The sequence below is a fragment of the Pinus tabuliformis genome, chromosome 7 (assembly GCF_031772625.1).
Source record: "Pinus tabuliformis cultivar Carrire ecotype Pingquan chromosome 7, CPIR1, whole genome shotgun sequence".
Lineage (NCBI taxonomy): Eukaryota > Viridiplantae > Streptophyta > Pinopsida > Pinales > Pinaceae > Pinus > Pinus tabuliformis.
Window position 1 is genome coordinate 70149591 of NC_142293.1, and position 72089 is coordinate 70221679.

Here is a 72089-nt window from a genome sequence, read left to right on the forward strand (position 1 = left end):
CATTTTTCTTTTGTCTTCTGCTTTACTGAGAGGGCAGTCTCTGATCAAGTGTCCATATTCATGGCATTTACGGCATCTGAATGGTATATGCTCATAGTCCACCATTTGCATTCATTCATCATCTAAAACTTCCAAGATAATTTCATCCGGAAGAGCTCCTAAAAGATCCATCTCCACACAAATCCTTGCATAGGAAGTGTATTTACCCCTTCTGGTGGCTTCCGAGGCTTTGATAAAACAACCTAGTTTATTGCCTATAGCCACAAGTCATTCATTTTGCCAATAATCCAGGGGTAGAGAAAAAAGCCTTACCCAGACAGGAATTGAAGTGAAATTTTCCCACTCTGGAACAAAGTTCATCACCCAAGGCTGCATATAGAGGCCCGCTGCTGCAAAAAAGTAGGGCCCTCCTTCGAATATTCTATCTTTGTCTTCGATGTTTGTAAACACCACTATGAAGAAACCCTTTGACCCAAGGTGTAAATCTATGCTACCCTTAGGTTTCCAGTGATATTTGATCCAGGTTTGTAAAGCTTTTTCAGTGGGCCAAACACCCATGAATTTGCAAATGATGGCGTAAGTCTCCATATGTTCCCTGTGCTCCTGTAGTGCCGGATTATTTAAAACTACTCTCGGTGTGATTTTCGCTCTGGGTCTACACGGTCCCTTTTGTTTAACGTCCTCTTTTTTTTCCTGGTTTTTGTCTTCTTCTACCTTGTCCTTTGTGTTACTCTTTTCCTTGGATTTTGCCCCCTTTGTCTCCTTTTCCTTATTTCTGCTTTCTTCCTCCTCTGAACCTCTGACATTAATTAGACGTGATTTGCCTCTGTTGGCCACAACATCCTTGTAGGAGGCAGTGGAGCTCCCTCCTCCACGGGACTCCATTAGGGTCAAACTCTGCGAATCTCAGAAACTTTGTGCGATTTTTCCATCCTCTTCTCGCCGCTCTCATAGTTTCTCCTTTTCCCAAGCACTCTGCACTTCTAGCAGAGTCTGCATCTTGAATTTTCAATTCACATAATTAGAGCCATTGAGCTTGTTATGCTCATTCAAGTATGCTTCGATCATTTGATTATTCATCTTGGCGATTAAAAAAAAAATCTTGATAGGTAAAAAAATATGTTAGATCTACCCCAAATCTTTATGAAAGATAGTGTTTGTGATCTCCATGAGTCTTGGTTTTGCTCGTGGATTCCTTCTCAGGCTGATCTCTTGCTGTGATTCACGCCAATCCATAGCGGCGATGAAAAAAATAGCAGATCAGTCAATGCACGCTCCTCCGTGCTACTGGCTCTTACGGCCTCCACGACAATCCTCACTACCTTGCTCATGCTCCACACAGATGTTCCTCCACGCAGATATTCCTCCATGAGTCTGCAACAACCTCAGCCTCCTTCCGGCTTTCTCCACGCAGCCCTCTTGCAGGTCTCAGGCCTCCACTATGTGGCCTCCTCTAAATGGTATCCAACACTCTTTGATCTCGCAGCGCACACGCAAACCACAGTTTCTTCCTTCGCGGCCTCTACCACAGCCCCAGCTCCGGAGTTCTCACACCCTTGCACGATCTCCACGGCAGTCCAATGATCAATGGCAGTCCGCAGCCTTTTTCGACACAGTAGCCTCCTATGACAAGTATCCTCCACGATCGGAGCAGCCTTACTGTAAGCGACCTCTGAGCAAGTTGATCCCATAGTTTGTTACGATAGCCAATCCCAAACAAAAACACGCAGCCACAACGAACACAATTTTTTTTGTTCCGCACTGTTAGCACGATTTACCATGGCGGATTCACGTTGTTCCACCCTTCAGTCTCGCCGATTCAGACAAGGGAAAATTGTGTAAGTTTACTACTGATATCGGCGCGAATTTCCCATTGATACACGCAGTTTGGCACTATTCCGTGCCCAAACCACACGCTGCGTTTGACTCAGGCACGCTAGGCAAATTCTTCACTTAGTGTACAGGTTCCTCCGTCCTGCAGCTCTGATACCATGTTAAAAATGCAATGTTTGTATTTAATAAATAAAACACCTACTGATAAGCTCTACGAAAGAGAGTCTGAACCAGGAGAGTTTGGCTCTGCAGAACGCTCTATATACTCAATGTACATCACATATTATACAACAATCATGGTTTTAGGGAAGTTAGAACCTTACCCTAGAAAATAGAAACTAATTCCTATCCTGAGGTCTCGAACCAACTCACACTATTCTAAGATATTCTCCATTATCTTCAACACATCTCATTAAATACATTGCTACCCTATTTCGTATCTCGTACCTCCCATTGTGACTATATTATTTTCGAGCAGTAAGGGTTAAATAGTGTGACAAGTTATCACACCTCCTATGTATGTATTTACTTCATTGGATATGAGTTATTCCCATCTTCATTTATGTTAGTTGACTCTTTCAATTTTGCTAGTAATTTTAGCATCATATTTTATCATGTTTATTCATTCCCTCATTAATAAATAAAATAGATGAAATACAAGAAAGCTCATCCATTTTTATTTTGGTGGACATTATGGAATATATAGACTGAAACCGTTTTATTAATAGAAATTAAAAAAAAAAAAAAATTCAAAAAAAGCAATCTCAAGAGTCAAACATTCTAAATTTTGGAATTTTCAATATTTAAATTTTTTTTATATATGTTATATGGGGGGTAAAATCATTTTTGAAAGCATCTCTAAAAGGGAATAAATAAATAAATCAACTTATTATTTTATAAATATTATTATTTCATTTCACAACATTCTATAACCTTTGTCATAGGTGTTGCATGTATAATCCTTGTGTTTACACTCTTGTTAGGTTATGACTAGGACAGATAGGATGATATTACTTAGGATTTATTAAGATTAGGTGGTTTGACACCGAATTAATAGGGAGCCATAATTGAGCAATTTAATGTTATTATCCAAGGATGCGTTTTGAGAGAACATTTCTCCTTATCATCGATGACAAATAATAAAAAATTTCATTGATTTTGATTACGTGAACTGGCATCTAAGTGAGCCTGCATTCCGTTTCACAGTAAGGACATAATCATATCAATTGATTTTGTGACTATTGACGGATGCAGGTGGGGAGCAGTTTTACTTATATGGACGCTCAAGCATAAAATCAAAAGACACCAACCTTGCGAGTTTTCAATGGGAACTAATAATCAATTCTATCGATTAAAGGTGGGGCCGAACTGGATATGATTGTTGAATCACGTGTACCGGTCAGGCTGATTGCTTTCACATAAAGCAATCGGATTTAAAAAGAGACATCTCTGGAAATGCAACTGTTCCATTGTCTTAAGTTTAAATCTTTTATGTTTTGGGTTTATACATATAGGTTAATTTTGTCTTAATTTTAAAATTGTGTTTAAAAAAATATAATTTTATTTATTTATTTGATATAAGAAATTATTTTTTTAATTACAATATTTTTATAGTTATTTAATTTTATAAAATAATAATTTATAGAAAATTTAATATATTTTAAAAATTAATTATAGTTATTAAAAATATTTATGGATATAGATTTTTATACTTCATGTTATATGGAGGATTAATAGGAAATTATTATTGTAGTTGGGTAGGATTAAATTCTCTACGTTACAATTAGGGATTACCAATAACAAAATACCTCAATTTACCTTACCAATAACAAAATACGTCAATTTACCAATCAGTACAACTTAATTTAACTGAATTCTAAACCTTAACACTAACTTAAATTCAATAGTTTTACTTTAACTTCAATATATTTAAACTAAACAACATGAAGTAACTATTATATAACATTACACTTGTTTTTCTTTTTAAAAAATCAATTATAACCATTGAAAATATTTATGGATATAGATTTCTATAGTTCATGTTATATGGAGGATTAATAAAAAATTATTATTGTAGTTGGGTAGGATTGAATTCTCTACCTCAAAATTAGGGATTACAAATAACAAAATACCTCAATTTACCAATCAGTACAACTTAATTTAACTGAATTCTAAACTTTAACATTAACTTAAATTCAATATTTTTACTTTAATTTAAATATATTTAAACTAAACAACATGAAGTAACTACTATATAACATTACACTTGTTTTTCTTCCTATAGAATTTGACTAGAAAAAATATACTCAACTAAATTGGATTTATTTTTATAAATAGTGATGATTATTTACTCAAACCTAAAATGTTTTTATTAAAATGTGCTAAATTTAATAAAGTGTAAAAACCTTTTAAAATAATTTAATCAACTTAATTCTCAACTTTCCTTTACACAAACTAATTAATCTACACATTATAAATACTAAATTTTTATAAAAATATATATTCTAAATATTAACATTATGTGTTTATGGTGTAAGCAACAACATAAATTTACCCATAAATGTAAAGCTATGGGTGAAACTGTAAAAACAGTTTTTATTGGTAATTTTGAATTTCAAATATTCTAAAATCTATTCAAGTGAAAATAACTCATATTTAAATACCTAATAATAACATGAAACATAATAATTATTTTCTTCGAATGTTGTTCCACGAAATACTCAGTCCTTAATTTATTATACCATCAAATTTTACATTCCACAAGTGTTTATTTTTCGAGTCTTCCCTCACATGACTCCACTGGGAGAAGATGAAGATGATATCTTGTTTTCAATGAGTTTGCCCTTTAATCCCTCTGCAACACTTTCCAAATTACTGTCAGAGGTTCCACCTTTCATTACTTCCATTTTGGCAACATCTCTCAGTCTCTTGGCCACCCTTCTCATCTCCTCCCCTCCCATCAATCTCCTCACGTTTTCTGCTATTTGGGCCCAGTCAATAACCTTATCTATATCATCGTCGCTCCTCAGTCATAGCCTAATCTTCCATTCATCGGCTATGAACTTGCAGTTCGTAAATTGTTCCCCACCTAGAGGGAATCCCAACATGGGGAGGCCTAAGGAAATGCTCTCTAAAGTGGAGTTCCAGCCGCAGTGATTGAAAAACCCACCGATGGATGGATGAGACAACACTTTCAGCTATGAACACCATGGAACGACCGGTCCTTGTTGCTTTGTTTCATTCAGAAAGCTATCCAGCAGCATGGATGAGATTTCGATGCACTCTTTTCCCGGACGTCGAAGCACCCAAATAAAACTGTAATCGCTCTCCTTGAGACCCATTGCTATTTCCTCTATTTGGCTTTCCGACATAGGGAATAGGCTGCCAAACAAGACGTATATGACCAACTTGGGGGGGCTCGCCGTCCAGCCATTGCGTGCAGTCCATCTCTACCCGATAGCTGGTCCCCACAGCGAAGTCGCGAGGATCTGAGAAGTCGAGGTACGCCGAAAGGAGCAATGGCCCCATGAAGTACACTCGTATTTTCTCCCACAGAGCCTCCACCACATGACTTTCTAACCCGTGGAAGGAATTGACTACAACCCAGTCTACTTCTTTGACTGTTTGAAAACAACAAGCAACCACTCCGGTGATTACATTATCTGGGCTTCGTTTTAACCACATGGGAAGATCTGCAAAGCGCAAAGGTGTCACACCTGGAATGTGGAATACCGATTCCTCCCCACCTTACGCTGCAAAACAATATGAAAAAACAACAAATCATTACAACGTTGAGAAAACGGGAGAAATTATCAATTAATTAGGGTTTGAAGATAGACTCTAGTAATGATGAAAAAATCTAAATCTGTGCAGATTGACATAAAAAGAAAAATATTCCAGAGATTTTAAACAACAGTCTCATTGATTGATTCTCTATTGGGATTCACCCAGTGATTAGTAGTAGCAAATTCAAATAAATTATCACCTAAGTATGAATGGCAAATGATGGAAAAGACCGACACATTTTGCGTCCAGAAGGAAATGAACAGCAGGCGCAACTTCTTGGCAAGTGATCTCAAAATGAGATCTTAAATCAATATTAAGGGATTACAAACTCATGTACAGGAATGCCTATATTATTTAGTGCAACGGATAAAAAATATTGTGAATAATATAGATAATGAACAGTTATAAAACATAATAAATGCACACATCAACATGGCAAAATAATCAACGAGTTCACCAGATTTCCTAGCTACGTCTCCTGGTCTAGCTTTTAGTGTCAACCTCTATATTATGTCTTTAAGAGCAGAATATTACAAGTGTGAGCTCAAACAGATTCTCAGCACAATAGTGACAAAACAGCAGGGATTTACTCGAAATCCTCGAGCCTAAAAGAGTGCACAGACTCTCCTTCTTGCTCTCTGTCTTCTGCTTTCTCTTGCTCTCTTCTATGTCTCTGAGCAACTGCCCCCCTCTTTGTGTTGCCATAGAATGGATTTTAAGCCTATCGGCGTTGTCGGTTCAATCCACTTCTTGGGCTCTCTGGCTCCTGGCCGTTGTCCATTAAAATCCCCGTTGAGCATTAAACAATCATTGCAAAATGCTCTAAGGTATGGTGGCCACCTTTTTTCAAACAGAAAGGACCAGCGCGGGTGAAAATCCCCGAAAATACACTTTTCGTTCATACACAACAATACACGGAAATACATTGAAAACCAATGAAAAACCCGACCGCAACATTAAAGTCAGACTTCAAATGATATAAAGTCTGCCCTATAATCCTCTCGGGTCTACCTTTTATTGTTGTCGCAAGCCCACCATTGATCTGCCTTCAATTCGACGATTCGTATCCAACTCGAAACATCAAGTAGTTCGCTTGATCTCCACCGTTGATCCACGATCTTCCAATCCAATGGCTGATAGCCATTTCAGGCAGCCTATGTGCATGTATATTACCCACCCGAAAAAGTGGTTTTCTCTCTCCTACGACGTGCTACGTGTTTGCTAGTGTATGGAATCGGGCGGAGCCTCTCCAACACCACTTACCGCCTGAAGTCTGCCCAAAACACTGCTTACCATGGAACTCAAATCCTTCACTGTTTTATTTCATAGCTCCTTCGGGTCCGTGCATATCGCGTAGTATCCGGGCCATTTCCCTTTATTGTGTTGCGATGCGATAAGTCGCATATCGCATGGTCTTTGGGCCTACGGGTTAAGTCCTCCCCTTGGGAATTTGCAATGCGATAAATGTTATCTTCGTCATTGATCTGCGTGCTCGATCAATGGTCCACATTAAGTGGTTGGATCGCCATCGCAATTCCCATAAGGCTACCTCCGATACACTCCATTGGCCTGCTCCGATGCGATATCATCGATTCAATCCAGTCTATTGATCTGGCCGATCTGACAGCTCTGGTGCAACGAGACTTCATTCTTTGTCTAACTCTTTTTCCGCCATTCCTTCAATGTTTTCCTCTGCAATAGTGTTTTTCAATAGTTAACATATATGAAGACTCAGAATTAGAGGTTTTTTTATTCAAGATTCATTTTGGATCATGCCTTCCCACTGAAAAGCTTTTGGACCACCAAAAGTTGGTTTTTAGGCATCAATCAAGTGAGGATATAACTCCCTCACTTGTTTAACTTCTATCCATCATGCTTTGCTTGGATTTGAACCTTTGAGCCCTACTCTCAGGTACTCAACATCCCCTCGACGCATAGTTCTCACCTTCCTGTCCAGAACTGTGTCTTCCTGTAACTCATTGAGATATTCAGGCAACAGATCCTCAATAGAAGGCAACTGACTTTGCTCTTCAGGATCTTCAATCATTGATGGTTCATACAATCTCAAGTTTTCTGCATTAACGACTGAATAGATCTGCATATAAGCTGGTAAATCAAGGCAAAAAGAATTTTCACCAATTTTATCAAGTATCTTGAAAGGTCCATACCTTATTGGTTTTAGCTTCTTACCTTCACCCTACATTTTGGTCCTTGCTGATGTATAGCTAGACTTGATCACCAACTTGAAAACTATGTTCAACTCGATGCTTGTCATGTCTTGCCTTATACTTGGCTTGACTTCTTTCCAGTTGTTCCTGTACTACCTGGTGAATTTCTTGGATTTGTTCAATGAACTTGGTTGCTTTGTCCACATCACTATGTCCATCAACTGCTATGTCTTTAACAAAGACAAAATCCAAGGGAGACTTTGGTATAAAACCAAAACAAGTCTCAAAAGGAGATCTTTGAGTACAAAATTGCTTGGCACAGTTGTAAGCATGTTGCACATAGCACAAATGCGCATCCCAAAGCTTGGGATGCTTGCTGCAATAGCCTCTGAGCAACTAGATCACTGTCCTGTTGACCACCTCTGTCTAACCATCTGTTTGTGGATGAAATGATGTGTTCTTCTTCAACCTGGTGTCCATCAACTCCCGTAGATTTGACCAAAACTTCCCAACAAATTGAGAATCTCGATGTAACGAATAAAATATATAAATAATATAAATATAATGTAAATAATAATAATCATAATTAATTATTAGTTAAGTAGTAATTAGGTTGAAGAGGCATGTCTAATTGAGACATGACTCTTCGTGAAGAGACACTTGCCTAATATAAAAGCAGGCTTCTCATTCTCATTTATAAATCATTCATTATCATTCTTATTCTTATTCATATATTTAATATATAATATTTGTATCCTCATGGATATCTTGATATTCCAAGTCTTTTGGAGTAATTAATTTATAGAAGGAACTTTGTTCACTTCATTTGGTATCAGAGCAATTCGATCCTCTAGGTTGTTTAACCAGTGCACAAAGCTCATTCTCCAATCTAAGTCTTTGGCTATCGACTCTTCGTCAAATTTATTGTTGTTGTAGTTCAAGCATTTCGCTAAATATTTGGGGTTTCTCCATCTCGCTACCAGGCCTTTGGCTAGATATATATATATAACAAAAATAATAATAAAGATTATTAATTTAAAAAAAAAAAAGATGATATAAAAAAAGAGATTAAAAAAAATATAGGAAAAAAAAATCAAATTCCAAAAAAGAAAAAAAAAAATAAGTGCATAATAAAGACGAGGGAATCTTTCCAAGTATATTTAAACTTTTTATGTGGAGAAGCCCGTGGTTTTAAAAACAACCCATGGTAATTGCCCATGGTATTTTAAAAAGTTAAAAAAAAACAAAACAAAAAAAACAAAAAAACAAAAAAAACAAAAAAACAAAAAACAAAAGGAATACGTTTTACTTTTTACGTGGAGAACATTTTTATCGGAGGTTTTAAAAACAACCCATGGTATTTTAACATCATGACCGTGTCATCTGAAAAGACGTGACCTTTATATTTATTAAGTGGGGTGACATTAAAAATTTATCTAGGGAGTAATTAAGTATAAAAAAAGGGACCAACTTATTATTAAAAAAAAGAAGTGAAACTATTATTATTATAAGATAATAAAGTTATTTTGAAAAGAGGTCTTAATATAAAGAAATACATACGTATATAGAGGGAAACAATATAAAGAGTATTTTTTTAATAAAATGGTATTCAAGTATTTAAAAATCCACATTAAAGGAGAATATTTGAAATATATATAGAAGAAATAAGTGATTTTTTATAATAAAAATAGCTCCTATTGACATATTGTTTACGTAAAAACATCAAGGCCAAAATGGAGACTAGTAATGAAAGGTTTCCTGAAACCTTTAGTAATTGTGTTTACACACTATTTAAAATCAAATGATCACTCGCAAGAAGAGACATCATAATCTCTATCTGTCCTGCTAAAAGAAGTAATTATGCTAGTCCTAAATGTGATAACCAATTGGTGATTCCTGAATCAAATATAGTTGAAACAAATATTTTTTGCAAACAACACAATATAAGCAATTTACACCTAAATATTGGAGATTATACTTTTACCTCACAATTCACCGTGAAAACCTTACGTTTTAACGCTAGTGACATTGTTTTGGGTTTACCTTGGATGGAAACTCTAGGTTCCTTTATTCTAAATACAAAGAAGAAGTTTTTAACATTTTCTTACAAGAAGAAGAAAATAACGCTCCAAGATTTTATACTAAAACCAAATTCAGTAACACCAGAAGATACCTCAGATATTTCAAAAAAGTAATGTCTCAAGAACGTAAAAAGGTATTACAAAATATGCAAAAAGAAATTGACAAAATCAATGTTGACAAAAATGAAGAAGTTTCTCGATTTAAAAACCATAGTAAAAAAATATTAACGCAAATTAAGAAACTTAAGGAGGATAAGAAGTCATTAGAAAACAATGTACAACAATTTATCAAGAAAGAAGCATCGAATGTAGGAATTCAAGTTGATGACAAAACATCAAATAATGATTCAGTAAATGTCACAACTCAGGAAGAAGACAAGCAAGTTGAAGAAAAGACGCGCTTCGATGTTGCAGTTCAGACAATGAACTTCCCAAGTGAATGTTCCATAACCAACACAACAACAACCTTGCCAGAAGAAAATAAAAAAATTGTCACATGCCCAATAACGAAAATTCAAACCAAAAAGGTTCCCTATCGACATCCGAATCATGAGAGTAGACAATTCAATCAAGCTACGTATATGTACCATTCAGAACCAAAACAACAAATCGATGTTCCAGATAATAGTGATGTAACTTCAATTTAGTCTTGTGATGATAAGTCGTTACAAAATTCCAGTGATCAGAATGCTATACAGAAGATAAATCTCGGATGGTCTGATCCCTTCTCGGTGTGACAATTTTGTTTGTCACTTAGAAGATCATATCGGCTTGTATCAACGAAGATGATTGTTCCAAGAAAAGAAAGTCATTCGAAGCCGACAAAGAGATCAAGCCTTTTCATTGACAAGCTTTGAGGACAAAGCTTTTTGTGGAAGGAGGCAATGTAATGAATAAAATATATAAATAATATAAATATAATGTAAATGATAATAATCATAATTAATTATTAGCTAAGTAGTAATTAGGTTGAAGAGGCATGTCTAATTCAGACATGACTCTTCGTGAAGAGACACTTGCTTGATATAAAAGCAAGCCTATCGTTCTCATTTGTAAATCATTAATTATCATTCTTATTCATTTTAATATAATATTTATATCTTTAATGGATAATTTGATATTCCAAATCTTTTGGAGTAATTAATTTATAAAAGGAACTTTGTTCGCTTCACTCGATCAGATACAATAGAAGTGGGTAACCCAAAATGAACCCATACATTCTGAAAGAACAACTTTTCTATTTGTTTAGTTGTAACATGCTTATTATAGGGTATCAAAATACACATTTTACTGAACCTATCCACAACAACATACAAATAATCATGACCTTTTCTAGATTTTGGCAATCCCCCAACAAAATCCATGGAAACACTTTCCCAAGGACAAGAAGGAATTGGAATTGGAGTGTACAAGCCTAATTTTCTATTACTGGGATTGCTTATAGCACACATAGTACACCCTTTGATATATCTAGAAATTGTCTCATGCATTCTTGGCCAATAACAGAACCTTTGCAATTGTGAAACTGTTTACTTACACCAAAATGACATGATATGAGAGAAGTGTGTGCTTCTCGGATTATGTTAACTCTTTCAGTTTGTGAAATGCATAACTTTCCCAAATGATATAAGAGTTGGTCCTTTACATAATAATCCAATTCTTCTACTTGATTGCCATGACTTAAAGTTTCATATACATCTTTTAAATCTACATCTGGAGCATATTGTTCAATGTAACTTTCATGCATTACTGAGTTATGCTTAAGTATAGTAGATGCATTTATGATTGGTCTTGATAACATGTCTACAACCATTGTGTATGCCCTTATTATATTTGATGAAAAGATGAAACTACTGTAGAAAACCCATCCACCTATAATGTCTTGATTGCTACAATTTAGTTTGTGAATGCAAATATTGAAGTGGTTGATGATTTGTATGTATGACTGTTTCTTTACCCATTAGGTAATGTTTCCACTTTTTCACACTTTGTACTAATGCATACAATTCTTTATCATTTGTGGTATAATTAACTACTGCAGAAGTAAATGTCTCAGAATGATAGCATATGGGTTTTCCGTGTTGCATCAACACTGCTCCCATGGCATAGGCACTGGAATCTGTCTCAATCTCAAATGGATGTTGAAGATCTGGTAGTGTTAGTACTGGTGTTGTACTAATTTTCTATTTTAAGGTGTTGAAGGCTTTCTGTTGTTTGCCTCCCCACTGGAACACCTGTTTCAATCCTGTTAAAGCATGTAATGGAGCTGCAATCAATGAAAAGTTAGCAATAAACTTTCTCTAGTATTGTGTTGCCCATAGGAAACTCCTAACCTTTGTAGCAGATTTGGGTTTAGGCTAGTTCACAATGACTTCAACCTTAGAGGGATCTATCTTCAATTCACCACCCCCTACAATATAACCCAAATAATTTAAATATTTTCTGCCAAATTCACATTTTGACAGTTTTACATAGAAATTTTCTCTTTTTAAAACATCTAAAGTATGCTTTACATGCTTCACATGGTCTTCCCCTGTCTTACTAAAAACAAGAATGTCATCTAAATAAACAATTACAAAATCATCAATAAATGGTCTGAGTACATCATTCATGACTCTCATAAATGTAGCAGGAGCATTAGTTAAGCCAAAAGGCATAACCAACCATTCATACAGTCCTTGCTTTGTCTTGAAAGCAGTCTTCCATGCATCTTGTTCTGCAACTCTGACCTGATGATAACCACTTCGCAAGTCTAACTTAGAAAAGTAAACTGATTCTTTCAATTGATCTAATAAATCATCAATACGAGGAAGAGGATAACGATTCTTGATCGTTATTTTATTTAGTGTTCTATAATCAATGCACATTCTCCACGAACCATCTTTCTTTCTCACCAGCACGATTGGAGATCCACATGGTGATGTGCTTGGTCATATAAACCCTTTATCGAGCAACTCTTGTACCTGCTTCTTTATCTCTGCATTCTCTAAAGCTGATAACCTGTACATTCCAATCTTAGGTAATGGAGCATCTTACTACAAATAAATATGATGTACTATTTCTCGCTTGGGTCGCAAACCTTTTGGTTCTTGAAATAGAACATCATACTTTGAAACAACTTTAACTAAATCAGCTTTCTGTTTAGAATCACAGCCTTCAAATGCATTGGATTTTTCAGGATCCTTTACCTTTACAACCATTAATAAAAATTGCTTACTTGAATTCACAATTCTTTTCATCTGTCCTGAATTTATGGGAGAATAGTTACCTTTGAGTTTATGAGCTCTTACAATATAGTCTATTCCATATTTAGTGAGTTGATACTTATTTTCAGCTCTATAGAAAATAGCTTTCCTATCATACAAGTATGGACTTCCCAAAACAATACCACATATATCCAATGGAACCATATCTAATTCAACCTCATCTACAAATGTTGATACAATAGCAAACCTAAGTTTACATTGTCTCGTTACTTGTAGCTTTGTTTTATCATACCCCCAAACTAATGGATATGGCTTCTCATGAGGTTTTGTTTGTAATCCCAACTGCTTTACAATTGTTTCAAAAATCAAATTTACTTGTGATCCACTATCAAACAAAGTATCAATCTTATTGTTCTTGGAAATCACTCTAATACGAAAAAGCTCATTTCTTTCCCTCTCATTACTTTCATTATCAACAGATTGTGCAGAATTACTTGTGGATGCTTCAGAATCTTCACCTTTAATTCTTATGGCTGTAACTATTGTTTCATTGCCTGAATCCGATCCCAAGTTCTGCTAAATAGTAGCAGCATTCTTTTTCTTCTTTCCACCGAACTTCTTAGGTCTCCGTTTGGGATGCAAAAAACAGCAGTGTGCCTCATCGTGTCCTTCTTTCTTGCAATGAGTGCATGAAGGTTTATCCTTCTTTACAATGTTTTCTTTCCTCTCGTTTCATTTCAGTTTCTTCTTTTCCTTACTCTTGCTTACAGAATATTTAGATGATCCCCCAACCTCTAGGTTTACATTATTACCTCTAGCTTCTAGATGTGTGGCTTGAACTAATACATCATCTAAGCTAGTGGGATTAAACATGAGAATAGTATGCTTTAAATAGCTATGAAGACCACCTATATACTTCAATAAAGTCTCAGGTGAATCTAATGATATGCCTAGAGTTAAAGCTCTCTTTCTGAATTCCTAAGTATAATTCTGTACACTCTAACCTTTCAACTAACAAAGAGTTTGCCAACTCATCATTGCCTACTGCATGTAAGCTAAAGGATAGAATTGCTTTTTGATAGCAAAAACAAATTCATTCCAGGTAGAAATTATTTTACCATGTTTTTGCAGATCAACTTGTGTCTTGCCTTCCCACCATACTAGTGCAGTTCCTCCAAGTCGAAGGCTAGCTAGCTAAATCTTCTTCCTTTCTGAATCAACATTTTGTACCATGCAATATACATCAATTTGTCTTATCCAGTTATCTAGCTTTTCTGCATTGAGTTCTCCATCAAAAATTGGCTAATCAAACTTCACATCTAATTTGATTAAGGAATTTTTCTTCTTCTTCTTAGAAGAGCTAGAAGATGATGAAGATGATGAAGGTGATGATGGAGGAGATGGTGGAGGAGGCATTTCCCCTTTTCCTTTTCCTTTTGGAGGGGCAACTAGAAAAGGTTCCTCTGCTCCTTTGTCTGGTTTAGGTGTTGAAGTTATTTCACCTCGACCCTTCTTAAATTCCAGATACATCTCTTCCACCATGACTTGGAGTGCCTTAAAACCTTCCATAAATTGAGATTATGATCGCAATGGAGTTTCTTTTGCCATTCTGCTCTGAGAATAGACTCTTCCAATCTGTGGATTAGCCTCAACAAGTTCTCCTTCTCCTAGTCCAAGCTTTAATCTAGTTAACATTAAAAATCCAGCACAAGTTTGTCTAACTTTAACAACACCAAATGCTCTGATACCACTTGATCTGAAAATGAGATCTTAAATCAATATTTAGGTATTACAGATTCATGTGAAGGAATTCCTATATTATTTAGTGTGACGGATCGAAAAGATTGTGAATAATATAGATAATGAACAGTTATAAAACATAATAAACACACACATCAACACATCAAAATAATCAAGGAGTTCACCAGAATTCTTGGATACGTCTCCTGGTCCAGCTTTTAGTGTCAACCTTTATATTATGTCTTTAAGAGCAAAATATTACATGTGTGAGCTCAAACAGAGTCTCAGCACAATAGTGACAAAACAACAGGGATTTACTCGAAATCCTCGAGCCTAAAAGAGTGCACAAACTCTCCCTCTTACTCTCTGTCTTCTGCTTTCTCTTGCTCTCTTCTCTGTCTCTGAGCAACTTCCCCCCTCTGTACTGCCATAGAATCACTTTTAAGCCTATCGGCATTGTCGGTTCAATCCCCTTCTCGGGCTCTCTAGCTCCCGGCCACTGTCCGTTCAAATCCCTGTTGAGCATTGAACAATCAGTGCAAAATGCTCTAAGGTATGGTGGCCACCTATTTTCAAACAGAAAGCACCAGCGCGTGTGAAAATCCCTGAAAATACACTTTTCATTCATACACAACAAGACACAGAAATACATTGAAAACCAATGAAAAACCCGACTGCAACATTAAAGCCAGACTTCAAATGATATAAAGTCTGCCCTATAATTGTCTCGAGTCCACCTTTTATTGCTGTCATAAGCCCACCGTTGATCTGCCTTCAATCCGACGGTTCGTATCCAACCCAAAACATCAAGTAGTCTGCTCGATCTCCACCGTTGATCCACGGTCTTCCAATCCAATGGCTGACAGCCATTTTGGGCGGCCTATGTGCACGGAGATTACCCTCGCAAAAAAGCAGTTTTCTCTCTCCTGCGGCATGCTACATGTCGGCCAATGTATGGAAGCAGGCGGAGCCTCTCCAATACCACTTACCACCTGAAGTCTACCCAAAACACCGCTTACCACAGAACTCAAATCCTTCGCTGTTTTATTTCATAGCTCCTTCGGGTCTGTGCATATCACGTAGTCTTTGGGTCATTTCCCTTTGTTGTGTTGCGATGTGATAAGTCGCATATTGCATGGTCTTCGGGCCTGCGGGTTAAGTCCACCCCTTGGGAATTTGCTATACAATAAACGTTATCTCCACCGTTGATCTGCACGCTCGATCAAAAATCCACGTTAAGTCGTTGGATCACAATCATAATTCCCATAAGGCTGCCTCCGATACACTCCGCTGGCCTGCTCCGATGCGATATCACCGATTCAATCCGATCCATTGATCTGGCCGATCCGAAGGGTCCAGTGTAATGAGACTTCATTCTTTGTTTAACTCTGTTTTCCGCCATTCCTTCAATGTTTTCCTTTGCGATAGTATTTTCCGAAAGTTAACATCTATGAAGACTTAGTCTTAGAGTTTTTTATTCAAGATCCATTTTGGATCAACAAGAGGCACTGCCCAGCTGAGGAAAGTATCGGTGACAATGCAGGAGACGAGGGTTGCACTAGATTCATTGAGATTATTTATGAGTTCCTCCACGTGGCTTTCCATAGTATCCAGTGATTGAGCAAACCTCTGGAGCTTGTTCCATCTCTCGAACTCGTCGGGCAGGAAATTAGGTATTGCCATCAGTTGAATGTCGAGGCCAAGATTCCAAGAGTGGGAAAATGCATCCAGACCGGTGTCGGTATCACTGTGAGTGATGATGTTGTGCCATGATTGTGTGAGGACAAATGTGATGGCCATACCCTTAGAGGTGAGCTTATTTGAGAGCTGCATCATCGGGTTGATGTGGCCTTGCCCAGGCATCAGAACAACTACGACATGAATCCCAATTTTCCTTAACACTCATCCATATCTGTTGACAACAATTTCCCCTTTCGTTTCATTTCAATGTTCATTGTTTTATAATGTCTCATAGAGCCGTGCTAAGCAGAGATTCATCGCATAGCAGTGTCAAAGAGGGATTTCTACCTGCTCTATTATTTCAGAGTATTACATCACATTTTTCCTCTAAAATATTTTGCATGTGCCCAAGACTTTCATATTTTTCCAATAAAATATTTTGCATGTGCCCAAGACTCAAATTTTTCTATAATAAAATATTTTGAATGTGCCCAAGACTATCATATTTTCCCTTTTTCATCGATGGACAGTTTAACCCACCCAATCACCTACCCACCCAGCCATTAATCGAACATCCTATTCTCAAAAATTCTTATTGGATTTCGGGTAAATTCCACTGAAAAATGTAACAAGTAAAAATAAAAGAACATTATGTTAAAAACAAGTTACACAGTAGCAATAGCAAGTACTCGCTGCCAAATTTAAATATCTAAATTAGATATACTTAAATTAAATTTAAATATTATATAAATTTGGCAAAATAGAAATCAAAAGGCGAAAAAAACAGAGAAACCAAAAAAAAAATTGAAAAACAAGAGATCAGAAGATTACATAATCAAGTTATGCAATTTGTAAATTCAAAGATTTTGATAATGAAATTGTTAATTATTTTCCCTTTATTAATATACCTCATTTTATGTTTTTCTTTTAAATACAAATTTTGGTTTTTGTCATAAAATTTAAATTACCTAACATAAAAAGCTTAATGCCAAATGCTAATATCTTACTAATGTGTATTGAGACAATATCTCAAGTATGGAAAAAGAATATTAAGGATTTAGAGGACTTGAACCATCCACCAAAATTTAGGAGGAAGGTGTTTAGAATAAAGTTGAAGGATTTACTTGTGCAGATCTCAAGTATGGAAAAAGAATATTGAGGATTTAGAGGAATTGAACCATCCACCAAAATCTAGGAGGAAGGTGTTTAGAATAAAGTTAAAGGGTTTAATTGTGCACCAAATATCATTACATTATCTACAAAATAGAGACAAAATAGAGATGGTATATAATACCAAAAAAATGGACAAAGAGAAGCCTTTGTGCTTCCCCAATATCTTTAATGAATTAGTAATCGTGTAATTTATCTTTGGTCAAAGGATATTGGCTTGAGTAGGTTGGTCAATAGTTTGTTTTCTGAGCTACATGGGTCCAAGTCTCTGGAGACATGTTGTGATTAGTTTGTTAATGGTATATATGAAATATTTGTATCTAGTATAATAGTGGCAGATCAAAGTCATGATTCTCCTCCAAAAATTCTCATTTCAATTTTTTTTTAAATTAAATAATTTATTTTACAATCAAATTTACATTTTTATTATAAATTCTAAATATAAATAAAATTAGTTTAAAAAAAAATAAAAATTAATTTTAGTATGAATTATTAACATTTTTATTTTAAATTGGTTTTTGTTTGAAATATGGGAGAGATGGCGCACTGAGGAACTAGGGTTCCTGACAGACCCTTCCACAGCGCACAGTCTGAGCACATAGCTTTACAAGCCCAAACAAAATTTGTCAGGACTGACTCTGTGACTCTAAATGCAGAGGACAATGAACAGTCCACTGGGGGAGGCATCAACACCTCCCCCCAAAAATTACAACAATGAAAACCCAACTGAGAGCAGAACTAAGACTGCAGAGAAGGCCGAGGCACAGCCTGTGCAGCAGCCAGAGAAGAATGAACAAGAAGATCTGGAATACGAGAAGTTGGAAAAACCAGCAACATCAGGCACACCAAAGAAAGCTTCATCGCCCACATGCAAGCTCATCGCCATGGAAAGGCATAAGATCGAGTTGCCTAGCCACAGGATCAATGCGCAAATACAATATATGAAAGACCATGCCCTGATTGGCAAATTTATAGGTTTTTGGCCAACTGAAAAAGCCCTGCAAGGCTGGATCACCTCGAAATGGAAGCCCAAAGGTCATGTAACTCTACAGCTGGGCCCTAAGGGCTTCTTCACAGCCACTTTCAACTGCCTTGAAGACCGGAACTGGGTCCTGGATGGAGGACCTTACTTCTTCAACGCAGCGGGTCTTTATCTACGAGACTGGGTTGAAAGATTCAACCCCGATAAGGAAGACTTCAGCTGGGCGCCAGTATGGATTCACTTGTACTCACTTCCACTGGAATACTAGGATGAGGATTCACTAACAGCCATTGGAAATGGACTAGGTGAGTTCATAAAGGCAGTAGAGGAAACTAAGCTTCGAAGATACACATCCTACGCACGGATCTGCGTTTACATGAAGTTGGGCCACGCACTACTGGACACGGTAAGTCTTCTTCACAATGACTTTGAATGGATTCAACCCCTTGACTATGAACATGTACCCTTCCATTGCAGGAGATGCCATGCCCACGGTCACCTCTTTCGTGACTGTCCCTTAAACATGACGCCCAAAACCACAGAAACCGGAAACAAGTCTGATCCAGAAGGCTTTACCAAGGTTACCAGCAGGAAAAGGCATAACAAAAAACCTCCCTCAGCACCCAAAAACGCTGCTCCATCCTCTACTTTTCCATCCTCCAGCAACAGCTTTGACATCCTGACAAATCTAGAACAGCCCGAATCAGATACGCCTATGCAAGCAAACCCAAGCTCTATTCCATCCACCCCTCTGTCCCCCACTCTCATCCAAGCTAACACCAGTCATCCCTCGAAAGCTATCTCCTCTGAAAATCCGGCCTCAGATTCACAACCCGACACCAACCCTGTTAATTACAAAGCCCTATGGTCTGATAAAAGTATGGACATCGATGATACTCCAGCAGAACCCTCTCAGCCACCAATCCACCAGGAAGGAGAAAGTCAGCAAAGCTTAATGGAAGAAGAACCAGAAAGCTTTGATCTCGGGGAAATAGACATTTTCAGTCTAGAGCAAGCCTGCAAAAGGAAAGAGTTCGACACAATACCGGAAAGACAACTGGAAAATTTGGAAGTAGTGCTCACAAGAGTGCATCAGCACAATACTTTGGGCATACAGCAAGGAGGCAAATGGGATGGGAAACATATCATTAAATATGGGAAGAAAAGAGGTAGAAAGACAGATCTACAACGTACCATATTAATTGGGGAAATGCTAGTGGAGTCGGGAAGATGCTCCAAGTTGACCAAATATTACCGATCCTTACCTACTAGTCAACCATGAAGCTCATCTCATGGAATGTAAGAGGACTGAATGGTCCCAGGAAGTACAGAATGTTGAAGAACATGATCCAGCAGGAACAACCATACATTATATTCATGCAAGAAACAAAATGCAGCACTAGTACCTTAGAATCCATCTTATCCAAAGCCTGGGCAGGATGTCAAACAGCAACAGTCGACGCAACCAGTGCTTCAGGAGGATTAGCCATAGCATGGAATTCTCAGCATTTATCCTTAACAAATTTCCATGCTTCACACTATTTCATTCAAGCAATATTCCACCTTATCGACACCAACATACATGGACACTTAACCAATGTTTACTTCCCTTAGGAAAGTACACAAAAAATAAAGCAATTAGAAACATTGAAGATCCTTAACGCTCCAAGAGCTTATCCACTTTGGATAACGGGAGGAGACTTCAACATGATCACACGGCTGGAGGAAAAACTGGGAGGCAGACGAAAGCTGGACAAAGAAAGCAATGACTTCAAAGATTACATTCAACACAATAGTCTAATGGACTTACCTTTTGACAACGACATCTTTACTTGGAACAACAAAAGAGTCGGCACTCAGCAAATAGCATCCAGGTTGGACAGATTTCTAATTTCAAACAATTTTGTTCATCTTGGTGGTGATATAAGTGCCTCTATCTTACCCTTAGTTGGCTCGAATCACTAGCCCATTTCTCTACAATGGAAAAATCCCGGAAACTCCAACAGAAAACCATTCAAGTTTGAAGCTTTCTGGCTTACTCACCCTGAGTTCAATACTGTGGTCAAATCAGCATGGGAAAGTTTCATTCCCAACGGAGGCTCACTTATGTACCAATTCCAGCAAAGACTCAAACATATCAAAAAACAAATCAAAATCTAGAACTATACCACCTTTGGCAACATCTTTCAAGAGAAAAAAGCGCTTGAGGAGTGCATGACAAAGCTACAGCAGAATATCATCCTAGAAGGTCGAACAGAGGAGTATGCCAAGCAGGAACAAAGACTACTAACACAACTAGATGAAAGAGGCAAACAAGAGGAACTGCTATGGAGACAGAAGTCAAGAATCAGATGGCTAAGAGAAGGGGAATGAAACACCAAGTTTTTCCATCGTACAACTATACAAAGAAGAATGAACAATACAATTTCACACATTCAAAACTCTCAGGGAGACAAATTGGAAAAACAGGAAGACATAGAGAAAGAGCTTATAAATCACTTCAAAACTATTCATCAAGAGCAGCCCACAGACAGACAGAGTGCCATCAATGATATTCTTCAGCATATCCCTAAACTCATCACAGAGGAGCATAATCAATTATTGCTAAGGCCAGTCACAATCATGGAGGTCGAAGAGGCTTCCAATCAACTAAAGGCTAGGAAGGCGCCAAGACCTGATGGCTTCACGTCCAACTTTTACCATCACTTTTGGGATCTAATTAAAGCAGATGTTTGGAACGTGGTTGAGGAATCAAGAGCAATGCATTGGTTACTCCCCTCACTCAATACAACTTTCATCGCTCTTATTCCCAAAGTTGCGCAACCAAGCACTCCAGAGAAGTTTAGGCCTATTTCCCTATGCAATGTTATCTACAAAATTATCTTGAAAGTCATAGCCAATTGCCTCAAACTGCTCCTCCCTCTTCTCATCTCACCAGAGCAATCTGGTTATGTAGAAGGCCGTCAAATTTTGGATGGTATTATTCTGACCCATGAAACCATTCATTCTCTCAAGAAGAACAAACAAGCAGGCATGTTGTTGAAAATCGACCTTTCCAAAGCCTTTGATAAACTCAGTTGGACCTACATAAAACAACTGCTAACAGCCTTTGGATTTAGCCCGACCTGGGTCAGATGGATGATGACACTCATATCCTCCCCACTCTGCTTTGTCCTTGTCAATGGGATCCCCTCTAAACCGTATCACCCTTCTAGAGGAATACGTCAAGGTGACCCTCTGTCCCCTTTTCTTTTCATTATTATGGCTGAGGGTCTAGGCCGTATCATAAAGCATGTCGTTCAGTCCCATGATCTCAGAGGACTCTCTATCCATGGATCCCCTGCTATCACCCATCAATAATTTGTTGATGACAATATGCTCTTTGGTCATCCTTCTGTACATGAAGCCAGAACCTTTAAAGCACTTTTAGACACATTCTCAGAAGCTTCTGGCACCACCATCAACACCTCCAAATCTCATATTTTTTTTCTTCCATACTCCTATTCCCACCCAAATAATCATTACTCGAATCATTGGATTCTCTCAAGCCAACTTCCGTCTCAGTATTTAGGCACCCCCTTAATAGATTCAGCCTTAAAGCATGCTTCCTGGCATCAACTCATAGAGAAAATGGAAAGTCGACTCCTATCTTGGACATATAGAACTCTCAACATGGCAAGCAGATTAGTCCTGATAAAGGCAGTTCTACAATCAATGCCCCTCTATCTGTTCTCAGTGCTTGCTGCGCCGAAATGGGTACTGAAAAGAATTCGAAATTTGCAACGCAATTTCTTATGGGGCTCCATAGGACAAAACAGAAAATGGGCTCTAGTCAAATGGGATAAAGTCTGCAGGCCTAAAAGACAGGGAGGCCTAGGCTTACGTGATCCTCAACACAACAACACTTTGATGGGAGCACAGATTTGGTGGCAATGGGTTTCCTGTCCACAGAAGCTATGGGCGCAATTATGGACAGCAAAGTATGCAAATAATCGACCACAACAAGAACTAATCAGGATCACCACCACGCTTACAGGATCCCTAATCTAGAATGCGGCCAAGCAACACAAAGAGGTCATCTATCAGCATAGCTTCTGGGAGATAAGGAATGGAAGGACGACCCGTTTCTGGACAGACTCCTGGCAACAAAGACCCAAAATTGAAGTATTCTTACCAGACACAAATTATCATGGAAACAACATTAACCAAGCAGACAATGTTGCACACTTCTGGACTCCTAGCATTATACAGGGATTCAGACAATGGAAACCGGTGAGGCAAATAGCACAACAAGAAATGGAAGCTCATAACATGGAGCTACACAAAGAGCTCACTAGTAGAAGAATCAGAGTCCATACAGGAAGCGATGTTCTAAGATGGGGTTATACACCGAAAGGCACATACACCACCAAAGAAGCTTACCAAATAATGTGCCAAACTCAGGAACCAATAGATCCTGCCTGGCAGCGTATATGGACTACGGGGATCTGGCCCAAAGTCTCTACTTTTATCTGGCTGTTGTATCATCAAAGAATTCTCACATGGGATAACTTAATTAAAAGAGGATTTCATGGTCCTTCTTACTGTCCCAACTGTCAAAATAATGAAGAAACTATTCAGCACCTCATGGACTCCTACCACATGGCCAATCAACTCTGGGAAAAGCTCACTTTCAGATGCCAGAGACCATGCAGACTTCTTGGGGATATAAGAGGCACCATTTGCAACTGGACTCTAGAGCTGTATAACAGCAAAATTCTGAACAAGTTATGGACAATCTTTCCAGGTCTCCTTCTATGGACAATCTGGAAGGAAAGAAATAAATGAATTTTCAAAAATCACAAAAATTCCTTAGAAATCATAAGGACTAACCTATGTCACAACATCAAGGAAACTCTTGCATTGCATCAATGGACAACGGAGGACTTTCCGACCCAGCCACAGGAATTAAGCATATGGGCTCACTGGAACCTATAGCTCCCACAAGCACTATTGAATGCCAATAGAACCAACATCACAACCAGGCAACTTTCACACTAGTCACCCCCCCCACCAACATGAGTGATTAAGTTAAATTTTGATGGTGCCTCCAAGGGCAATCCAGGCAAAGCAGGAAATGGAGGTATATTTAGAAATCATGAGGGCCAACCTTTATTATCTTTTTTTGGCTCCATTGGATGAGACACAAACAACTCTGCCGAACTAGAAGGCCTGTGGCAAGGTATGAAGCTAGCTAACCAACATAACTTTTATCCCATCCTTATAGAAGGGGACACTCAAATCCTCATCAATATGGCCATTCAAATACAACAAGGAAACACGCCTTCACGAGTTGCCAACAGCTGGAGATTAATGACCAGGCTTGAAACAATAAAGAAATGAATAAAAGACAAGAGAGCAATAACTTTTATTCATGTCAAAAGGGACAGTAACAAAGTTGCTGATCTTTTAGCAAACATTGGGACAGATCAGGACCAGACCTTACGCTATGGTCTTCTCGACATCATAGATGACCAAAATCAACTGCAAATTTGCACTGACCTGGTGCATCAGGAAGCTCAATCCCCAGATGCGGGTGTTCATTAACGTGTTTACGATGATGAGACAGGATGACGGCGGACGGGGTGGCCACATGGCCCTCTGCAACCATCCCAAGATCAAAGTAAATGATACTCAGGGCACCTCGCAGGTGGCATTAAATGCCTGCTACAGTCGAGGCAGAGCCATTCCTTGTTTAACCATGGCACCAGAAAACATTCCAGTCATTCTGCCCCTGTTTCACTGTGCTTGCCCTCTGCAGGCGGAAGAGCCAACTGAGAGAACCAGCACAGGGCGCCGCTGCTGGATTGTGTGCTACCTTGACTTGGGCAATGGTTACCACCATTCCCATTCAAACCTCTGCAACTCGCCTTTTGTCCTCCAGCATTCTGTAACCTCTGCGCAAAATTCCTCTGTCTATTCTCCTTCTGCTTCCCCTGACTCTTTCTCTGCTCCTACTTCCACCATGGTTCGCCACCGCATGCGTAGCAGATGTGGTGGCACGCAAGGAGGCAGCTCTCGCTCCCCAGCTCTGCATCGACGTAATTCGGTTTCCCCGGCTTCCTCTACTGAAAATCCCCAGTATCCGAATACCAGAAGTGGTCGCGGCAGAGCAGGTCTCCACAGCTCTAGTCACGAAGAGGCGGTTGTTCGCACTGCACCCTTTCCTCTGCCTCTGCACCAAGTCCCTCACACGACGCAGTTCCGGTTCTGCAGCGCTCTGAACTGCCCGGTCATTGTTGCCACCGTCTCCATCTCCATCACAGAAGAGACTGAGCAGCACATTCCCATGACATTTTCCATGGAGGAGACGCACAGAGCTGGTCCTAGCCGGAACAGAGGCAATGACAAAGAACAAGGTGGTAATGGTGGTTGGAACAGACAGCATGGGAAGGCCACTGCTGGCAGCTTGCATGATGACTTGGGCCTTCAAAGTGACACGCAGGCCGTGGAAAGACGCATGGAGGACACGGTGGGTCCGCAGGTGGAAGCCGGCAGCAGGGAGGGAGGACATCAGGCGGCGGGACGTGGCGAGGTGGACAACCCGGATGACTGGGCTTGTCCTATTGTGGAGGAACCTACCATGGAGGAATTTATCGCGCGTGTCACGTCTGCCAGGTGGCACTTCTTTTAGTTCTTGGTTTAGTTATGTCTTGTCTTGTGTGGCCTCAGAGTTTTCTGAGGGGTGGTGGTCCAGTCCGGACAAACTGTTGATTTCTGGGTGGTTTGGTATGTTGTTTTTTGATAGGGTAGTCTCTTCAGAAAACTGTGGTTAAATCTGTTGTCTTTTTGGACTTCTTTTTCTCTTTCAGACTGGTTTCCCCTTTGTTGGGGCAGTCTCAGACAATGTTCATGGCTGCATGTTGATTAAGGCCGAGTCCCTTTACAGCCAGGAAACTCTGTAACTACTTTTTGTATTATATCAATAGATTAATCTTACTTAGAAAACATTTTTATTTTCAATTAAATAAAATGGAATAAAATACTGCATAATAATAAAAAACAAATATGTGATATTCTTGTTTAAGTTTGGAACATCAACGTATTAATGCATAAATTTGTTTGTTCTTAAGTTGTTCCATAGGCATGTTAAACGATGACTTTATTTGGCTATTACAACATGGATTTGTATTATTTTGTTGGTTGAGGTGAGAGCGTAGTTGCCCAATTGGATTCCATATGATCAAGAGATGGGAGTGTAAATTTTGTCCACAAATCGACACAAACCAAAAGGTTGAGGCTTTGAGTACGCCATTAACAACATCTTGTACGATGAATATACCAAATCGAAGCACCACAAGGATTGCAAAAATCAGCAAATGAGAGCAAGAAGTTACTAGTGAGTCATAGATGACATCATAGAGCATGAGTTTCACTTGATACTTTATTACGAAAGGGACAAGCAAACAACGACATAAAAAGAAACAATGATGGTACATATGATACCAAGATTTCATAAATATTTGAGTGTATAATATAATGGACCAAGCTATTGTAGGGAAAGAACAGGGGTCGATGTGATCACTCCCCCGACGCCGACGACTTGATCCCGGCGACCCCCCTTCCTCCCATCACTGGATGGGGCCCACCGATCATTGCTTCCCTCTCCCGGAGCCCCTCCTCCCCTACCACCCTCCTTCCTTGCCCACACAATCCCCTGCCCCGATGGACTACTCAACATTAAATGTGGCTATTAATCAATCGATTTGAACTCCTCCCCCACAAATTTTTTGCGTAGGGACTAGGCTAAGACCTCCAAGACAAGCCAAGTTTTGTTCCATTAACTCTCGAATGGAAATCGCGTTGGATCGATACCTTCCCTGCTCTCCGACAGCTTCCCTATGAAATTATAAGTGTGTCCTGCTCCCCTGACATGTATGTAGATTAATCATCATCATTATGCACATTTGAGAACTATAAATCAATGTCATTCTCCCACCACCGCAAATGGGGTATTCCCTATTCATTTTCGAAGAGTCAAAAACGTTTTTTTCAACTAGGTGTAATTTAGTCAAAATTTTAAGGATGGAAATTTATCTTAAATTTTAGTAACCTTGGTGAATCTTACTAGTCCCTTACATGCAAGCTATAAAATGTTAAGTGATGTGTTTGTAAAAATATTCAAATTTCTAATGATTTTATATAGTCTCTATAAAAACTTGGCAATTTTTAAGATAAAATAATTTTATGATATAAAATTTTCGCGAATAATTTTTAGGGAAAATGAAAATTGGTGAATCTTTTTTTGGAAAAAACATAGAAAATTAGCCCACCTATGAATATTAGCCCCTAAAATTTTCCGTGTTGTAATTATATTTTCCTTTCATGCGAAAGTATCCATGACAAAAGAGCCTTGGAATGTCTATCCCGCCGCTAGCCTGTTCCATTTCCCAACCGAATGACCCTTCCACGGCATGGGACAAACAATAATAAAAAATTTGATCTTAAATCTGTTTAGGGAAGTCTTCATGACAGAATAGCCGAGTTGGAATTATGTTGAAGTCGAGTTCCATTTTTATCAGCAGAATTTTAAAGTTATAATATTTTTTTATAGGTTTTGGTTCATTTTATTTAAAATTGGGTAGGGATAAGTATTAGTTTAAAATAATTGAAGTATCAGAGATTTTTTTATGAGTCTGAACTTATTTGAATGCATTTCAAATAAAATCCATAATTTTATTACAAACTTCCAAAAAAGAGACAAAATTTAGACTTTCAGATAATCCAAATGAAGATAATCTAAATTATGGTTTTTGAATCATATCATTTTACAAAACTGTAATTTCAAAGACAAATTAATTGGACTACAAGAATTTTACACCTCATTTCAATGATCGGAATGGAAGAATCGAGTTGTTTGATAAACAACTGTTTAATTTAAAAATGTTATGTTATGTTTTCATTTCTAATGCAATTTTTTTATTGTAAATAGGGTGAGCACTACCTTCCAAACCTTTCTAGAAAAACAATTTTCCGAGCCAGAAATATTGTTTTCCCATCACATCAAATTCATATTTTACCAACCCACAATTCACATTCAATTCAGTTTTTTTGTTCCCTGTCATTCCAAAGAATCGTAAAATCAAAGTATATGTCCCCAAAACCTTGTTAGGAAACCTATTGTCGTAACAACTCTAGAAAATGATTTCTTTAGGCACTGGAAAATCATTTTCTAGTGCCTACATCAATGCTAGAAAATGGTGACTTACTCAATGGTCTTGACCCAGGAAGTGATTCCAAGCATCCCATGGCTTGAGATAGGGGTGCACCTTATCACCTTTTCTCTTTCCTTTACTACATGGTATAAAAATGCACCAATCAAAGATCCTATATCATTTTTTATTTGTTGATGACATTCTACTTTTTGGCTCACAGTCTCTTAATTATCTTGAGCCTTTAAGCACATTTTGTCTATGTATGAGTAGGTCATTAGTTTATTAATTAGTGATTAAAGTTGTTGTTTAATATCTAATTTTATTCTTGAGGGGCTCATGAATGAGTTAAGAATTCTCTTTTCTTTCCCTAGAAAGGATTTGGATTTAGGTTTTAAATATTTCAGGTTTCACTTTAAACTTAACCATTATAATTATTTGATTGTATCTGTATTTACAAAAAAATTGAAGCCCACATCTCATTATGGGTGTATAGATTGTTATCTCAGGGTGGTCTTATGGTATCCATTAATTATTCTCTAGAAAGTATTTATATGTATTGAACTTATATTTCTTGTTCCCTATCAAAGTGTTATTTTGAGTAGGGTCCCTGCTAGATCTCCCTTTCTTCAATCAAGGAGAAGTTGTCAAAGTGCTGTTAAAAATTATTATCTCTTTACTGCATTAACCAGCACAATTTCCAACATAGAAAATACACCAATCACTCTTTAGCTTCGAACTTTGAGTTGTTGCCTCCAGAATCAAGATTTTTGCTTGTGCTTGGTTGACTAGTTTCATCCATAATTATAGAAAAGAGGTGCACATTATTTGGGTTTAATATGTATGGTTAATTCACATTTCTTTGCCCAGTTCCATTTCACGCCACTTCACCCAAGGAAGGAATTAGACATTTACAGAGCCTCTCAACTTCAAGGTCACCCTAGATACATACGAAAGACTAGGAAGCATCATGGAAAGTATAGTTTTATAGACTTTACTTGTGCTTGGTTGACTAGTTGCAGACCCTTGTTCCATGAAGAAATGGGATTTAAAAAGAGACATCTTTGGTCGGTCATTTGTATATATCGATGGAAATGCAACTTTTCCATTGTCTTAAGTTTAAATCTTTTATGTTTTGGGTTTATATATATATATAGGTTAATTTTGTCTTGTTTAAAAAAAATTATAATTTTATTTATTTTTTTATATAAGAAAATTGTTTTTTTAATTACAATATTTTTATAGTTATTTAATTTTATAAAACAATATAATAATAATTTATAGAAAATCTAATATATTTTTAAAAATCAATTATAGTCATTGAAAATATTTATGGATATAGATTTCTATACTTCATGTTATATGGAGGATTAATAAGAAATTATTATTGTAGTTGGGTAGGATTAAATTCTCTACCTCACAATTAAGGATTACGAATAACAAAATACCTCAATTTACCAATCAATACAACTTAATTTAACTGAATTTTAAACCTCAACACCAACTTAAATTCAATATTTTTACTTTAATTTAAATATATTTAAACTAAACAATAGGAAGTAACTACTATATAACATTACACTTGTTTTTCTTCCTATAGAATTTGACTAGAAAAAATATACTCAACTAAATTGGGTTTATTTTTGTAAATAATGATGATTATTTACTCAAACCTAAAATGTTTTTATTAAAATGTGCTAAATTTAATAAAGTGTAAAAGCCTTTTAAAGTAATTTAATTAATTTAATTCTCAACTTCCCTTCACACAAACTAATTGATTTACACCTTATAAATACTAAATTTCTATAAAAAAATATTCTAAAATACAAATACTAAATTTCTATAAAATATATATTCTAAAATATTAACATTATAGGCTTATATTGCAAACAACTACATAAATTTACCCATAAATTTAAAGCTATTGGTGAAACTGTAAAAACAGCTGTTATTTGTAATTTTGAATTTCAAAATATTCAAGTGAAAATAACTCATATTTAAATACCTAATAATAACATCAGTATGCCGTAAAACTGCTTCTGCTTGGCTAAGAGCTCGTCTTCCTCGGACGTAAGGAAACAGGTTAACGGCCCAAGACCCAGAGGCATCTGGCAGGAGTGATGAGCCTGCTCCCTTACGGACCACCAGCGGGTTATTTCAGGTGGCGTGGTTTTCCTATCTAACTATGATGAGTCAAACCGACATTCGCGGATAGCAGCCAGAGATGGCTGTCCTCACTGTTGGTTTTGACACCTGAGTTGATAGGTTTTTCCACCTAGGGGAAAAAAAAACATCAAACATAATAATTATTTTCTTCGAACGCTGTTCCATGGAATACTCAGTCCTTAATTTATTATATCATCAAATTTTACATTGCCGAAGTGTTCAGTTTCAGAGTCTTCCCTCACATGACTCTACTCGGAGAAGATGAAGATGATATCTTGTTTTCGATGAGTGTGTCCTTTAACCCCTCTGCAATGCTTTCCAAATTACTGTCAGAGGTTCTCCTTTCCTTCCTTCCATTTTGGCGACATCTCTCAGTCTCTCAAATTACTGTCAGAGGTTCTCCTTTCCTTCCTTCCATTTTGGCGACATCTCTGTCTCTCGGCCGCCCTTCTCATCTCCTCCCCTTCCATCAATCTCCTCACATTTTCCGCTATTTGGGACCTGCCAATAACCTTTTTTCCAGACAGACCTGCCAATAACCTTATCTGAATCATAGCCGCTCCTTAGTCTCAGCCCAATCTTCCATCTTCCATTCAACGGCTATGAACTTGCAGTTCGTAAATTGCTCCCCACCGAAAGGAAATCCCAGCATGGGGAGGCCTAAGGAGATGCTCTCTGAAGTGGAGTTCCACCCGTAGTGACTTAAAAACCCACAGATGGATGGATGAGACAACATTGTTACCTGTGAATTCTTGGAGGTACTACACACTTAGGACCTTCATTACTGGCATATGCGGATACTTAGTTAGAGCATGGTACTACATGCAAGATCCTTTCTGTATGATTTACTCTCTGATTTGCTCCTCCTTTCACTGTGCAACAGGGTAGTTATTCTGCATCTGCATGATTTACTCCATGATTTGCTCCTCCTTTAACTCCGCAAATCGCTGGTGTTGAATCCTCTCATTAATCACCACTATTGCCCATTATCTTGGGATTTTCACTCTCATTGATCACCACTATGATGCATTACCTTGGGATCTTCACTCAATAATACTATATCATAAAGCATTAATACTATATCATAAAGCATTGTAACCTATTTTTTGAATCAATCATTCTTTTTCTTTTTTTCAATTCTTTTAATATTTTTACTGTGCAAAATTATATGTTCAACCTTCACTAACTAGATTCATCTATGGAAATTTTCTAACACATTTACATGAACACCATTTACATGAACACCATGGAACAACCACTCCTCGTTGCTTTGTTTCGTTCAGAAAGCCGTCCAGCAGCATGGATGAGACTTCCGCGCACTGTTCGCCCGGACGTCGAAGCACCCAAATAAAACTATAATCGCTCTGCGTGAGACCCATTGCTATTTCCTCTATTTGGCTTTTCGACATAAGGGAATAGGCTGCCGAACGAAACGTATATGACCGACTTTGGGGGCTTGTCGTGCATTCATTGTGTGCAGTCCATCTCTACCCGATAGCTGGTCCCAACAACGGAGTCGCGAGGATCTGGGAAGTCGAGGCACGCCGAAGGAAGCAATGGCCCCACGCAATACACTCGTATTTTCGGGGATCAATAAATCCCATGCTATCGGGTCATTAATGAACGGCGGGTGTATATGTTTACTGTTTGATTTTGGTAAGGCCGAAATTGAACGGTGGGCATATACACCCGCCCTTTATTAATGACCCGATAGCATGGGAAATATGACTCGCAGTATTTTCTCCCACTGAGCCTCCACCACATGACTTTCTAACCCGTGGAAGGAATTGGCTACAACCCAGTCTGCTTCTCTGACTGTTTGAAAACAGCGAGCAACCACTCCGGTGATTACATTATCTGGGCTTCGTTTTCACCACATGGGAAGATCTGCGGGGCGCAAAGGTGTCGCACCTGGAATGTGGAAGATTCCTCCCCACCTTCCGCTGCAAAACAATCTGAAAAACAACAAATCATTACAACGTTGAGAAAACGGGGGAAATTATCAATTAATTAGGGTTTGAAGATAGAGTCAAGTAATGCTGAATAAACCCAAATCTGTGTGGATTGCTATAAAAAGCAAAATATTCCAGAGATTTTAACTAACAGCCTCATTGATTGCTTAGGACCAGCAAATTTAAATAAATTATCACATAAGTATGAATGGCAAATGATGAAAAGACCGACACATTTTGCGTGCAGAAGGAAACGGACAGCAGGCGCAGCTTCTTGGCAAGAGGCACTGCCCATCCGAGGAAAGTATCAGCGACAATGCAGGAGACGGGTGTTGCACTGGATTGATTGAGATTCTTTATGAGCTCCTCCACGTGGTTTTCCATATTATCTAGCGACTGAGCAAACTGCTGGAGCTTGTTCCATCTCTCGAACTCGCCGGGCAGGCAATCAGTTATTGCCACCAGCCGAATGTCGAGGCCAAGATTCCGAGCGTGGTCAAATGCATCCAGACCGGTGCCGGTATCACTGTGAGTGATGATGTTGTGCCATGATTGTGTGAGGACAAATGTGATGGCCATGCCCTTGGAGGCGAGCTGCATCATGGGGTTCCAGGCATCGGAACGACTACGGCATGAATCCCAGTTTTGCCTTCACACTCATCCACATCTGTTGACAGCAATTTCCCGTTTCGTTTCGTTTCAATGTTCCTTGTTTATAACGTCTCACAGAGCCGTGCTCAGCAGAGATTCATCGCAGAGTAGTCTCAAAGAGGGATTTCTACCTGCTCTATTATTTCAGAGTATTACATCATATTTTTCCTCAATAAAATATTTTGCATGTGCCCAAGGCTTTCATATTTTTCCAATAAAATATTTTGCATGTGCCCAAGACTCAGAGTTTTCCTTAATAAAATATTTTGCATGTGCCCAAGACTATCATATTTTCCCTTTTTGGTCGATGGGCAGGTTAACCCATCCACCCATCCTATTCTCAAAAATTCCTATTGGATTTCGGTTAGATTCCACTGATAAATGTAGCAAGTAAGAATAAAAGAGCATTATGTTAAAAACAAGTTACACAGCAGCAATAGCAAGTACTTGCTGCCAATTTTAAATATTTAAATTAAATATAGTTAAATTAAAATTAAATATCATAGAAATTTAGCAAAATAAAAATCAAAAGGAGAAAAAAAAGTGGGAGAAATCAACAAACAAACAAAAAATTGAAAAACAAGACTTCAAAAGAATCCATAATCAAGTTATGCAATTTATAAATTCTAAAGATTTTGATAATGAAATTGTTAATTATTTTCCCTTTATTATTATACCTTATTTTATGTTCTTTCTTTTAAATACAAATTTTGGTTTTTGTCATAAAATTTAAATTACCTAACATAAAAAGCTTAATGCCAAATGCTAATATCTTAAGAATGTGTATTGAGACAATATCTCAAGTATGGAAAAAGAATATTGAGGATTTAGAGGAATTGAACCATCCACCAAAATTTAGGAGGAAGGTGTTTAGAATAATCTTAAAGGGTTTAATTGTGCAGATCTCAAGTATGGAAAAAGAATATTGATGATTTAGAGGAATTGAACAGTCCACCAAAATCTAGGAGGAAGGTGTTTGGAATAAAATTAAAGGGTTTAATTGTGCACCAAATATCATTACATTATCTACAAAATAGAGAGGAAATAGAGATGGTAGATAATACCAAGAAAAAAGGACAAAGAGAAGCCTTTGAGCTTCCCCAGTATCTTTAATGAATTAGTAATTTTTGTAACTTATCTTTGCTCAAAAGATATTGGCTTGAGTAGGTTGGTCAATTGATTTGTTAACGGTATATATGAATTATTTGTATCTAGTATAATAATGACAGATCAAAGTTATTGATTCTCCTCCAAAAATTCTCATTTCAAATTTTTTTTTTTAATTATATAATTTATTTTACAATAAAATTTACGTTTTTATTATAAATTCTAAATATAAATAAAGTTAGTTTAAATAATTTTTAAGAAAACATTTTATTATAAATTATTAACATTTTTATTTTAAATAAAATAAAATACGGCATAATGATAAAAATCAAATATGTGATATTCTTGTTTAAGTTTGGAACATTAACCTATTAATGAATACTTTTTTTTTCTTAAGTTGTAACTTTATTTGGCTATTATAACATAGATTTGTATTATCTAATTTTGTATTATTTTGTGGGTTGAGGTGAGAGCATAGCTGCCCAATTGGATTCCATATGATCAAGAAATGGGAGTGTAAATTCTGTCAACAAATCTACACAAACCAAAAGGCTGAGGCTCTGAGTACGTCACTAACAAACTAACAACATCTTATATACGATGAATATCCCAAATCAAAGCACCACAAGGATTGCAAAATCAGCAAACGAGAGCAAGAAGTTACGAGTGAGTCATAGATGATATCATAGAGCACGAGTTTCACTTGATACTTTATTACGGAAGGGACAAGAAAACAACAACATAAAGAAGCAATAATGATGGTACGTATGATACCAAGATTTCATAAATATTTGAGTGCATGTTATAATATTTGAGTGTATAATTCATGTCTTTTTATTTACAGAACTTTTACGAAATCTATTTATTTTTTTTTATTAAATTGAATAACAAAATTTTTTTTGGAACCTACGTAAATATCACAATTTGATATCTAAAAAGTGAACAACCACTGATGTAAAACTTTTAGTTTTGGCCATAAAATGTTGAATTTGCATATGATGGCTTTGGATTATAATATAGTGAATATATAGAATGCTTTTGGGTTTTTAACTTTTAGTTTTGGCCATAAACTGTTGAATTTGCATATGATGGCTTTGGATTATAATATAATGAACATATAGAATGCTTTTGGGTTTTTGACTTCCATAAATGGAGCTTCTTCCATATGGTCCATAATATATGGACCTTGAGGAAATTTTTGTGTCTATTTTTTGGGTGATAAATTTTTCCCTTTGGAAACATAGGTCTTCCCTTGAAAAACATCCTTGACAGATGTAGAGGGGCCATTTGATTTCTTGGCACTATTTTCTCATCCACGATGCCTAAGATTCAAGGTTATTGTTGCAAGCTTTTAGCAATGCTAAGGTCCTTTAGAAGTAGAGGATCTTGCAATATCTTCCCTGCAAATTATAGAGACTAGAGATTTATAGGCAATCCCCACGTGTCATGAATCAATAGCTTTAGCGATGAAACTAAAGAAGATCCCCATACCTAAAAGACTTCAGTTTTTCCACTAATGTTTTTGATGAATATCTAAAAAGAGTTACTTCAATTACACTCTGACACTGTATGAAGAGACTTTGATTTAGTCCCTAACAAATATGCCCTATTACTGAAAGCCTCTAGGGTATGTGCAAGCCTCATAGAGATCCCCTTCTCTACAATGGTCAGGATATGTCTAAAATTCATAGAATGGAAAAAGGGAACCCAAACCAAGTGGAAGACCACTATGAATGGTGCCCATTATTTTGTTGTGAAGTAAAATAGAATGAAAGAAAACAAATAACCAGAGCTCATACCAGATAGATCCGACAATAAATTGACTGTATGTTGGGAAGAATCCATAGAACATTCACCCTTCCCACAGAGAAGAGGCATCGAAAGATGTTTTAATATCGAAAGTAAATGAGTCAACTAAATATGCCTTTAGTGGGCAAGTCACCTGGTTCCAAAGACTTGTTGCCACAATCATTTGAAGTCATACTTTGTTCTTGTCTCACTAATAGGAGAGTTAATCCTCTTTTTACATTCCATCGTTCCCCTTGTTGGTGTCTCCATTGTGAAATTGGAGCAGACCTCCGTCATATTGCCCATCTCCCTCAACACAAGATAATCCAGAGCGGTTGCTAGGTCATTGAAATTGAGTGAGAAAACCCTAACAACAATTGCAAAGGCCATCGTAATGTTTTCAAAAAAAAATGTCTCAAAAAAAACTAGTTCAATCAACTTCTAATTAGCATTTAAAATTATATTTTCTTAAATTTTCAATAAAAAAAAATTATATAAAAAAAATTTAATCCAAATACTAGATTAAAAAAAATATATTTTCTAATGAAAAATTATAAATTATAAATTATTATTTATTAAAATTTAAAATAAAAATATAAAATAAAATTTTATTATAATATACTTTGTATTATTCAAGTATTTTAATAAATTCATTAAATTTTAAGAACGCACAACCAAATTAATAAAATCAATTAGTTCTTATGATGCACCACCAATGAGGAAATCAAACTCTGAACTAATTATGTTTAAATATAAAACATATATCAAAATATAAACCGAGTAAAAGCAAGCTAAAATGCTATACTGAAATATTCATATCCAAGAGAAAACGTTCAACTTTTAAGAAATATCACTTTATTTAGGTTACTCAACTTATTATTATCCCCGCAGCTGGTAGAGAATAACCATCACCATTTGACCGTGAATTATCTATTTGACTTAAAAAATGAATGTCAATGTATAAAGTTTAAGACGAAATTAAATTGTTTTTTCAATATTTTAACTTTATTTTTTGGATTTTAATTGGTTTGAGTTTCACTCTATTTTGTAATCATAGTGATGTACCCTCATCCCAATAATCTTATGAATACTTTTCTTATTATATTAATGTGTTTCTTGGTACATGTCAAGAGTCAAACATTCTAAATTTTGGAATTCTCAATATTCGAATATTATATATTCTCAATATTCTGGAATGTGTTATACTGTGGAGTAAAATCATGTTTTAAACCAATAACCTGCTATATTTTTATTTAAAAATAAATAAATAAATAAATTTATTATTTTGATAAATGTGATTATGTCATTTCAGAACATTTTATAACTTTTTCATTGGTGTTAAATGTATAATCCTTGTGTTTACATTTTCATAATCTTAATTGGTAAGTTATGACTATGGTTGATAGGGTCTTATTTTTTATGTTATAGGATTTATTAGGATCACAGGGGTTTTAGTAGGGAGCAATACCATATTAGGTGGATTTATATGAGGGATATATTTTGAAAAAAAATGAATTAATATATTGGGCGATATATAGCGGGAAAAGAGTTTTAATATTGGTAAGTATAAAAAATAAGCTCAAAATTAATGAAAAAATATAAAAATATAAAAAATGTTAATGAAAAAATAAAAATAAAAATAAAAATTGGTAATAAAAAATTAAATACCTACAATATCTATAAAATTAAAGATTTTTTAAACTAGAAAAATGGGTTAAGTTCATATTGGTAAAGAGTTAAATGATATATTTTTTAAAAATATTTTATAAATCAAAAACTCATTGAATAAAACCGCTAAATTAAATTAAATGATTTGACAACAAATTAATAAAAAAAATAGATCAATTTAATGTTATTATTGAGACCCAAAACTAAAATGAAAAGACAACGACCTTGCAAGTTATTAAAAACAATTCTTTTATCAGATTAAAGGTGAGCCAAACTGCATATGATTGTCGAATAACTTGTACATGTCTTGCTGATTGCTTTCACATAAAGCAATGGTATTTAAAAATAGACATCCCTCCTTTGTATACATTATAACTAAATTTGATGGAAATGCAACTTCTCCATCCTCTTAAGTTTAAATTTTTTTATGTGTTGGGTTTATATATAGAGGTTAATTTAGTAAAAAAATTATAATTTTATTTTTTTAAATAATATTTTTTTAAATTACAATATTTTTATAATTATTTATTTTTGTAAAATAATATAATAAAATTTTATAATAAAAAATTAATATATTTTTGAAAATTAATAATAGTTATTGAAAATGTTTATTAATATAGATTTGTATATTTTATATTGTAAAGGATAGGTAAAATTGAATTTTCTATTTTCACAATTAAGAATTACAAATAACAAAATATCTCAATTTACCTATGAGTAAAACTTAATTTAACTGAATTCTAAACTTTAACACTAATTCAAATTCAATATTTTTACTTTAATTTAAGTATATTTAAACTAAGTGATACAAAATAACTATTATGTAACACTTAATTTTCTCCATATCAAATTTGACTAAAAAGAATATACCAATGTTTAATGAAATATATAAGATGAAATATATAAGTGTAGTTAAGTTTGACACCATTATAATATGTATATACTCAACTAAATAAAGTTTATTTTTGTAAATAGTAATGACTATTTACTCAAATGTGAAATACTTTTATTAAAATATTTTAAATTTAATAGAATATAGACATTTCAAAAGTAATTTAATTAATTTCATTTTAAAATTTTTTTCATATAAATTAATTGATGTACACTTTATAAAAATAACTCATATTTAAATACCTAATAATAATATCAAACATAATAATTACATAATAATTATTTTATTCAAGTATAATAAGTCTTTTCTTCGAATGCTGTTCCACGGAATACTCGGTCCATGCTTATACCATCCAATTTTACATTCCACAAACATTCATTTTCCAAGTCTCCCCTCACATGACTCCGCTGGGAGAAGATGAAAACAATATCTTGTTTTCAATGAGTTTGGCTTTTAACCCCTTTGCAACGCTTTCCAAATTATTGTCAGAAGTTCCTCCTTTCCTTACTGCCATTTTGGCGACATCTCTCAGTCTCTCGGCCGCCCTTCTTATCTCCTCCCCTTCCATCAATCTCCTCACGTTTTCTGCTATTTGGGCCCTGCCAATAACCTTATCTCTATCATCGCCGCTCCTTAGTCTCAGCCCAATCTTCCATTCATCGGCTATGAACTTGCAGTTGGTAAATTGCTCCCCACCGAGAGGGAATCCCAGCATGGGGAGGCCCAAGGAGATGCTCTCTGAAGTGGAGTTCCACCCGCAGTGACTGAAAAACCCACCGATGGATGGATGGGACAGCACTTTCAGCTGTGAACACCATGGAACAATCACTCCTCGTTGCTTTGTTTCGTTCAGAAAGCCGTCCGGCAGCATGGATGAGACTTCGGCGCACTCTTCGCCCTGACGTCGAAGCACCCAAATAAAACTGTAATCGCTCTCCTTGAGACCCATTGCTATTTCCTCTATTTGGCTTTTCGAAATAGGGAATAGGCTGCCGAACGAAACGTATATGACCGACTTGGGGGCCTTGTCGCGCAGCCATTGTGTGCAGTCCATCTCTACCCGATAGCTGGTCCCCACAACGGAGTCGCGAGGATCTGCGAAGTCGAGGTACGCCGAAGGGAGCAATGGCCCCACGCAGTACACTCGTATTTTCTCCCACAGAGCCTCCACCACACGACTTTCTAACCCGTGGAAGGAATTGGCTACAACCCAGTCTGCTTCTCTGACTGTTTGAAAACAGCGACCAATCACGCCGGTGATTACATTATTTGCGTTTAGTTTTAACCCCATGGGAAGATCTGCGGGGCGTAAAGGTGTCACACCTGGAATGTGGAATATCGATTCCTCCCCACCTTCCGCTGCAAAACAATCTGAAAAACAACAAATCATTACAACGTTGAGAGAACGGGGGAAATTATCCATGAATTAGGGTTTGAAGATAGACTCTAGTAATGTTAAATAAACCCAAGTCTGTGCAGATTGATATAAAAAGCAAAAATATTCCAGAGATTTTAAATAACAGCCTCACTGATTGATTCTCCACTGGGATTCACTCAGTGATTAATAGCAGCAAATTGAAATAAATTATCACCTAAGTATGAATGGCAAGTGATGGAAAAAACCGACACATTTTGCGTCCAGAAGGAAATGGAAAGCAGGCACAGCTTCTTGGCGAGAGGCACTGCCCAGCCGAGGAAAGTATCAGCGACAATGCAGGAGACGGGGGTTGCACTGGATTGATTGAGATTCTTTATGAGTTCCTCCACGTGGGTTTCCATATTATCCAGCGACTGAGCAAACTCCTGGAGCTTGTTCCATCTCTCGAACTCGCCCGGCAGGCAATCGGGTATTGCCACCAGCCGAATGTCGAGGCCAAGATTCCGAGCGTGGGCAAATGCATCCAGACCGGTGCCGGTATCACTGCGAGTGATGATGTTGTGCCATGATTGTGTGAGGACAAATGTGATGGCCATGCCCTTGGAGGCGAGCTTCTTTGCGAGCTGCATCATGGGGTTGATGTGGCCTTGCCCAGGCATCGGAACGACTACGGCATGAATCCCAGTTTTGCCTTCACACTCATCCATATCTGTTGACAGCAATTTCCCCTTTCGTTTTGTTTCGTTTCAATGTTCATTGTTTTATAACGTCTCACAGAGCCGTGCTAAACCTAGATTCATCGCAGAGCAGTCTCAAAGAGGGATTTCTACCTGCTCTATTATTTCAGAGTATTACATCATATTTTTCCTCATAAAATATTCTGCATGTGCCCCAGACTTTCATATTTTTCCAGCAAAATATTTTGCATGTGCCGAGAATCAGATTTTTCCTTAATAAAATATTTTGCATGTGCCCAAGACTATCATATTTTCCCTTTTTGGTTGATGCGCAGGTTAATCCACGCACCCACCTATCCACCCACACACCCACCAACCATTAGTCGAACATCCTATTCTCAAAAATTCCTCTTGGATTTCGGGTAAATTCCACTGAAAAATGTAACAAGTAAAAATGAAAGAACATTATGTTAAAAACAAGTTACACAATAGTACTTGCTGCTAAATTTAAATATCTAAATTAAATATATTTAAATTAAAGTTAAATATTATAGAAATTTGACAAAATAGAAATTAAAAAAAATTAAGAAAGGAAAAAAAAAAAAAAATTGAAAAACAAGAGAGATTGGGCATTTCTATGCTTCATCCAAATCTCGAATATGTATTGATGATCTTTATATACTCTTAATATAAAGCTATGTTGGTTTTTTTCTCTGAAAAAAAAAAAAAGAAGAATACATAACCTAGTTATGCAATTTGTAAATTCTAAAGATTTTGATAATAAAATTGTTAATTATTTTCCCTTTACTTAATATAACCTATTTTATGTTTCTTCTTTTAAATACAAATTTTGGTTTTTGTCATAAAATTTAAATTACCTAACATAAAAAGCTTAATGCCAAATGCTGCTAATATCTTACTAATGTGTATTGAGACAATGTCTCAAGTATGGAAAAAGAATATTGAGGATTTAGAGGAATTGAACCCTCCACCAAAATCTAGGAGGAAGGTGTTTAGAATAAAGTTAAAGGATTTAATTGTGCACCAAATAATAGAGATGGTAGATATAGGTCTAAGTCTCTGGAGACATGTTGTAATTAGTTTGTTAATGGTACATATAAAATATTTATATCTAATATAATAGTGGCAAATCAAAATCACTGATTCTCCTCCAAAAATTCTCATTTCAATTTTTAAAAAAATTATATAATTTATTTTACAATAAAGTTTACAGTTTTATTATAAATTCTAAATATAAATAAAATAATTTAAATCATTTTTAAGAAAACATTTTAATATAAATTATTAACATTTTTATTTTAAATAAAATAAAATACCGTATAATAATAAAAAACAAATATGTAATATTCTGGTTTAAGTTTGGAACATCAACATATTAATGCATAAATTTGTTTGTTCTTAAATTGTACCATAGACATGTTAAACCATGACTTTATTTAGTATTATAACATGGATTTGTATTATCTAATTTTGTATTATTTTGTGGTTAAGGTAAAAACATAACTACCCAATTGGATTTCATATGATTAAGAGATGCGAGCAGGGATGGAATTTGACGGGCATTTTGCCCGTCATAAGCCTTTTTAAACGTATTTGACGGCTGGAATTTATCCATGCCCGTTTTGACTGACGTGCTCAGGAGAGTTAAAAACGTTTTTTTGACGTTTTGAATTTTTTCCAAAACGTTCTTATACCTAGGGTAACGGGTTGGAATTTTTTTTAAAAACGTCATTCCAATTTCCCTTATTTCACAGCCTGCAGGTTTCCTTCCTTTTGCGTGAAACTCTTGGCAATTGTGGAAATTTCAAGAGGGCGGAGGCTGTCAAATTAGTATGTGGGAGGAACGAAATTAGCATGTGTGAGCAGTCAATGGCAATAGCCATTTTTTCTCAGTCAGAGATTTAGTTTTTTTTTTTAAAATGGGCAATTCTCTTTTAGCTGAAGATTTTTCTCTGGGAAACTTTGAAATCTTTCCCTGGATGATTTCGGAGATCTGTGCATGCACTGCAAGTCTGCATGGTCTCCGGTCTCCCTGTCTTTTACCCGAATGTGGTCCGTGGCGGTGGGCTTGTTTCACACTCTCTCACAACGCCGATTCAAACTTACGCCTGGCAGTGGCGCCCAGCTCAAGATTTGCTCCAGCCTCCAAGGAAACTGCGAGGAAATTACAAATTGTTCTTCAAAGTTCAGGTTAGTGATTTCAAACACTGTGGGTCTACCGTCTGATATGATGTGATTTTGAACAAACCGTGCACCCAACTATTTTACACATTGTAAATAAATTGATATGATTTTGTTTATCCCGATTCCCCTGTTATTAAATAAAATTTCTCTCTGTTAATAAATTGCATTTGCGTGCATTTGTGATGGTCAAGGAAATTTTGATATAAATTTTTTCCTAAGTTAACCTGTCTCTCTGTTTTTTATCAATAGAGTTGTTTAGGACCGACAGAGTTATAAAAATTATATGATTTTGAACAAACCGTGCACCCAACTATTTTACACATTGTAAATAAATTGATATGATTTTGTTTATCCCCTGTTATTAAATAAAATTTCTCTCTGTTAATAAATTGCATTTGCGTGCATTTGTGATGGTCAAGGAAAGGTTGATATAATTTTTTTTCTAAGTTAACCTGTCTCTCTGTTTTTTATCAATAGAGTTGTTTAGGACTTACAGAGTTATAAAAATTATATCGTATGAGAATTAACACAAGAATCAAAGGGGTCTAAATATCGATCTGCAACGGGGGAACGAACTCAATCTCAATCTGTTGGAGTGTTCTGTTGGTTGTGCGTGTCATGGCATAATTATCTCTTTACGTTTAGACGTGTAAGTTCAAAAATCATGTATTTCAAAGGATATTCGTTTTAGTTATAAAAGTCAGAATTGAAAATAAAAATATAAGCTAATCCTTTTGAATTTCCAGCTAGAATTTGTGCAAACTTATTGAATAACGACAAAAAAATATTGTCCTGTTCTCCCTGTCTTCTTGAGTGCTTTCAAAAAGAAAAGAAAATGAACTGTATAATTTACCGAAATGCACTAACGTTTTCTTATAATATTGTATCGGCGGATACTAAGGCACTTGTTTGTAAATGGTTTGGGAAAAGATAAAAAGTTGTACACTCATTCCAAAATGTTGATTGGTTGTTTGCTATAAACTCTGAAACTAGGGTAGTCTTTGACATTAGAGAGGACTTCTTAGGCCACTGAAATAATCAGGGTAGTCTTTGACATTATAGAGGACTTCTTAGGCCACTGAAATAATCATGCCATATATGATGGTCTATTCAAAGTATTTGGATTTACAGAACACACTAAGAGCCATGTGAATGTACATAGATATGGATATGATCTAGCACCTTTTGGATGAAAAATTGCAGCCTTTGGGAAAAACATTTCACTTTCGAGACCCTACACATGACCTTGGAATGAGATTTCCACCTATTGGAAACCACATGTGAATTTGTCATGAATTTATGGACGATGACTTGGCATCTGAGCGTTGCTTCTCTACTTTGGGAGAAGGAAGCATCTTTGTGGGTGTTTTGACTCATCCTTAGTTATCACTAGGAAATCAAAGTCCCATGCTTTTGCCTCCCTGACTAATAACCACTCCCTCATGAACCTCTCTAAAAACTATTCAGTGACAGAATTTCCCTTTGTCCACCATGAGCCTGAGACAGGACTCTTGACAATTCCACATGGTAATAAAACTCAAACAAATGGACCCCTGGTCTGATCTAGTGACACACCCAACCTATGCAAAAACAATATTACCAATTATGTTCATAGTAATATAATCAAAGAACATGAACAATTAAATCAATGAAGTCACAAGCGAATTTCTGTTCAGTTCAAAAAATTTACTATGGGGTAAAACTATTATGTAGAATTATGGTTAGTCCAAGAACTCAGCATTGGATCCTTACACAGTATCACAGCCAACTTCAAAATCTTAACCCTAAAACCTATTCTTCAGAATTAAATTTGGACCTGGTCCAGAATCCTTGAAGGTTTTAGGAGTTTTGGTTATAACTCAAGGACTCTGAGTCATTCTTTGTCTTTATTGTTAATGGAGAGAATGCATTGCAATTTTGATGGTTCTAGTCAATTTTATTTCAAAATATCTTTAGAGAACGTTTTGGAGGATTTAATATTTAATTCAACATTGATTTGTACCTTTTCAATAGGTCACCTTGGACTGATTATATAATTTAAATGAGCAAATTTCAAATGTTCAACACTTTTTATTGAAACCTCCACAATTGAGTTTTTTCAAATTTTGGTTTTTTTTCTTACGATAAATATATAAAAATTTTCAACATAATTATTTATTGAATGGTAATTTTTTAATCAAAACTTTATTAGTGAAGGGTTAATTTATTATGAGAACATCACTCTTGAAGGGCAAAATTTTTAATATAACGTTTCTTGACGGGGAGCATAAGGACCCAAAACGTCAAAAAAAAATTGTATGACGGGTAAAGAGAAATCCAAATTCCAACCCTGGATGCGAGTGTAAATTCTGAACATAGCTGCCCAATTGGATTTCATATGATCAAGAAATGGGAGTGTAAATTCTGTCAACAAACCAACTGAGGCTTTGAGTACGTCACTAACAACATCTTATACGATGAATATACCAAATCCAAGCACCACAAGGATTGCAAAAATCACCAAACGAGAGCAAGAAGTTACAATTGAGTCATAGATGACGTCATACAGCACGAGTTTCACTTTGATACTTTATTACGGAAGGGACAACCAAACAACAAAATAAAGAAGCAACAGTGATGGTACATATGATACCAAGGCTGTATAATATAATATTTGAGTGTATAATTCATGTACTCCTATCTATAGATATTTTAAAAATTTATTTAGTTTAGGAAATTTGTTTAGTTTTTTTGGTATCAAATTGAATAACAAAAAAAATTTGGAACATAGGTAAATATCACAATTTGATATTCAAGAAGTGAACAACCACTCGTATAAAACTCTTAGTTTGGCCATAAACTATTGAATCTGCATATATAATGGTTTTGGATTATAATATAGTGAACATATAGGAGATTTTTGGGTTTTTGACTTCCATAGATGGAGCTTCTTCCATTTGGTCCATAATATATGGACCTAGAGGAAAGTTTTGTGTCTTTTTTTTGGGTGACAAAGCTTTCCCTTTGCTAGCATAGGTCTTCCCTTGAACAACATTCTTGAAAGAGGCCATTTGATTTCTTGTAATATTTTCTCCTCCACGAAGCCTAGGATTCAAGGTTATTGTTTCAAGATTTTAACAATGCTAAGGTCCTTTAGAAGTAGAGGATCTTGCAATAACTTCCCTGCAAATTGTAGAGACTAGAGATTTATAAGCAATCCCCATCTGTGTTGAATCAATAGCTTTAGGGATGAAACTAAAGAAGATCCCCATACCTAAAATACTTCAGTTTTTCCACTAATGTTTTTGATGAATATCTAAAAAGAGTAATTTCAATCACACTATGACATTGCATGAAGAGCCTTTGTTCTATTGGTTGAACAGTTAATTAATCAAGAAGTATATAATTGAAAACTAAATGAAACTGAATGCAAAGGAACAAGTAAAACAAGATTTACATGGTAAAACCCTGACAGGGTTTCAAGGAAACATCCACGGGGCAAGGGATTGGAATTTCTATTCAATCAATAAAAATTATTCTCCTTACAATAGTTCGGGCATTCATCAGTTTTATATATGAGCCTCCTCGGTTACATAACTGTTGATTCGGTATGAAACTAACTTGTCAATAACTAATACAATTTACCCAAATTTACATTAATTAGTTGTCAATTACCAACAAACTCCACCTGGACAACAATTTTCCTAATCCCTTGCCCATGCCCATTCATCATCTCTTCTGCAAGCCAAGAGAATCTAAACACCATCACAGCTTCTCTACTATAACTCGCTTTGTGAATATGTCTGCACAATCCTCCCGTGTATGGACCTTTTGAAGAGCTACTTTTTCGCCATCAATCACATGTCTCAAAAAATGATACCTTACATCAATGTGCTTGGTTCTGCTATGATAAGCAGGATTTGTAGCCAAGTGAATAGCACTCTAGCTGTCACAAAGTACATTCACTTTCTCCTGCATCCTTCCAATCTCATCAAGTAGACCCTTTAACCAGATTGCTTCTTTACTGGCATCTCAAGCAGCTATATATTCTACTTCGGTAGTGGACAACATAACTGTTTCTTGAAGCTTTGACATCCAACTAATTGCTCCACCTGCAAGAGTAAAGACATAACCTGTAGTAGATCTTCTTTTGTCCAAATCACCTACATAATCAGCATCTACATATTCGCAGACTGATCCTTCACTACCATTAAAGATGATGCAATGGTCACTTGTGCCTCTTAGATATCGAAGCACCCATTTCACTTCTCGCCAATGTTCTTCACTTGGATTTGACATGAACCTGCTGACAACTCCAACTACATGTGAAATGTCAAGTCTTGTAGATACCATCGCATACATTAAGTTGCCTACAGCATTTGCATATGGTACATGAGACATATACTTCTTTTCTTCATCAGTTCTAGGACACAAGACCGAAGAAAGCTTAAAATGGGTTCAGCTAATGGAACATTAACAGGTTTCACATTGTTCATATAGAACGTTTCAAGTACTTTCTCCACATATTCTATTGTGATAACCAAAGCTTAACATTTTTCCTGTCTCTATGTATCTCCATGCCCAAGATATGTTTATCTACTCCAAGATCCTTCACATCAAACGTCCTAGAGAGTTGAGCCTTTAACCTGTTGATCTCTTCCATGCTTTTGCTTGCAATAAGTATATCGTCAACATACAAAGCTAAGATAATGAATATGCCATTGAAACTTTTGAAGTATACAAAATGATCATACGCACTTCTAATAAAGTTCTGGCTCACCATGAAGGAGTCAAACTTCTTGTACCATTATCTGGGAGATTTCCTGAGCTTGCAAACTAATCTTCTGCTGCAACCTTGTACAAAACCTTCTGGTTGTTGCATATATAACTCTTCATTCAAATCACCATGTAGAAAAGCTGTTTTAACATCTAACTATTCTAACTCAAGGTTAAGTAATGCAGTTAGTGCCAACACAATACGAATAGAAACAAGTTTTACAACTGATGAAAAAATCTCACGAAAGTCGATACCTTCAACCTGAGAATACTCTTTTGCTACTAGTCTCGCCTTATACCTTTCGATACTTCCATCAAATTTCCATTTCAGTTTGAAGACCCATTTGCATCCAACAACACTTCTCCCTTCAGGAAGTTGTACAAGGTCCCAGGTATTGTTCTTGGCTAAGGAATCCATTTCTTCTTCTATAGCCGTTTTCCATTTTTCGCTATCTGTATCATCTACTGCTTCCTGATAACAAGAAGGTTCCCCATCTTCAGTAATCAAATCAAAAGATGAAGCAGAATCTTCATACCTTTTGGGAGTTTTTCTTTCCCTTGTAGACCTTCTTAGAGTGACTGGTTATTGAACTGGTTCAGAAACTTCAACAGTTTCCTTTGTATCTTCAACACCTTTTTCTCTAGAAGTCTCTTCTTCCTTTTGACTGTCACCGAAAGGTCTAGCCTCCAACTAAATTTGTTGATTTGGCGATACTTGTTCCTGTTCAATTCTTTCAACATTTGATTTTAAAAGAGAAGATTCATCAAATGTTACATCTCTACTAATGACTATCTTCTGCGATGTAGGATCCCACAACCTGTATCCTTTCACCGCATAGTCATACCCAACAAAGACATAACATTTCGATTTTGGATCTAATTTTGAACGTTGATTTTTAGGAATAAGAGCATAAGCATCACAGCCAAATATCCTTAAATGTGAATAATCAGAAGACTGACTTGACCAAACTTCTTCAGGAATTTTACAATTAATTGCTACTGAAGGTGATCTATTAACTAAATAAAAAGCAGTGGATACTGCTTCTGCCCACAACTCCTTTTGCAAGTTAGCATTGCTGATCATGCTTCTGGCTCTTTCCATAAGACTTCAATTCATACATTCAACAACACCATTTTGCTGAAGAGTATAAACAACAGTTTTGTGTCTAACCATTCCTTCATCCTTACAGTATTGTTCAAATTCTATTGAAGTAAATTCACCACCATTGTCAGTTCCTAAACATTTAATTGATTTGCCTGTTCTTTTCTCTACCATTGCTTTAAATTGTTTAAAGATATTGAATACATCAGATTTCTTTTTCAGCATAAAGACCCAAACTTTACAGGAGAAATCATCAATAAACATTAAAAAATATAGAGCACCTCCATATGATACAACAGGAGATGGTCCCCATAGATCAGAATGAATATAGTCTAAAATATCTTTACTGTTATGATTTCCAGTTTTGAATATATGTTTACACTGTTTTCCATACACACAATGTTTACAGAAATCCAACTTCAAAGATTTCAGATTAGGAAGAGATTTATGTTTCATCAGTATTTGAAGACCTTTCTCGCTCATGTGACCCAATCATTGTTGCCATAGGCGAGTACCTTCTTCTTCTTTTTCTGACACAATCACTGCTTCACTGACCTGAGTACTTCCTTTGAGTCTGTAAAGATTTCCAACCTTTTCTACTTTCATAACAACTAGGGCGCCTTTAGAGACTTTCAACACTCCATTCTGACCTGTAAACTTATAACCATCCAAATCCAACACTCCCAAAGAAACCAAATTTTTCTTCAATTCAGGTACATGTCTAACACTAGTTAATGTTCTAACTGTGTTATCATACTTTTCAATCCTGATATTTCCCATCCCAATAGTTTGACATGATACATTATTACCCATAAACGCAAAACTACCATTTACATCTTCATATGAAGTAAACCAATTTCTGCGTGGACACATGTGATTAGAAGCACCAGAGTCTAACATCCAACTTTCAAAACCACGAGAGACATTACATACAGGTAAAGTTTTATCTATCATACATAATTTTTCAGCAGATAAAACTTCGTTTGTCATACCTGAATCAACCTAATTTGCTTCCTTCTTTGAGTTATCAGACTCTTTTCATTTCCAACAGTCTTTCTTAAGGTGTCCAATTTTTTTGTAGTGCCAAAATTTTGCCTTACACTTCTTTCCCTTTGATTTAGATATGGAAGACCCCCTTGTTTTTTCTCCTCTTTCCTTTGACTGTCCTCTAGCTATCATGGCTTCTAGTGTTGTTGTTTCAGTACTAAATTTCCTTCGTACTTCTTCGACAAGAGAGCTCCCACAACTGATTCAAATTTCAAAGAATCAGCGGTGCTCAAACTTATTGAAGTTATGAAGTGGTCCCATGACTCAGGCAGAGAACACAACAAGGTTTATAGCTTTGTCTTCTTCCTGAATTTTAACTTCCATATCTGATAATTGGCATATAATTGTATTAAAAGCATTTAAATGCTCTACAACTTTTGAACCCTCCTTCATTCGAAGACTGTACAATTTTCTTTTCAAATAGATTCTATTGGTTAACGACTTTGTCATATATAGTTTTTCTAGTTTTTCCCATAAGCCTGAAGTTGTACTCTCTTCAACAATGTTGAAGAGAACTTCATCTACTAGGCATAACCTGATGGTACTAAGAGCTTGGGCATCGAAGTCCTCCCAGTCCAAATCTTTCATGCTAGCAGGTTTCTTATTTGCCCAGTCCAAAGCTTTGTGCAACCCTTGTTGCACTAGAAAATCCCTAACTTTCAGTTTCCAAAGAGAAAAGTTGTTTTGGCTAGTGAATTTATCCACCTCGAACTTTGCATTCGTCATCTTGGCCATTTCTTTCCTCTTAGGGTTTCGTTCTTTCAACTAGGGTTTCTTTCAAAAAAAATATTTTGATTTTCTTCTTCCAACAAAGGATTTTCCAAGTTTTTAATTTTTCCTACTTCAATTTTCCGGAAAAAACTCACAAATTCCCCAACAAAAAATTTAGAATTTTACTTTCCCAATTTTTTTTAAATTGACTCAGAAAACCTACAACATTTTTCTGAAAATTCCCTTTTTTTAATTTCAGTTTCCTGAAAGAAAAAGAATTGTTCTTCGATTTAAAGAAACCCTTTAACAAACCCTGAATTTATTCAAAAAAATTTGCAAAAAAAAATAATAATAATACCTGACCTTCCAAGATGATCAAGCAGAGGGTCCTTCCAAGATGATTAAGCAGAGGGTCCTCTTTGACAGGTAGTTTTCACGCAGCTTTCACCAACGTCTTCCTTCTTGCAAACTGCTCTTCGAGCTCTGAACAATGCCTACGCAGAGAGCAGGCTCTTCTCCTCTAGCAACAGGCTCTTCGAGCAACTCGACGGGCAGCACACAGAGGACATGGCTTTGGTCCAACACTTGAAGGCTTTGGTTTCCTCGACCAGCACACAGAGGCAACTAGCACGTAGCCTCTGATGGGTACACAACAGTATTTTTTTCCACGTCTCTGGACAAGTCCTTTGGTCCAACATTTGACGACTCTAGTTTCCTCGACTAGCATGCAGAGGCAACCAGCACGCAACCTTTGAGGGTACGCAGTGGCACTCCTATTCCACATCTCTGGACAAGTCCTCGACAGCTCCCTCTGGTGGCAAGCTCTTCCAGCAACGACGCAACAGTGGTGCCCTCCTTGACAACCTTCAAAAAATTATAATCTGCAATCGCTTTCAAAGATGATCACGCAGGGTTTCATGCAGCTTTAATTTTCTTTCACCAACATTCACCTCCAACTCAACTCAAACTTGCTCTGATACCATTTGTTGGTTGAGCAGTTAATTAATCAAGAAGTATATAATTGAAAACTAAATGAAACTGAAAGCAAAGGCACAAGTAAAACAAGATTTATGTGGTAAAACCCTTACAAGGTGTCAAGGAAACATCCATGGGGCAAGGGATTGGAATTTCTATTCAATCAATAAAAATGATTCTCCTTATAATAGTTCGGGCATTCATCAGTTTTATATATGAGCCTCCTCAGTTACATAACTACTGATTTGGTATGAAACTAACTAGTCAATAACTAATACAATTTACCCAAATTTACATTAATTACCCTGATGATGGACTCACCTAGCTAGTCCGAAATGTCGGTTTCAAAAATTGCTCACAGGTTTTTTCCATTAATTATAATTTACATTAATTAGTTGTCAATTACCAACATGATCTAGTCCCTAAAAGATATGCCCTATTACCGAAAGCCTTTAGGGTATCTGCAAGCCGCATAGAGATCCCATTCTCTACAGTGGTCAGGATATGTCTAAAATTCATAGAATGCAAAAAAGGAACACAAACCAAGAAGAAGACTACTATGAATAGTGCCCATTATTTTGTTCTGGAGTAAAATAGAAGGAAAGAAACAAAGAACCAGAGCTCATAGAACATTCACCTTCGCACATAGAAGAGGCATTTGAAGATGTTTTAATATCAAAAGTAAAGGAGTCAACTAAATATGCCTTTACTGAGCAAGTCACCTGGTTCCAAAGACTTGTTACCACAATCATTTGAAGTCATAATTTGTCCTCGTCTCACTAATAGAAGAGCTAATCCTCCTCTTACATTCCATTGTTCCCCTTGTTGGTATCTCCATTGTGAAATTGGAGAAGACCATCTCCGTCATATTGCTCATCTCCCTCAACACGAGACAATCCAAAGCACATAGTAGCTACCAGATCATTAAGGTTGAGTGAAAGAACCCTAACAACAATTGTAAATTCCATCGTAATGTCTCAAAAAAACAACTAATTCAATCGACTTCCAATTACCATTTAAAATTATACTTTCTTAAATTATCAATAAAAAAATATATATAGAAATTTTTTTTAATCAAAATACTAGATAAAAAAATTATTTAATACAAATTTATAAAATTATTATTATTATTTATTAAAATTTAAAATATAAATATAAAATAAAATTTTATTATAATATACTCTTTATTATTCGAGTTTATTAATAAATTCATTAAATTTTAAGAACGCACAACCAAATTAATAAAATCAATTAGTTCTTATGATGCACCACCAATGAGGATATCAAACTCTGCACTAATTATGTTTAAATATAAAGCATATATCAAAATATAAACCAAGTAAAAGCAAGCTAAAATGCTATACTGAAATATTCATATTCAAGAGAAAACGTTCAACTTTTAAAAAATATCACTTTATTTAGGTTACTCAACTTATTATTAGTCCCTGCTTGGGACTATTAGCGTTCAATTAGGCATTGATCGGGTATTAGTTCTTTGGTTGACCATAAATTTCGAGTGTTTAAACAATTTTAACCAAACTTTATCGCTGGCAATTTGGCTTCAAAAATTTTTAACCAAACTTTTGATTTCACCCTCTTATTGCAAGCGTCTCTTGCCCCAATGTGATTTTATTGTGGGCAAGTTATTTTATCCTAAGTTTTTTCTTGCCCATTTCCACCAGGCTACTCCAAGTGGACTTGTCTCAGATCCCAAGATGGGACACTTGTAAACATCTCCACTCTTGATTTAATTTAAGGTTGAATCTGACGTTCTTCACTTGTCTCGAACGATTTAGCTAACCACCCACCCGTTTGCCTGAAAAATCTGTCATTTGCACTCCTCCCCGCCGGTGAGATGGCTCTGCAAACCACGGCGTCTTTGGACCAGGCATAGCAGGTAACTCTTGATTTTTCACTGGTAGTGTTACTGCTCCTTGCTGTAAGAGGGTTCAGAGTGATTAAGGTATTTTTCGAAGATCGTTGAGGCTAACCTCTCGTCTTCTTCGTAGATAATCTAAATCTGGAAGTGCTCATGGAGAATCCCATTCTAGAATTCAGTTCTGCACCAACACAATGCCTGAAGCATGTTAACCCACTTTTAGGTTGCTTTGTTGTTGTCGATTTCATGGGTTCTGGGTGAATTGTTCTGAGCCTTTATCGGTTTTGTTGGCAGGTATCCAATTGCAACCTTCGACATGAACAGGTAACATCGTGTCTCTATATTTCACTAATTTCGATACTTATTGGAAACTGGTTGTCCTTGGCCTAATCCTGCGTGGCTTCTGGTGCAGGTTAAGTTCCCTAGCTTCCTCGTCATTCTATTTTGGTTGCAGTCGTGGCTAATGTGGAGGGTTAACAGAACTAATTGGTTGATCCTAAGCTCCTCTTTGCTTCCAGGTTTCTCCTATTCGTTATGTTTCTGGGTTTTACTTATTCATCCTCAAAGTTTTTGGATATAGTCAAGGAAAAACTCAGAGTTGTTGATTTGTTTAGATAATTTGAACCATGGCCTGTATCTTAATCATGTTACTGCTCTCTGCTATAAGAGGGTTCTGAGTGATTAAGGTATTTTTCGAAGACGGTTGAGGCTAACCTCTCGACTTCTTCGCAAGTAATCTAAATCTGGAAGCTTTCATGGAGAATCCTATTCTAGAATTCAGTTTTGCACCGACACAACACATGGAACAGGTTAACCCACTTCTAGGTTGCTTTGTTGCTATCGATTTCATGGGTTCTAGGTCAATTGTTCTGATCCTTTCTTGGTTTTGTTGGCAGGTCTCCAATTGCAACCTTGGGCATGAACAAGTACACCTGAGTCTCTATATTTCTCTAATTTCGATACTTATCGGAAACTGATTGTCCTCGGTCTAATCCTTCTTGGCTTCTGGTGCAGGTTAAGTTACACAGCTTCCTCATCATTCTATTTTTTTTTTTGCAGTCGTGGCTAATGTGGAGGGTTAATAGAACTAAATGAATGACCCCAAGCTCCTCTTTGCTTCTAGGTTTCTCCTATTCATTGCGTTTCTGGGTTTTAGTTATTTGCCCTCAAAGTTTTTGTATATAGTCAAGGAACAAATGAGAGCTATCGATTTGTCTGGTCATATATATATATATATATATATATTTACGCATACAATGCATGTCTATAGGAATTATATAATTTGAACCATGATCTGCATTTTAATCCTGATTTGAAATCGTCCATTGAGGGGATTTCCCGATGTATTTTGTATATTCTCTTTCGTTTTAAGGATCCTTGCATACTGAGAAGGCCTTTGGACAATTTTACATAGTCGGTTTAATAACTCTGTAGTTCTAATTTATATTTGCATTTAGGTTTTTCATTCTGTTCAATTAGAGAAGATATTACTTCTCAGGTTGATTACGAGATAGTCCATAAATTTATTTCTGTTTTCAATTTATTTATGTTTTTAATGGGATTTAATGAATTTGAAACATGAGCTTTAGTCTTTTGGTAATGCGAGATATGATATTCATGACATTTTTTCAATTTATTGCATGCTCTGCATAGTTTGTTTATTCTCTGAAATATTACAAATTTATTTATAGTTTAATGGATTTCTGTCTCTGTTTTACATTAATGTCAATGAAAGGATTGTACCTTAATTAATAGTGGATAATGAATCCTTCAAGTTTACAGTTTTTATAGTTGATTTAATTATGAGCAATAAACCCTTGAATTTTCTTAGTTTTACTTCTGCCTTCCTCTACCAATTTAGCCTAAATATTTTCTCCTCAGGTTGAAGGTCAAATTCCTCTCATGAACTTCTTCTTAACCCATGAGGAATATCCACATACTGGGTGCATGATTGTCTAATTTTGGGTTCTTACCTGGAAAGGGCTAACCTTGTCCCCTGTTAACTAATTAATGTCTTCCAATCAAAAACTTAATTTTCCAGCAGTAATCCTACTTTATCTTAACTAACAGTCAAATTAGTTATATAGCAAAACAAAAGTTTTCGCGCAAGAGTATATTAAATGAAATTTGTATAATCACATTTATTCTAAGAAATACAGTGGCATGATTAGTTACTTATCTGTTTCTGATATTTTAACAGCTAGGACTGCTCTGTCTAGGCGTGCTCTCCTCCCAACCTACGGGACTGATAATTACATCCAAGTCTCCCCCCCAAGGCCTCAGACTTCCACAGTTATTTCTAGTATTTATGACTCAAGTATTCAGATATCAAAACCACTCGAGTCCAATCTGAATAGCCAGGCCTTGTCTGTCAATGGAGTAAATCCACTGGCTCCAACCAGTTCAAGAGTTATCCAAATCAGGTAGCTTCCCTGCTAACCGACTTTCTAAGGTACAAACCTATCATATTTTCCTAAATAGGCACATTAGGCACACTAGCTGTTTTCTAATTAACATCTCCTACACTAAATAGCTAGATTAGCTAGATTAACATGCCAGTTCATACTTTGAATAGAAAATGTCGTTCAATCGTTCGATCTTCTTACTCTTTTGAAGACATTGGCATCCAACAAGCCCGTTTGAGAAGCGTGTTCGGAGGTGCTGCAGCTACAAGAAAGAAAATGTAGGAATTAGTTGCATTTTCAAAGGTCAATGGGTCAATTATAATCTATGACTCTGCTTATGCAATTTACATGTCTGATAACAATCCAAAATCAATGTATGAAATTCCTGGTGCAAAAGAGGTTGCAATTGAGACTGCATCATTTTCAAAATATGTTAGCTTTACAGATGTTTGGCTTGGATGGGCAGTCATCCCTGATGAGCTTCGATTTTCTGATAGATTTCCTGTTATATAATATAAATAATTTCAACAGAATATGTGCACTTGTTTTAATGGGGCATCTAATATTACACAATCTGGTGGACTAGATTACCTTTCTACAAAAGGATTGAAGGCTATGCATGGAGGAGACAATTGTATCACATATTACAAGTTTTTTAGAAATTGATTTGGTCAGTGTGAATTTTTTTGCTTTAGGAATCAAATCTACCACTGTTCTGGCTTCTAAGAAGGCCTTGGTCTCAGAAGTTGCATCTAATTTTGGTTCCAAACAATTGGGAGCTATTAGTTCTAATTATAATAGTGTGGCAGAGACTAGCATGTCTTATAAAGGGATTGGTAAGTTCACATGCTTCAATATAATTTTGTCTGGCTTGAAACTGAGGGCAATCTATAGAAAAGATGGTGAAGATGAGTGGGTAAAGATGGAGAAATCTACAAAATATTCTACTTTGTTTCTTGATAAGACCAAAGAACACTTAATGTAGAAGTTATTTAAGGAAAAACTTTATGACTGGCTTCTGTACCAAATACATGAAGAAGAAGGCTTACAAAACCTTTCTATATGAAATCCAAGCTAAAGGAGCTTATATCTCAATTCACAAATTCTGCTTGTCATTGATTTCTTTGTAGGGATGCAAAGGAGAAACAGAGACCCTGAACATTGTTATTGGTACTCTTCCGGACAATAAATTTTAGGCAGGGTTTCTGAGCAGAAAGAGAGAAATTTTAAGAATTTGCAACACGAGTTTTCTGCAGAATGACATAAATTTGATGAATTGCAAGAATTTTTGTGAATTTGTGAATGATTTAAGAGATTTTGTGGGTTTTCTGAAGGGTATATGCCCAGATCATGTAATGGAAAAATTTCCAAAAACACTCAGCCCAAAAATTCCAGAGAAAGACCAGGTCACGATGTCAGCTTGATTTTCAATTCAGAAAATTATTTTGGTTCAAATTGTTTATTAGGATTCATTAATTTTGATGAGAATATATAATGTGTGAGAAATTTGCAAATTTGACCATATTCAGACAAGACACGCCTCTATCAATACACATTCAATTTGTTTCTCTGTAAGGGTGAGTTTTGTGCTTTACGTTTTTCAGATTTGTTTTGAGCTAAATGATTTTCAGGACATAGTTGAGAAGGGGGGTGATTTCCGGGACTGAAATTGAGCAAAATCTCTAGTCAAGGTCATCTCTATGATCTTACTTATCCACAAAAATTTATTGGAACGCCATTCATATTTGAAGACTGTCTTGTACCGAAGTTTTGGGTGTTCTTGATATCATTGTTCATGTTTTTACCACCACAATCAGTGTCTTGTTGAAGCCTATAAATGCTTCACCAGACTATCCAAGTGATGTGCATCAAAGCACGGAGAAACAAAGTTTTGGCCTTCAAAACTATAAGGATATGCTAATTAACCAACGTTGGCCTTCAACGATGTAAGGAAGTTGGAAGCACTCTGAACTATATTTTTCATACATATACATTTTTTCATTTATATGAACTAATCCTCACCGTGCAAAGCATTCGAACGCTGATATAATGAAGAAAAAATGATGCAGAGAATGTCGAGACAGGTTCTCCTGGTATGGGTTTTACAAATACAAAACAAAAAAGTGGTGGCCTTGGTGGGCTTTCTAAGAAGGAAATTTCATTAGAGCACATAGAAGAACCATTTCAGCCAAATAAAAAACTTTCAAGATTGGTGTTTGGGTGCAAGTTTGAGGAAGCATTTAAGAAAACAATTCAACTAAGTGATGTTTCTATAGTTTCATGAATGTGCTTTCAGGTGGACTATAATTCTTTTTCTTTTTTCTTAAAAATTATGTTGTTGTTGAGCCAAGGAGTATTGTTCACACTTATTTAAGAACTACTACAACTACAGGGGAAGTAATCCTTGGCACTGCAGTTTCTGACCTGGAAGATAATGTGATTACAAGTGAAGATGAAAATAGTGACAATATAGAGAAACATGCCAACTTTGGCACTCAATCCGGATAATGGTAAATTTCAGTCAGAACATTTGACATCTTAAAGGAGATGGATATTGCAAGGAAAGTACCTAACAATATTATTTGACTCTAGTGAAAAAATAAGCAATGTTTTGACCATGACTAGTAAAAGGACAACTAGTTGAACTGATGGTAAAGTTTGCATTATTTATTGGGAAGTTAATGGTCAACCAAACATCAGGAAACAACTGGTAGAGAATAAAATTACAATTTATATATATATATATATATAGATATATATATATATATATATATATATGTATATGAGTAATTTTATTTTATCTTTTATTTAAAATATAAATGGTTAGAGAGGCCTATGATCGAGGTGTGAGTTGGAAAATATCGATCATCTCAATAGGTGATGGGTGTTCTATGCATCCCAAGGTGCCCCTACGCCACCCTCTAGATGCATGAATCACATGGAGGGGTGGCAGATCACATGATCACAGTCAATGCAAGGTGGGAAGGTGGTAATAGAATGAAAACACGGCAAGCTCCCGACTTTTTTGGTCCACTTGACTGGTCATTGCAGAGCATAAACGATTGCATGCTAGAAAGCACATATGTGGAATGACCGCCGATAGTGTTAATGATGCGCCTGCGCTAAAGAAGGCAGACATAGAACAGCAAGTTGGTCCACTTGACTGGTCATTGTAGAGCATAAACGATTGCATGCTAGAAAGCACATATGTGGAATGACCGGTGATAGTGTTAATGATGCGCCTGCGCTAAAGAAGGCAGACATAGAAATTGCTGTTGCTGATGCAAATGATGCGAAAAAAGCATATATATAGCCCTTTCAATCTTGCTCAATCCATTTGCTGTTAGGTAATTTGCAATGTACCTGCAGACCCCGGCAGGGACTACCGCCACGGGCAGTGGCTCCTTGTTATCCTCGCAGCTGGTCGAGAATAACGATCACCATTTGACCCTGAATTATCTATTTGACTCAAAAATTAAATGTCAATGTATAAAGTTTAAAACGAAATTAAATTGTTTTTTCAATATTTTAACTTTATTTTTTGGATTTTAATTGGTTTGAGTTTCACTCTATTTTGTAATCATAGTGATGTACCCTCATCCCTATAATCTTATGAATACTTTTTATTATTATATTTATCTCATAATGCTTCTCATGTTTCTGGGTACATGTCAAGAGTCCAACATTCTATATTTTGGAATTCTCAATATTCAAATATTATATATTCTCAATATTCTGTATTCGGGAATATATTATACTATGGAGTAAAATCATTTTTTAAATCAATAACATAGTATATTTTTATTTAAAAGGATATAAATAAATCAATTTATTATTTTCATAAATGTGATTATGTCATTTCAGGACATTCTATAACCTTTTTCATCGGTGTTGAATGTATAATCCTTGTGTTTACACTCTCATCACCCTGAGTATGGTTGATAGGGTCTTATTTCTTATGTCATAGTGGTAAGTTATGATCATGGTAGGTTATAGTGGTAAGTTAGGATCATGGTTGATAAGTTTTTATTTTTTATGTTATAGGATTTATTAGGATTATAGGGGTTTTATTAGGGAGCAATATCATACCACATGAATTTTTAGTGAGGGATATATTTTGTGGAAAAATGAAATAATATATTGGGGATATATAGGGGGAAAAGAGTTTTTATATTGATAGATATAAAAAAAGGAGCTCAAAGTTAATGAAAAATATAAAGGATATAAAAAATGTTAATGAAAAAATGGAATGTTAATGAAAAATTAGATACCTATAATATCTAGTGGAAATAAGGGTTTTTTAAATTCGAAAAGTGTGTTGGGTTCGTATTAGTAGGAGGTTAAATAATATGATTTTTAAAAATATTTTACAATATATAGTCAAATTAAAAATATTGTTTGATATACCATAAACTCACGTGATAGACCAGTGATTACTTAATAAAAAATTAATAAAAAAACATAATAAATCAATATTATTATTGAGGCTCAAAATTAAAATGAAAAGGCAACAACCTTGCAAGTTTTTTTTTCCAAAGAAAAAATGAACTTTTTATAATCATGATAAAAAGTTACATATCATATGCCAAAGCATTCCTTTTGTTGTATGATTGAGCATCATAAAGTTCTGCAGGAAGGCTATTCTACCTTCCTTCAGCTAAGAGAGATAGAGCTTCCTGAGCATAGCATGAGCCTCCTTTAAAGAGGAAGACAACTCCTTTCCTCGACATCATCAAAAAAGAGAGAGTCAAAGTTTCCCATATGTTTAGAGTCCATGGTAATAAAGAAAACAGCAGCAAGAATCTTTTCCTTGGGTCTCCTCTATCGAGGAGAACAACCCAAAAGAAAAAAGATGCTCAAGTCTTGCATAAAACACGAAACAGATTTACGAAACCCTTACAGCCGTATACAAAAAGAAACTGCTTTGACCAGTCTGCTAAGTCTTGAGGGGTATGCAATTTATACATAAGGAGGCTAGTCCGAGACATGGATTTCTCCATTGTTTTCCTCCACTATTCTCCAACTGCCCAAAGCTTGTTGTAGACCTTCTTTAGAAAACCTGTCTGTTGAATCATTGCGCTCCCTGTAAATGTGATGAATAGAGAAAACATTAAAAGACAACATTAAATGCTGAATTTATTCTAATAAAGGATGCAAGATATAATTTTGACATCTACTTTGATCATTTTCCCATTTGATAACATTTAATGAATCCCCAAAAATCTGAACTGTGAAGATGTTCCTGTGAATAAGCCAACATAGGAGAAGATTTAGAGCAGATAATTCTGCGAAGTTATTTGAGCCATTGCCTAATCCCACAGAAGCGTTTAGAGTTTGTCTTTCGTTTAATGGATGATTAATCCTGCTCCAGCTTTGTTATTCTGAGAAGCTCCATCAAAATAAGCCCATGGTACTCCTTCCTTGATTTATTCTTCTCTAACCTGTCTGGGCATCCTTTCTTCCTCTGAATCAGGTATGTTTGAGTAAATAGATGTACATTGAATGGCAATAGATTCAACAGGGGTTTCCTTGTCTAGAAAGATGAATCTGTTTCTTGCAATCCAGATGCCCCAAGAGATAATTGGAGGCAAATTCCACAATTTCCCATTTGAATATAAGCACCACCATTTGTGCCATGCATCAGAGATGTTTTCCCCTTCCCAGGCTACCGGTTTTTGAATAAGCTTCTCAACCTCCACCCATACTTTTTTAACTACAGGACAGTCAATAAAAAGGTGTGATATAGTTTCAGAGTCATTTTTGCACAGAGAGCATCTTCCCGGCCCTGACTTAAACCTGGATTGGAGGATGTCCCATGTAGGGAATTTTCCTTTTAGAATACACCAGAAGAAAAGTTTGGCTTTTGCAGGGCACTTTAGCTTCCATAATGACTTTTCCCACCATTCCAAATCTCCCCAACCTTTCTTTGTCATGAGGAACTTGTATCCAAATTTTGGGGAATAGGATCCAGAATCAGCGTGAGCCCACACCAGATGATCCGGTCTGTCTTTAAGCCTTACATGAGATCTGGAATTTCTTGAATGTAGACCTTCTAATCGTTCCACCAATGGGGCCGAAGATCCAATTCCTCTCTTGATTTCCATGCTTGTCCCCATATGGATGAGTGACCAATTTTCTCTACTTGATTAAGGAAAATAATTCCTTTGGATTCTAGATGCCTAATCAGGCCTGGGGGAAGAGAAAAATTCTCATTACACCCCACCCAGGGGTCCCTTCCTATTCGAAGATTTTCACCATTTCCAATCTGCCAAGACAAGCCTTGCTCAATAATCTTGAAGGCATCTATAGTCGCCTCCAGACTACCGACACATTTCCTCCTTTCTTATCTGGGTTCCTTATCCAATCCTCTAGAGGGGTGGGGTTGATGTATTTCCGTTTTACCACTTTCGTCCAGAGATTTTCCATGTTGATAATTCTCCACCCTGATTTAGCCATCAGGGAGGTTCCGAAAGCAGTGAGATCTTTTATTCCCCATTGTTGTAGCTTCGATACCACTTGTTATAGCTCTGATACCACTTGTTGTAGATCTAACCTAGAAATATATTATGATAATAGAAATAACCCAAGAATAACAAGATCAAAATAGATAGAAATGCTTCTTTATTATCAAAACCCTTAAGGTAGGGCAACACCATACATTCACTCCTTAAGGAAGGAGAATACTCCACAAGCCATATGCCTGTTCATACAATAATCCTTGACTTTATCCTTCACTATTTCTCCATGTGGAGTCTCTAGCCTCTATATAGGCCTCATACATACAATACCATGGATCATTACCATGGTTCCCTCATACCATCAAACTAATACCATGGGCCCATTACATTATTATTAACTACTTGTGGTCTCTTACATGATATGGGTTAACCACCTTATTTATTACTATGGCCCATCCCATTATTACATTATTACCTTGGGTACCTCCCTTGGTACCCCATATTATCCCCCCTAGGTATATAACCACCTCCCCATTCTTTCGGTCTTGCCACTTTCTCTCAGGCGGCCCAGGGGAGCACTGAATCCTCCTTTGATCCAGCCTAGAGAAATATGCTACAGATTCTTCTTATCCTTTCCAATATTCCCTTAGGGACCCAGGTCAATGCAACCCAGTAAACTGGAATTGCTAAAAGGATTGATTTGATTAAAGTTAGCCTTCCTACTCTGGAAAGCCACTTGAAGCTCCAATGAGAGATTTTGGCTTCAATCTTAGCTAACAGCCAATTCCAGTCTTGTTTACTATAATTATCCGACTTTAGCCAAAACCCAAGATATTTGAAAGGGTCTTCGAGCTTATAAACATCAAAGGGAAGAACAAAGGTAATTTGGCTTTTCTCCTGTCTGTTAAAGCCTTCCAGAATGATCTAAGATTTCCTATAATTCACTTGCATCCTGGTAGCTTTCATGAAAAGATCAATAATCTTCTTGAGCTCCTTGATATCTGATTGGTTCCCATTATTGAAGAGTAAGATGTCATCAACAAAAAGAAGGTGCAAAATGTATAAGTTGGCTGCTACCTCCAGACCTTTTAAAGTTCCTTCCCTTTTGGCTTTTAGAATTAATTGACTCAATCCTTTTGCTACCAGAAGGAAGAGTAGCGGGGACAAAGGGCATCCTTGTCTTAACCCCCTTTTCCTTTTGAAGAAAGGAGAGGTTGCTCCATTAATAAGGACTGCGTCACTGACACTGGTGATACATCCCATGATCCAATTGATAAAGTCGACTTTAAAACCCAGATGTGTTAGCAGCATCCAGAGATAGGTCCAGCTGATTCTGTCATAGGATTTTGACAAATCAATTTTCACCACTGCTCCTTTCCTTTTCATCTGTTTAACAATGTGAATTGTCTCTTGAGCCACCCCAATGGCTTCATGAATTTGGCGTCCATCCAGAAATCCAAATTGTTCATTTGAAATGCATCTAGACAGAATTGGCTTTAGACGGACAACAATCACCTTAGCTATAATTTTATAAATGCTATTGCAAAGCGATATAGGCCTGAAATCTTCAAACGATTCTGGATCTTCTTTCTTAGGAATAAGGGCTATAAAGGTTGAGTTGAATGGCGCATATACCATACCTTTTCTCCTAGATTCCTCCACCACCTCTGTTAATTCTAAACCAATCTGATCGAAGAAATGCTGGAAGAGTTCAATAGGCCACCCATTTGGCCTAGGGCTTTTTTATTTGGCCATAGATTTTATAATACTCTCCACTTCTTCTTTTGTAACTTCTCCCATCACAACCTCGGCTTCTTCCTCCTCCACATACCGGGGAAAACATTGGGCTATTCTGATAACCTCTGCTAATGATGACTCCCCTTGATCAGAGAATAATTTTTGGAAATGGTTCCTCCCCATGAACGAGAGGGATTCAAAGGTATTGGCCTCTATTCCTTCCTCGTCCTTTAACTTCTAGATGGTATTCGTTATCTTCCTCCCTTTTGCATAATTGTGAAAAAAAATTGTGTTTTCATCTCCAGCCATCAGCCAGATTGTCCTGCTTTTCAACCTCCATTCCTCTTCTTTGTCCAGGAGTATTTGACTTCTCTGCTTTTCTAACAACAAGATCCTATCCTTCGACTCCTAAGATTCATAGCCATCTGATTCAGGATTTTCAAATTCCCCAAGCTCCAAGTTGATATTGATTAAATCTTCATTTTGTTTCTACTTCCACTTCTTTGCCCATTCCATAGTGGCCTTCTTCAATCTTTTCAAATTTTCCATGAAAATAAACCTCTTGTCCTCCATGGCATCCCTACACGGGTGTTGCCAAGTTTCATTAAAAATATTTTTGAATGATTCCTCCTGCATCTAGGATGCATTGAATTTGAAGGGAGATCTAGGCTTAAGGGGAGGCTTGGATAGCTCTAGAAGGACTGGAAAATGATCCAAGTTTCCCCCCTCTCCAACCCACTATCTGAAGACTGGAATTCTAGAAGCTAGATCTTCACCTAGAAGAAAACGATCTAATCTTTTTGCATTTCTAGCTTCACCTGTTCTACGGTTCCTCCATGTAGGTTTCAGTTTTAGTAGGTTTACATCTATCAGATTATGTGTAGCAAGAGCATTCAGGAAGAAATATGATAGTGGGTCTTCTCTGGCTAAAGGTCCCCAAGTCTCGGCATTCCCAACAGAGAAAGTTAGATCTCCTCCTATCACCAGATTTCGACTTCTCATCACTGATTTAGACAGGAGATTGTTCCAAAAAGAGACTCTCTCCTGGCATGGCCCGTAAATATTTAAGATCATTAGAGGGAAGTTTTACACTAAAATTTGTCACCATGACTATTTGCAGTCAGTATGGCTCCATCAATAACCATACTGTCCTCCTTGGCAAGTCTTATACCTCTGCTCGTCATGTCAAACTCCAAAAAAGAGAGAAAGCCTTTAAAAAATCAATATAACTCTGGTTCTGCACTTTCTCTTACTCTTACCTGCGGGCCCGCACCTCAAATACATAATACCTGTGTACTTGTACGCTCTGTCTGTAAAGGGGTGGGTGCGTACCCATGTGAAAGTCAAAAGGCGCAAGTTTTACTTCAAAAAACTTACTTGTGGTCAATTCTAGAGCATTGTAGAAGATGGTTTGACGTGGGTTGAGCGCCTCCAGATGGTTCATGCATCCCAATGAAAGAGGAACTTATCCCATGAAGAGGGGAGCTATCCCTTTGAAAGAGGGGCTTATCCCATTGATGGTGGACCTGTTTAACTTTCTCCAAAGCATTATAAATACAGGCATTGGGCCAGAGACAAGGGAGGTTGAAAGCTGAACATTCCTAAGGGTAGATGCTGTTGAAATTAGGACTCCCTTATAGAGCTTGAGAGGAGAGATCACATTCCTTTCTTAGCTTCATTTGGAAGTGGGTGAGCTGATCAAAGTAGAGGAGAACTCTTGTTGGACCCTGGGAGGGACCTGCACAACACTAAGGCGTTGGTTGTAAGGTTTCTTTTGTTTTCAATTAATACAATTAAGTTTATTTTTCTCAACAAGTTGTTATATATAATTTGTTTCATAAACTCCTTGGTCTTTATGATGAATATGTTTTATTATATGAGTTATTCAGGTGCTATGTAATCGTTTGCTTGTTTGTGTATGCAGGCTTCAAGAAGAGGAGCTCATCTGGATCGAAGAGACTTGGCCGCTACAAACAGCATTGGACTAAAGGTAAGCCTTAAACACCTGGTTGCTTTTATTTTAAATGCATATTTAGGGAAAGATAGTGCTTGATTGTTTTGTTTGTCACTAGAAAAGCCTTAGTTTCTAGGGAGGTCGGTTTTGTCCGCAAAATTGACACTTTCCGCATGACAAAATGGCGACCATACTGGGGACCATGTACCTTGATTTGCATCATTATGCTGGGGGGCATGTACCTTGATTTGCATCATTATGCTGGGGGCATGCGAACTTATAACAAGCATAGTTTTTCGTTTCAAGCTTGCGTAAACATGAAACCGAATCCGAGCATAGTTCTTTTCCTGTGTCAAGCTCGTTAAAAAATGAAACAAATCCTCCTCTAATTGAGTCGAGAGTTTGAATAGATCTCATAAATGTTAAGTTGTATATTTAGGTTAGTTATTTCAGTTTTTGCATAATTTTCTTACAGTTTTAGGTCGAGTCTTTCAAATGATCTTGTAACTCAACCTTCATTTCATCCAACTGGTTGAATGAAATGAAGCTGGGGGGCATGCACTCTAGCAGTTATGCTTAGGGGGCATCAAGCACAGTTTTCTCTCTGTTTCAAGGTTGTGTAAAAATGAAACTACTTTGAAGCATAGTTTTTCTCTGTTTCAAGCTTTTGTAAAAATGAAACCTATCTCGAGTCAATTTCAGTTATTTTCAAGACTCGTTAAACTCATGAAAATCCCGAGATTATTTTGCCATCTTTCATTCTCGTAAAACAAATGAAAATGTCGAGTTCTTTCCATCTTTTCCTGCTCGTAAATTAAATTGAAAGTCGGCCATATGAGTACATTTTTATCATTTTTTCGAACTCATTAAAACTTACGAAAAATGAAAACCATGAGTACATTTTTATCATTTTTTCGAACTCGTTAAAACTTACGAAAAAGTGAAACCTTAGAGTCATCTTTAAGCCCTTTTCTGACTCCTAAAACATGAAAAGATTGCTGAGCGTTTCTTTTACACTCGTTAAAATGGAATTAAAAGACGGTCCTCTTACAGCCCTTTTCTGACCGTAAAAACATGAAAAGATTGCCGGATTTTTTTCGTTTCAAATTTGATATTGGAAATAAAACGACGCGTCCTTGATCGCTTTCTACTTTTCAGATCAGAGACACTAATCATGAAAGTACTCCTTGGTCGTAAAGATCAAGCGGTTCTCTCAAGTATTATTTTATACTTTTTCGGGCTTGGGAGACACAAATTTACGAAAAGGGTCAACCCTGGAGTCTTCTTAAGTTTTTCAGACTCTCTAAAATTGAAAAACGCCGAGTTTCTCCTATACTGGACTCGTTAAAATTTCACAGTAAAGGACCTGTTCAATTACAAACAGGAACGAACCACTCCTTCTTAGGGTTCGAATCTAAACTAAGTTGGACTCATCTGAAGGATGAGCTTATAATCAAGCAAATGTTATCCTCCTCAAGCTTGTAAAAAATAAAGAGGTACTTGCCAGAAATGGTGGGGGAAAAGAGAGGAAAATGAGTCTGTTTGTCATACTTTTTAACCACTCTTGAACACGACACTTTTATTCACCTGAGTCGGGAAATCCTTTGCCTAACAGTTGATCAAACCACATTGAAAGTCTTCAGCCGGTTTCTGGGTATTAACTTTGGGTCAATTGTCACCAAGCCATCTGTTGTGTCGTTATGTGTTCAAGAGGTCACTGCCAATAAGCCATTCATCTGCAAAATATCTGTCATCCATCTTGACCATCCCTGAGTCAGTCCTTACTGTTAGCCTCCTGCTGCAGCAGGTTAATCATCTTTCATGATCGACATTTTTTCATGCCAAATATGTTGTGCTATGCATGCTGCAATGCTCCATATTTTCTACAGATGGCCAAAAGAAGTCTCCATAGGATTGTTCTAGTCTAAGGGCCACTGCTGTGTTCCAATTTTGATAAGCAATCCATTTTTGGGTCCGAGGCAGTTTTTTTCAGTTGGAGGTACTCAGGCTGGAGTTCACTAACATCTCTCTTTTTCTCATCACCCTTATTATATAACTCCCTATTAGTTTTTCCCTGCCCCTATTAAAATCATGTATATAAATCCCCCTATGTAAATACCCCTCCCTGGCATTATAGCCATAATTCTACCAAGTCCGGGAAATCTCAGTCCATTTGGGACTGTTTTTAGCCCATCCGCGTCATTGAGGAACTGGTTTGACATCTGGTCAGCTAGTAACCTCTCCCTTAACCCCAAAGACCCCCAAAAAACCCATGATTTCACCTTTCCCCGTGAAAAATTTCACCCCACCGCTGTAAAAACCCACATTCCGCCCCTAACCCAAAGTTCCTGTGCATAAATATTAACCCGCGCCTTTATTTAACCCCGTAAACCCATTTTCCTAAGTTTATAACCCATCCGCCACGCATATTAAATTCAGAATATTACTGCGAATATTCCGCCCGTTAACCCCCTATCCCGTCGCGTCCGCCGCCAGCCATTCGATCCACAGCCCCGCAGATCTACGGCTGGCGGGCATCCTCATCCCCGACACGCTCGGCCTTTAACGTCCGGGAGTTCAGCGGTTTTGCCGCCGTACTCCCGCCACGCGTCAGGCGCCGGGCTGTGGCGGAGCCCCTCCCTCCAAAACCACCATCCCCCATAAGCGGTGCGCCACATACCGCTTACTGCCCCGCCCGGTGACGTCACCACCCACGTCACCCCTTGCACAGTCATGCCCACGTCACCCCCCTGCCCAGTCACCTGATGAGTCACCTGCCTGTGTGGCCTCCTGCCACATCACTGCCACGTGTCCCCGCCACCGTACCTGCCACGTCATCGACCGTACGTGATGACGTCATGCTAACGTCATCCCGCCACATCGCCATGCTGACGTCACCTGCCGTACAATGCTGACATCATCAGCACTTTTTTGGGCGCAGAGGCACAAAAATCGCACTTCGGAGCCCCGGAATCGAATTCTGAGGCAGTTTTCGATGAGCGATTTGCGCTTCAGGGAATCTTTAAGGAATCTTCGCTCCATGCAGCCCCAGGAAGCCCGAAAAGGCGCAGAAATGATCCGTTTTCTTCACAGAGCATATCAAAAGGATCAGAAGACAATTCTAGATGATACAGAGGCCGAACAGCGGCCATTTACTGGTGATTAGACCCGCAGCACATCAGATCCGCAGTCCAGATTTTGTCAGAGAGTATCAGTGGAAGAAAAGACGCCAGAGAGAATCAGTCATGATTTTTTAGGGGCTCGAGGCATATGAATATTGATGAAGCCCCCAGAAAGTCAAATCAATAAGCATCAGCCCATCCTTGCCTTCAAATCACTGTCAAGGCATTCAAAGCACCAGGACAGCAAGGAAGCAGAGACCCATGCTCATTTATTGCAGAAATCACTGCAGCAAGCCACCAAGGACAACATCATTTATTCAGTTTTGATACGTCGGCCCTGAGCACGGCCCGAGATATTTTTTGTATTTATTTTAGGATAGGATTAGGTCAAGTAGTCATTTTTTATGACCTAATTAGGTCAAGATGTAATAAAGGAACTCTGCAGAGAGTTTTTCCCTATATATACCACCCTCTGTATAGTTTTAAGGGTTGGTCAATTGATAATTTTCACTAGAGACTCGCTGTGTATACCTGAACTTTTCTGTAATCAAAGATTGCTTAAAGCTTGGAGAGCGAACTGTTTGTTGTTGATGAATGTGTTGAAGAGTTGAAGATGGAATTCCTGCGTTGCGGCCTGAAGCAATAAGTGCCTCTTATCTCTGTTTATGCGTTTGCCATTATCAAAATAGCAGGAAGAAAGAATAGCCTAGAATTAGTTTAAATACTCTCTATGCTCAATTCCTGCTGTTTCTTGATGTTTTCTTCTGAATGAATTGGTTATGAACATTGAATTCCTTCTGGCTCATGTTTACCCCAGTTCACTTGTGCTGGCCAATTACCTAGGGATTCTTAACTGCCCCTAGGTAGCGCCCTGTTACTTTCTCTGCTAATCTGTTGGAGAGATTCTTAACTGCCTCTCTTTCTTTAGCGTTCAGTTCATCCATTAAACCTGAAAATTGCTTCAACCTCAGTTATCTTGCTCCATGTTCCCTCACTGTTATTAAGGAAACACACCATCAGTTCCCCTCCTCGACTCCACGCCCAATGGTTTTAAAAATTCAGACTATGCTCAGCCTCTCTACCTGAAAGTGTCAGTTTTCCCACCAAAACTCAATCAAAACCCCTGTGCATCATATCTAGCCTAAAATCACCCCCTTCAACAAAGCTAAATCATAAAGAGAGAGCCCTCTCTGACTGCAGGCAGGCTAGGGCCTGCAGTCCAAAGTTGGTTTGTGGTTACCTCGGCCGTATCCCTTTAGGAGTCAAAAGGGACAACCTGAGTGATAACATAATGGCGACTCCACTGGGGAAGTGAATCATGTGTTTATTAGTGCAAATCCTCAATTTTGACCAGTTCGCCTCGTTTTCTGGAGAAAGTGTTCCTTTTCTTCAGGGTTTTTCATGTTCAGCTCTGATCTGTGACGGTGGACAAAGATCAGGCACTTTAAGGTTACATCATCCACCTGGCGACTCCACATCATCCTCATAATAAAGACTCCGCTGGAGAAATGAACCGGAAGGAATTATATAAGCAGATCAGGCTCTCGACTTGGACTATCATCCAAGAAACCATGTTCTTTCTCTTGCACCAAATTTTGTTGTGCATATTGTACTTTAAAAGCGATTTTATGTCAAATTTTTGTGTTTTTCCTTTGGAAAGGATTGTTGAAAAGCCTCCTTGCACATCAGAGCAACAGATTTCAAATGCTGTGGAAGATCATCATACAGCCAAGGAGGAACCAAAAATAGAGTCCAGTCTTCTAGTTCCTGTACATACTCCCGTGCCTCGTAAAGTTCCTGAAAGATATAAGCCGCTCATTTTGCCTCCTGTGCTTGGCCCCTTGCCGACAAATCATCTTGATTATCTCCGTAGATTTGATGGAGAGAATGGCACTACTGCCCAGAAACATATCCAGGCGTTTGAAGATTATCTTAATACATTTGAAGTGGAAAATGAAGATGTCAATCTTAGACTATTTGCCCTTTCTTTGCAAAGCGAAGCTAGGACTTGGTTTAAAGCGTTGCCTGAGGCGAGCATCTCTAAGTTTCAGCAGTGTGCCAATCTTTTCCTTGATAGATGGATGATCAGAGGTAATCTCTTCTTGCTCATCGAAGAATACAATCATTTAGAAAGGCATCCAGATGAATCTGTTCAGCAGTTTTCAGACAGATTCAATCAAGTCTATCAAGCCATGCCTCTAAATATAAGACCTCCCCTTCATTTAGCTCTATTGCAATATCCTAGAGCATTTGACACAGAAATGGAATTATGTCTGAGAGAAAGATGCCCGTCCACTTTGAAACAGATGCAGGACATAGCTGTGGACGTAGAGGCAAATCTAAAAAGGAGGGAAGAACAGCGCAAAGCAGAGCAAGAAGAAAGATTTCATAGCGTGTTACAAAAGACAGAGGAAATGATGCAGCTAATCACAATGAAAGTGGAAAGTTCAGAGCACTAGAACAGATCTGTTTCACAACAGGAAAGTAGTGACATTCATGAACAAACCTGCCACAAAACAGATGACATATTCATCCAGCCATACATGATGGAGCAGTCTCCTGATATATTGTGTGAATATAATAGCTTCTCTTCTTTCAACTGTCTGTCCAAGTACGATCTGTATGATGATGATTATGAGCCTAACAACCAAATCAGCCTTGCAGAGGAATCAGATCCTATTTTGGCAGGAAGCAGTGTTCAGGTTCAGCTACCTGAACCCAATGATCAGTGTGCCCATCTCAGCTATGAAGAAAAGGAGGAAAACGCAGAGTGTGTTCATTGCAGTGAAGGAACTTTACCCTTTTGTTTTGAATCTTTTCAATTTATCAAGGATAACTATCATGCTATATATGATCAAGTGTCACCACGCGCTGCTATTGACCGTCTGGAGGTTAATCAAGATATTGTTCCAAAGGTATCGCCTCTAGTTTTGCAGCCCCAAAGAGCCATTGAATATCAGATTGAGGAGGACCCAGAAGTAGAAGCATATGACCAGATGATCCAAGTGGATCCCCTGCCTCTTTGTTTTCAGCCATCTGAGTTATTCAAAGAAGAAGAAGACCAGTAGCCTGCTCAGATCAGTCAAGTCCTATTCAATCCAGATTGTAATAAATTGCAGATACCTCTGCAAGTTCTGAATGACCTATCCTCTGGCAGGCAGAATGATGAAAGAGATCAATGCACGTCGCCATCAACAGGCTGCAAGGCTCAGTATCGAGTTGTCAATGATCTCCTGACTCCAAGGCATGGTAGTGATCCTGAACCTTTGTACAGTCCTTTAATTCAGCCAAAAAATTGTATATATATGTTGCAGGACAGTTTTGTACAGTATTTAAACACTGCAAAGGAGGTCAGTAGCTTCCTGATCTTCTCAAAGATTGACAAAGCCATAACAAATTGCAAAATCTCAGTTGGTGTCACTAGCAAGCACAAGCAGCAAAGCCCACTCATGTTATTATTACTTAAGTGGCTGCATTGGCTATTTCACTTCACCTAACAGCAAAGTAAGTGCTGGTTAGGGTAGGTAGGTAGGTAGGATCAATAAGGCAGCCAGCCAAGAGAAATTTGCAGAACACAGCAACAATTGAATACAAGGCAATCTGACCTGCTGTTCTTGGCTTTT

At 36.9% G+C, this 72089-nt stretch overlaps 1 protein-coding gene, 1 long non-coding RNA gene and 2 pseudogenes across 5 annotated transcripts; 1 reads left to right on the forward strand and 3 right to left on the reverse strand.

Annotated features, from left to right (window-relative positions):
• Nucleotides 1-4619: 4619 nt before the first annotated feature.
• On the reverse strand, nt 4620-17058 carry LOC149245254 (UDP-glycosyltransferase 86A1-like; annotated as a pseudogene).
• A 9148-nt stretch (nt 17059-26206) lies between these two features.
• Nucleotides 26207-35891, reverse strand: LOC149245255 (UDP-glycosyltransferase 86A1-like; annotated as a pseudogene).
• A 2483-nt stretch (nt 35892-38374) lies between these two features.
• LOC149245256 (UDP-glycosyltransferase 86A1-like) lies at nt 38375-40161 on the reverse strand. The gene is made up of 2 exons (XM_089455565.1): nt 39654-40161; nt 38375-39432 (listed from the first exon to the last, which is right to left on the reverse strand). Exons 1-2 carry the CDS (start codon nt 40144-40146, stop codon nt 38456-38458), a joined length of 1470 nt encoding a protein of 489 aa, XP_089311691.1. The 5' UTR covers nt 40147-40161; the 3' UTR covers nt 38375-38455.
• A 12445-nt stretch (nt 40162-52606) lies between these two features.
• LOC149245257 (uncharacterized) lies at nt 52607-56779 on the forward strand. 4 transcript variants are annotated; one of them, XR_016265534.1, is made up of 5 exons: nt 52607-52808; nt 53085-53114; nt 53203-53599; nt 53687-53804; nt 56326-56779. It is a non-coding gene; the product is annotated as an uncharacterized LOC149245257 (long non-coding RNA). The 4 variants fall into 4 exon arrangements; XR_016265533.1 differs by lacking the exon at nt 56326-56779 and adding an exon at nt 53914-56319; XR_016265535.1 differs by lacking the exon at nt 56326-56779 and having other exon boundaries at nt 52614-52808; nt 53203-53308; nt 53458-53599; nt 53687-56319.
• Nucleotides 56780-72089: the final 15310 nt, after the last annotated feature.

Bases quoted from the DNA above. Each gene is read 5' to 3' on its own strand.
- LOC149245256 (XM_089455565.1), bottom strand. From the start codon at position 40,146: ATGGATGAGTGTGAAGGCAAAACTGGGATTCATGCCGTAGTCGTTCCG. The intron at 39,433-39,653 runs GTGATAATTTAT...GTTGTTTTTCAG, and splicing joins CACTTGCCATTCATACTTAG to ATTGTTTTGCAGCGGAAGGT.